Source organism: Hippopotamus amphibius, chromosome 7 (assembly GCF_030028045.1).
Source record: "Hippopotamus amphibius kiboko isolate mHipAmp2 chromosome 7, mHipAmp2.hap2, whole genome shotgun sequence".
Lineage (NCBI taxonomy): Eukaryota > Metazoa > Chordata > Mammalia > Artiodactyla > Hippopotamidae > Hippopotamus > Hippopotamus amphibius.
Genome location: NC_080192.1, coordinates 12,511,308 through 12,580,571, shown reverse-complemented (window position 1 = coordinate 12,580,571; position 69,264 = coordinate 12,511,308). Strand labels below are relative to the sequence as shown.

General features: G+C 52.2%; 2 protein-coding genes and 1 pseudogene across 5 annotated transcripts; 2 read left to right on the top strand and 1 right to left on the bottom strand.

Annotated features, from left to right (window-relative positions):
* Window positions 1–9,483: 9,483 nt before the first annotated feature.
* Window positions 9,484–9,968, bottom strand: LOC130857277 (40S ribosomal protein S16-like; annotated as a pseudogene).
* Window positions 9,969–21,183: 11,215 nt separating this feature from the next.
* Window positions 21,184–28,508, top strand: HMOX1 (heme oxygenase 1). 3 transcript variants are annotated; one of them, XM_057741845.1, is made up of 5 exons: window positions 21,184–21,350; window positions 22,521–22,641; window positions 24,794–25,285; window positions 26,629–26,728; window positions 27,772–28,508. In XM_057741845.1, the coding sequence occupies exons 1-5, from the start codon at window positions 21,328–21,330 to the stop codon at window positions 27,900–27,902; spliced, it is 867 nt and encodes a 288-aa protein (XP_057597828.1). In that variant the 5' UTR covers window positions 21,184–21,327; the 3' UTR covers window positions 27,903–28,508. The 3 variants fall into 3 exon arrangements, with proteins under 3 accessions (XP_057597828.1, XP_057597830.1, XP_057597831.1); XM_057741847.1 differs by lacking the exon at window positions 21,184–21,350 and adding an exon at window positions 21,376–21,476 and having other exon boundaries at window positions 27,772–28,049; XM_057741848.1 differs by lacking the exon at window positions 21,184–21,350 and adding an exon at window positions 21,553–21,566 and having other exon boundaries at window positions 27,772–28,049.
* A 1,985-nt stretch (window positions 28,509–30,493) lies between these two features.
* On the top strand, window positions 30,494–50,203 carry MCM5 (minichromosome maintenance complex component 5). Of its 2 annotated transcripts, none has more exons than XM_057743139.1 (17): window positions 30,494–30,853; window positions 31,111–31,285; window positions 32,611–32,737; window positions 32,820–32,948; window positions 35,344–35,516; window positions 37,503–37,658; window positions 39,599–39,765; window positions 40,211–40,382; window positions 41,390–41,501; window positions 42,746–42,889; window positions 43,092–43,157; window positions 43,412–43,588; window positions 44,201–44,313; window positions 45,783–45,911; window positions 46,920–47,062; window positions 48,982–49,109; window positions 49,958–50,203. In XM_057743139.1, exons 2-17 carry the CDS (start codon window positions 31,119–31,121, stop codon window positions 50,057–50,059), a joined length of 2,205 nt encoding a protein of 734 aa, XP_057599122.1. In that variant the 5' UTR covers window positions 30,494–30,853; window positions 31,111–31,118; the 3' UTR covers window positions 50,060–50,203. The 2 variants fall into 2 exon arrangements, with proteins under 2 accessions (XP_057599122.1, XP_057599123.1); XM_057743140.1 differs by lacking the exon at window positions 30,494–30,853 and adding an exon at window positions 30,901–31,032.
* The last annotated feature ends 19,061 nt before the right edge of the window (window positions 50,204–69,264 follow it).

Genomic DNA, 69,264 nt, shown 5'->3' with positions numbered 1-69,264 from the left:
TGTACAGCAAAGTGAATCAGCTATACGTGTACACATATCCCCTGTTTTTTGGATTTCCTTCCCATTTAGGTCACCACAGGGCATTGAACAGAGTTCCCTGTGCTATACAGTAGGTTCTCATTAGTTATCTGTTTTATACAGTGTCAATAGTGTATATATGTCAATCGCAATCTCTCAATTCATCCCACCCCGTCCTTTCCCTCTTGATATCCATACTATTTATTCTCTACATCTGTGTCTCTCTATTTCTGCTTTGCAAATAAGATCATCTATACCATTTTTTGAAGTACTTTTAAAGTACCCATTTGAAGGTTACTCTAAAAAAAAATCTGGGGACTTCCAGGTGGTCCAGAGGCTAAGACTCTGTGCTCCCAATGCAGGGGGCCCAGGTTCCATTCCTGGTCAGAGAACTAGATCCCACATGCCACAACTAAGACCCAGCTCAGCCAAATAAATAAATAAATAATTTTTTTTTTTTAAATCTAATTGACAGTTAAGGCAAAATCTTAGTGCACCCCACCCTCTTTGATCCTGATTTGTTTTCATTCAGCCTTGTCCCGCCAGCTCAGAAATCTGGGCTCAGTATTTCCAGCTTCAAGTCCTGCCTCTGCCCCTGCAGGGACTTCAGTCATTGTGACCCTCCCCTGCTATGAGCCGACTATGTGCTAGGCTCTGAGGCTGCGTCAAGGAGTAAGTCAGAGCCCTTGTCCTCCCAGACACACAGGGAACAATTTTTTTTTTCTGTTTTTGGTAAAAACCTACATTGCTCCATTCTCCGTGAAACCTGCCAGGCTGGCCCACAATGATTCATCCCTGAAGACCTCACCTGTGTGGAATGACGACACTGGCACAGGATGGTCCTGGTCCCCAAGCGCTCAGCACACGGAATGTTTATGGGGTGCAACCTGTGGTCTTCTGGGGGTGTCAGGTGACACAGGACAGCGTGGGGATGTGCAGAAGGACAGGGGCAGGATGTGCTATCTCTGAAATCTCATCCCAGATCAACCCCACCTGACCCCCCAGGAATCACCAATCAGAGAACTGGATAGATGACAGGAGAGGATGGAAGACCCTGCTAACCCAGAGGGCTCACACTGGCAGCTCATGGGCCATGTCAAGTCTTGTAGGGGATTTTTTTTTCAATCGAATTTATTGTCAATGCCCCCCCCCAAAAAAAAAGTGAACCTTCTCATTTCTCTTTTAAAGATAAATAAATAAAAGAGGATGTCTCTCATGGACTTATGGACTTCCCTGAAGGTCTAGTGGTTAAGACTCCATGCTTCCAGTGCAGGGGGTGTGGGTTCAATACCTGGCTGGAGACCTAAGATCCCACATACCACATGATGTGGCCAAATAAATAAATGAATAAATTTTAAAAATTAGAAATAAAGAGGATGTCTCTCATGGCAAGAGCTGGCTGGAGCTGAGTTCCAACTGGTCCCTTTGGATGGGGCCCATGGGCCCCTGTAGTTCCCACCCCTTAGCTTCCCTTACTCACTTTTTGTTGCCAGGCCCCTAGAGGCCTCCGAGTTCAGGATCTCTGATCTAATCCAACATCTCTATCACGCAGAGGAGTTTGATGATGCCCAGAGGGCAAGTGGCTTTCCCAGTAAGTAACTCATCTGGGACCAGAAAGATCTAGAATCTTGCAGGGGGGCACCCAGTGCCCACCCCAATCCTCCAAAGAACCTCCCAGTGGCTCTGCTGATGAGCAGCAAGGTGGGCTTGCCTGTGTGGGAGGAGAGCAGGCGGGTCTTAGGGAAACCTCAGGAGACGGCCAGTCAGGCACTCCATCCCACCAAAGACGTGCCCCTCTCCAGGGGACACAAACAAATGAGACACGGTCCTCACCCCTGGCCACAATCCCTGTCTCCCCTGGTCTCCCCTGACTCCATCTCTCCTCACCAGCTCTGGAAGCCCTGGTTCTTCATCTGTAAAGTAGGGGATCCTTGTGGCAGGCAGAATTGAGGTCTCCTCCCCCATGTGCGTAGGAAACAGCAGGTGTGCAAGTTGAAAGGTGCTTGGGGAGGACCGTGGGGAGGAGTGGGTTGACAAGGACATAGAGAGGAAGAGAGACAAGGCAGCCACCATGAGAAGAGGGACCTGGGAAGAGAGCAGTGATGGTTATGGGGGCACCAGTCAGGATGGGCCCGGTGATGCTGAGGTAAGAAACAATCCCTCCTCTCAGCCACTCCACTCTTTTATTCATTCTGTTCCCAATTTTATTGAGATATAATTGACATAGAAGTTTGTATTATTTTAAGGTGTACAATGGGATGATTTGATATATGTCTATATCGTAAAATGGTGACCACGATAAGTTTAGTGAACATCCATCACCTGACAGAGTGACAAAGTTTTTTTCCTAGTAATAAGATATTTTAAGATGTACTCTCTTCACCGCCTTCAAATGTACAATATTGTTAGCTATAGTCACCATTGTGTACATGACATCCCAGAAAAGGGTTCTTTCTTGCACACACCCATGTCCATGGAAGGCTGGCAGAAAGGGGCACTTAGGGACCCAGGCATTTGGAGAAGGCACCATCATGAATGTTGCCTATCCCAGACAAAGGAAAAGAGTTCTGGAGGCTCTCACACTGGCCAAGGGATGTTCCAGCCTGTGACGTGACACGGAGTCCTTCCACCCTTGAGTCACTGAGCAGGACTCATCACACAGCCTCCCCCAGGAGAGTCAGGAAGTGCGGTCCCATCATCTACCCAGGAGGCATGGAGAGTGGCCCTCCACTGAGAGGCTCTGGGAGAAGATCATCATTCCAGGCACAGAGCAGCAACCTCCTCAGATGTCATTCACATGGTCCACAGTGTGGACTGTGCCCCAGTGTCCCCAAGTCCTGAGTCCTGTTCCCCCGAAGAATCCTGTGACACTCCCGCTTCACGCCATGCCTTTCTTCCTGTGCAGGGCTCACTCAAGTTCAAGCTGTTCCCCACCTCTACTTCCCTCCTGCTCACTCCCTTCAGGGAGAGGAGAAGAAGGCAGGGGGCAGGACCAGGACACATTTCTCCATCATAATTATAAAAACGTATCCACATGCAGCTAGCGATTATCATACTAAGTGAAGTAAGTCATAAAGAGAAAGACAAATACCATATGACATCACTTATATGTGGAATCTAAAATATGACATCAATGAAACTACCTGTGAAACAGAAACAGAATCACCAACATAGAGAGCAGACTGGTGGTTGGCAAGGGGGGAGTGGGTTGGGGGAGGAATGGAGTGGGAGGTTGGGGTTAGCAGATGTAAGCTTTTATATGTAGGATGGATAAACAACCAGGTCCTACTGTATAGCACAGAGAACTGTATTTAATATCCTATGATAAACCATAATGGAAAAGAATATTTTAAAAAAGAATGTGTATATATCTATAATCTATATCTGAATCACTTTGCTGTACAGCAGAAATTAACACAGCATTGTAAATCAACTATACTTCAATTTAAAAAAAAATTAAAACTGGAAAAAAAAAATAAAGAAGAGCTTAGAAGAACAAGGTGATTGAGAAAAAAAATAGTTGACCAATCGTGGGAAAGCTTCTTTTTAAAAGTCTTTTTTTTTTAATGTCACTTTTTATTAAAAGAAAAGATCAATTAGGGCTTCCTAGATGGCACAGTGGTTGAGAATCCACCTGTCATTGCAGGGAACACGGGTTCGATCCCTGCTCCAGGAAGATCCCACATGCCGCGGAGCAACTAAGCCTGTGCGCCACAACTATTGAGCCTGCGCTTTAGAGCCCGTGAGCCACAACTATTGAGCCCATGTGCTGCAACTACTGAAGCCCATGCGCCTAGAGCCCGCGCTCCGCAACAAGAAAAGCCACGGCAATGAGGAGCCCGTGCACCACAACCAAGAGTAGCCCCCACTCACCGCAACTAAAAAGAAAGCCCGTGCACAGCAAAAAAGACCCAACACAGCCAATTAAATAAATAAATAAATAAATTTATTTTAAAAAACAATTTAAAAAATTTTTAATAATCCAAAGAAATCACTATTTTTCATTGAGCAATTACAACAAGCCGAGCACAGTGCTAAATATTTGGCATGGATAATTTCATTTCACACGAGCTAGGAGGTGGATACTATTATTATCCCCATATTACGGGTAAGAAAAACCCAGGCCCAGAGACATTAAAAGACTTGACCAGGTCACATGGCCTATTACTAACGCGATTCAAATCCAGGTCTAGATGTATTTAACCACCAGGCTTTATAAGGAAGGAATAGCATCATTTATATTAATAAATCCCGTTTCCTTTTGTTTAATGAGTGTCTCCCAGTTGACACACAGGCACTTTTCCTGAAAGTCCTACATAATCAGTCGTAGGCCTAATAAAGGCAAATTAAAAATCTGGTAATAGGGATTTCCCTGGTGGCACAGTGGTTGGGAGTCCGCCTGCCAATGCAGGGGACGTGGGTTCGAGGTCCGGGAGGATCCCACATGCCTCGAAGCAACTAGGCCTGTGTGCCACAACTACTGAAGCCTGTGCACCTAAAGCCCGTGCTCCACAACGAGAGAAGCCACGGTAATGAGAAGCCCCCGCAACTAGAGAAAGCCCTCGCGCAGCGACGAAGACCCAACACAGCCAAATAAATAAATAAATAAATTTATATTAAAAAAAACCTGGTAATAAAATGCATCTAAACTCTGCCACGAACTAGCTGGGTCTTAGTTTCTTTATTTACCTTATGAGGAGGTTTAACATGACCACAGAGTATTCTTGCCGAAAATGTTTAGGCAGAATCTAATCAGGAGAAGAAAGACAAATCTAGAACATGGGACATTTTCAAGGCAATTGACCAAACTCTTCAAAACAATTCTTCATGAGTTAATGTCACAAAAGACACTAAAAAGACATGACAACCAAAAGGAAGGTGTGAAACTTGACCGGTTATGGGGGAAGAAGGTGTCTTTTAAAGAGCTGTCATGGGGCTCCCTGGGGAAATGGAATGTGGACCTATGCTGGAGGACATCACGGAATCAGTGATCAGTTTCTTTAATGTGATGATGATAGCATGACCCCTTGCTCTCAGAGGTGAAGGGTCATGATGTCAGCAATTTACTTTCAAACAGTGCTGGAAAAAAAATAGAAGCATACCTCTTTTTATTGCGATTGCAGGCTGCATTTTTTTTCAAATTGAAGGTTTGTGGCAAAGCTGTGTTGTCAGATGATGGTTAGCATTTTTTAGCAAGAAAGTATTTTTATATTTTATTTTTTTATTGAAGTATAGTTGATTTACAATGTTATGCTAATTTCTGCTGTACAGCAAAGTGATTCAGGTGTCTATGTAGATAGATGATAGATAGGTAGATATATTCTACATAATACATTCTATATATACAGATATATATACAGATGTATGTATATATATACATTCTTTTTTAAAATATTCTTTTCCATTATGGTTTATCATGGGATATTAAATACAGTTCTCTGTGCTATACAGTAGGACCTTGTTGTTTACCCATTTTATATACACAATAGCTTACATCTGCTAACCCCAACCACCCACTCCATTCCTCCCCAATCCCCTTCCCCCTTGGTAATCACCAGTCTGTTCTCTATGTTTGTAATTCTGTTTCTGTTTCATAGATAGGTTCATTTGTATCATATTTTAGATTCCACATATAAGTGATATTACATGGTATTTGTGTTTCTCTGTCTGATTTACTCCACTTAATATGATAAGAAAACTATTTTCAAATTAAGGTATATACATTGTTTTTTATAGACATAATGCATACTTAGATTACAGTATAGTACAAGTACAAGGGTGAGTCAAAAATTATCCACACTCTGCTGTAGAATTTATAGAAGTTTTAATATAACTGGAGTGTGGCTATTGATATGCACTAGGAAAACCAAGAAGTTCATGTGACTATTGCAATCCTTGCTTATGGCGGTGGTCTGAATCCTAGCCTGCAAACATCTCCAAGGTCTGCCTGTAAAAGAGAAAAGGAGGGACAGAAATAGAAGTAGCAAAGTGTCACCAGAGTGTGACCTCAGGGAAGGCTGTGCTGGTGCTCACTGTGTTGTTCTGTTCAGCTTTTTGGAAGATCTGAAATGCTTTCACAATAAAAAGCAAGAAAGGCAGAAGAGGAGAGGAAGGCAGAGTTGGATAAGTCTGATCTCTCAGGGTCCCTCCAAGGTTTTAGAGTTGGGGACCCCATGTTAGTTTGCTAGGGATGCCAGGACCAAGTGCCACAGGCTGGGTGGCAACACACATTCATTCTCCTAGCTCTGAAGGCTGGAGGTGCAAGGGTCAGCAGGGCTGGTTTCCTCTGAGGCCTCTCTCCTTGGCTCCAGACCACCCTTCCCCTGTGCCTGTGCTCCGGGGCTCTGCATATCTCTCCTCTTCCTAGAAGGACACCAGTCATGTTGAAGTAGGACCACCCTAAGGCCCTGGTGTTAATTTCATCTCCAAACACAGGCATAATCTGAGGTACTGGGGGTTAGGACTTCAACATATGAATTCTGGGGGGACACAATTCTGACTATAACATTCCCTAAGTGCTACTGAGTCCAAGCTTGTACTGCTCACCACACAACAGGCCAATGAAGCAAGAGGCAAGTTGCTGGGGCAAGGAATAGTGACTTTATTCAGAAAGCTAGCAGACTGAGAAGATGGTGGACTAGTGTCCCAAAGAACCGTCTTACCTGAGTTAGAATTCAGGCTTCTTCTCTTCTAAAGTGGTGAGGGCCAGTGCTTGGTTGTTGCAAACTTCTTTGTTCTTGCAGCTGTCCAGGTAGGTCAGGTCATGAGGTTCCTGCAACCCTCCAACAAGACAGATGTTACTCTCTGTTCTGCAACTTTTGTCTCTATATGAATGCAAAAGTGTTATACCTTTAAAGGTCAGAGCCCTGAGAATGGGCTATCTTGTATATTTCAGGCTATAGGCAATATTCTTAACTTGTAGCATAAGCAATAGATTATAGAGGTTAGGACTTACTAGGTGGTGCAGTGGTTAGGAACCCGCCTGCCAATGCAGGGGACAGGGGTTCAAGCCCTGGTCCAGGAAGATCCCACATGCCTTGGAGCAACTAAGCCCATGCGCCACAACTATTGAGCCTTCACTCTAGAGCCTGTGAGCCACAACTATTGAGCCCATGTGCCGCAACTACTGAAGCCCGCGTGCCTAGAGCCCATGCTCTGCAATAAGAGAAGCCACCATAAGAAGCCCGTGCACCACAATGAAGAGTAGCTCCCACTCACCGCAACTAGAGAAAGCCCTTGCGCAGCAGCAAAGACCCAACGCAGCCAAGAAAGAAATAAATTTATTAAAAAAAAAATACAAAAGTTAAAGAAACAGAACCAATGTGGAGGCAGGTTTATTCTTCCCTGTTACATAAGGCTACCTGGAACTTCACCCTAAACTCCACAGGGGCACAGATCATCCTTTTCAGCCAATTCCGCTTCCCCTTCTGGCAGAGGGGGAGGCTGAGCTCTGGGCAGGAGGAGGGAGGGAGGAGAGGTCCTCCTCCCCCTTCAACACACCACCAAGATCCTCCTCCATTCCTTGCCACCTCCCCACCCCGACTCCATCCCCACACAACACCTGCACACACAGCACATACACACCCTTACACATACACACACCCAGCTGCTCAGCCAACTGCCTGGGGCAAAGCCACCCCTACTGGGGGTTAGGGCTGCCACGTGGCCTGTGAGAAGGCTCCTCTGCAGCCTGGGTACAGCATCACAGGCCTCTTCCTACAGCCTCTTCCTTCCTTAAGGGAAAGCAAACCCCTCTCCCTCTGCCCCAATAATAAAAGTCATATTTACTATAGAAAATGTGGGAAATATTCAAAGTTTAAAATTAAAATCAATAACTTACTTTTACCTATAATTAGGTGAAACACTCCAGAAGCCTTAAAAATATGTTTATGCTTTGACCCCGTATTTCTGCTCTTGGGTTTCTATGGAAACCCATAGTCAAAAATGCAGGAAACACTTTTTTAAAAAAACTTTTTAACATTGAAATACAGTTGATGTACAATGTTGTGTTAATTTCAGGTATACAGCAAAGTGATTCAGTTCTACATATATACTAGTGTGTGTATATTCTTTCTGAGGTTCTTTTCCACTATAGATTATTACAAGATATTGAATACAGTTCCCTGTGCTAGACAGTAGTTTATCCATTTTATATAAGGAAACACTTTTTGTCCAAAGGTGTTCATTTTGTTGTTATTCACAATGATGTATAACGCCGTGTGTGCCTCCCTGGTGCCCCAACTTCTTGAATTATGTGGAAACACCCTGTTTTTTAATTTTCAAATGCAAAGCCCCCAGCCCCCACCGCACACCCCCCAAGGCACCCCCTGTTGGGGGAGCTCACAGTCCCGCAGGCCATCCCCCTTTGCCCCATTTCCTGCTTCTGAAACCTCCATCTCTTCTCAGGGAACCCATTTCTCATTCCTGCAAAGACCGCGGCCTGAGCCTTTTGTGAACCACAGATTCCGACTGAGGGTCTGGGGTGGTGGAGGAGAATTACAGGGCGCACAGCACAAGCAGCGCCTTAAAGCTGAATATTTGCCACCTCTGTCCACAAGCCCAGTGGCCATTCACCACTTTCTCACCTTAAAGCTCAGTTTAGCAGCAGGGCTGTATTCTGACTTCCATAGGCTGATTTTCCAGCTTTGGCTGAAGGATCCTGTCTCAGAAGCCCCCCCTCTTCACCCTTTCTCCTTCTGTTTCATCTTTTCCTTTCAGACCTTGTCAGGACGGGTGTGAGACAGCAAAGTGTGTTCAAAAATCAAAAAGGCACATCTCTGACATGACTTAGGCCCCTCCCCTAGTATGTGAAATCCACTTAGATTATTTTTGTTTGTTTTAAATACTCATCTTCCCTTTGTGATAGAAAAAAATGAAAAGAAAAGAAAAAAGAAAGCAACCCAAAGGTTTAACATAGGGGCTGGCCACTTAGGTATATTATATGTTGAATGAATGATTATGTCCGCTCAGTGGAGTTTTGTGCAGCCTTTGAAATGATGCTTACAAGGGGCTTGTGACAATTAGGGAAGATAGTTAAGTAAAGGTGGAGAAAAGGCACAAAATAGACATGATCACAACACATAGAATTTGCATAGAAAAAGGCTGTAAAGAAAGACATCTACTTCTTAAGCTGTGCTGTTTTACACATCATCGTACTGTATACTCATTCCTTTGTGAGTATGATACACTTTTTCATTTTTTCAATTAAAAAAAAAGCCAGCATGTTAATACTGATTGTCTGCAAGGGTGAGGTTATAGACTTCAGTGTTGCAAATAGCTATGCAGTACTTTCATAACTGGTGGATAAAAATATATTATTTTAAAAATGTAAACTTCAAAGATGATATTAGATGCATGGAATGTCATTAAGTGGAGGGAGCTTATCTTTGTCCATCAGTTGTTTTCTTTTTAACCCTAAATCCCACATTTTTATTATAAAGGTGAACCCTGATCTTCATGATGGACTTATCGGTAGCATTTCTGGTAGCGAGCATGGGCACCAAGACCTCCAAACCTCTTGGATTCGCAGAGACGGGGATCAGCTACCAGCAGGGTCAGGTCATACTGGATAAGGATGTCTTTGATCTCCTTGGAAGCTTCATTCATGTATTTCTGGTAACAGGCCACCAAGGCTTTGGAGATGGACTGGTGGATTGAGTAATTCTGGGCTACGTGACCACCACCCTTCACTTGGACGTGGATGTCCACAACAGCAAATCTCTCCTTGCCCAGAGGCAGAACAGATATGAGTAGCTTGTATTGCAGCGTGCTCGGTTTGATCATCTCCGGGGGCACCTGTTCACCTTGATGAGGTCGTTACCTCCTTTGCAGTGCACCACAGCTGTGGCCGTCTTCTTGCATCCGAAGACCTGCACCGACTGCAGAGGGCCCTTAGAAGGCATGGCTGCCAGCATAGACAAAAGCGCCTCACCGTACAGCACAGCAACTGGAAAAGGACTGTCCATCAGTCTTTTTTTTTTTAATAAATTTATTTATTTATTTATTAGCTGCATTGGGTCTTTGATGCTGCACACGAGCTTTCTCTAGGTGTGGCGAGTGGGGGTTCCTCTTCATTGTGGTGTGTAGGCTCCTCACTGCAGTGGCTTCTCTTGTGGAGCACGGGCTCTAGGCACGTGGGCTTCAGTAGTTGTGGCACATAGGCTCAATAGTTGTGGCTCATGAGCTTAGCTGCTGTGCGGCATGTGGGACCTTCCTGGAGCAGGGATTGAACCCCTGTCCCCTGCATTGGCAGGCAGATTCTTAACCACTGCGCCACCTAGAAGTACCTGTCCATCACTTTTAAGATGCGGGATCCAAGGCCCCAGAGAGACAACCAAGTGTTTACTGAATCAGGCAGAAGGAAACTGCTGATCACTCGGGGCTCCAGCAGTTCCCACGCTGCTGGAGGCAGAAAGTGGCACAGTCACTAGCTCCAGGTCATCGGTTAAGGTGCCCTGTGAATGTCTGCCATTCCAGAGCTTCTTTAAGCCTCCCAACAGCCCTGCACGGTTGGCGCTGGTGTTAACCGGCTGTTAGAGCTCAGAGAGGTGAGGAGGTAGGGAAGAGTCAGGCGTCAAGGCCGGCACGCTGTCCCCTTCCTGAGGGCCGCCTGGGCGCCAGCGCACTTGGCCAGGCTCCGCCTGCCCTGCTGAGCAATCCTTTCCCAGCACGTCCTGCTGAGTCACGGTCCCCTACGGCTTTTCGCTGGGTCACGGTCCCGAGGTCTGTTTTCGCTGAGTCACGCTGTCAGCTGTTCCCGGTTTAATCCCTCCGAGGCAAAGCCTCGGCTGCCGGGCGGGCGGAGGCGGCGACTCCCTGGATTCCGCATGTCCTTGCTGACGGCCGAGTCCAGCAAAACGAGCCCTCCTCCCCTCCTCTCTTCTCTCCTGCTGCTCCCCAGCTTACTATCCTCCCCACACCCCTGTTTTAGGGAACTAACATTTCTCAGCGGGCAGGCGCCCTGCTGGGGGCTTCACACTTCAGACTGCAGAGCCCAGTGAGGTGGGCGTGATGGTCCCCTTTAAGTGATGGGGAGCTAATCAAAGGCAGGGTCGTCTGGGAAGCAGCCGTTCCGGAGCATCCGCAAACGACTAAGTCATGAAACACAGAGGCTGCAGAGGGCTGAGAGGCAGGACGACTGAATGCAATGCAGCATCTGGGTTAGAGTCTGGACTGAGGGGAAAGGGCTGTAAAGGACCTTTGAGGGCAATTGGTGAAATTTGGATATAGGTTTTGTATAATGATTTGTATAAAAGTAAAATGTCCTGATGTTTATAATTGTACTGCAGGTTACAGGAGACAGTCTTCCAGATATAAGCTAAATGAGCCAGGAAAAAAAATTTTAAATAAATATATATTATATGGGGAATTCCCTGGAAGTCCAGTGCTTGACTCTGCATTCCCAATGCAGGGGACACGGGCTCTGTCCCTGGTGGAGGAACTAAAAATCTGCATACCAGGTAGTGCGACCAAATAAAATAAAAAAATTTTTCAATAAAAAATAAATATATATTGTATATCAAAGAGAGTACGTATATATATATAAAATTAAGAGAGAAGAATGATAAATGTGACCAAATGCTAACCTAACAACTGGTGAATCTAGATGAAGACATATAGGAATTCACTGTACTATACCTGCAACTTCTGCACATTTGGAATTATTTCAAAGATCACTTTTTGAGACAAAAATAAAGATAAGGAATCTGATATTCAAAACTCCCAACTGAGAGCAAGGTTTGTCAGATGGTACTCAGAACCAGCCAGAAACTTCTAGATAGGAAAAAGGCTCTGGGGGAATCTTGAAAGGGGAACTGAATGCTGCTCTCTGGCCAAACAACAGCTAACACTCATTACAGGCATCTTGGGCCAGGCCCAGCTCTGAGCTTGGTACAGATATTAAACTAATTTAATCCTCACCACATCCCCTTGAGCCGATGCTGTTATGACTCCTTGTTTTGTCAGACAAGGAAATAAAAGCTTAGTGGGGTTGAAGCGTACACATGAGGTAAGTCATGAATCCCAGATTTGACGGCAGTCCTTTTGCTTAGCGTTCATTGTTTTGACCAGTCTACACTACCTAGAAGTGCCGTGATCAGATTGAACCAGGTCCAACTTGGTCTTGGAGCCATAGTCAGGCTCCGTATTGGCCAAGCTCTCCAGACGTCTGAGCTCCCAAACACTGGACTGCTGCCTGGTCTGGCCATAGGTCTTCAGCCCCTGGACCTGTGCTAATGGAGGTGGGGCAGTGTTGGAGAAGGATGTTGGTCTTTCTACATCCCTCACTGCCTTAGGCCCAGCTCGTTGTAGAACCTGAGCATGTTTTAGAGCCAGACACACCTGGCCTCAAGTCCTAGGTGAGCTGTGTGGCCATCAGCAAGAAATATAACCCCGCTAAGCTTCATTCATTTCATACGTAGTCACTGACTGCCTTGTGCCAGGCTCTGGGAGTGACATGATCCTTGCTATCTTTAAGGAGCTCACAGTCAGGATGGGGGCAACAGGGACACAGGGACCTCAGTGGGGGGACCCCATAAGGCGAGGGGAAGAACTTCAGGAAAGAATGGGCTGAGTTGTTTTGTTTTACAGCTTTATTGAGATGTACGTAGAGATGACACAGTAAACTCTGCATATTTAAAGTAGGCAAATTGATGAATTTTGACATACATATACCATGAAACCATCTCCGCAATCAAGATAATAACTGTTCACCACTCCCAAAAGTTTCCTCATGGTCCTTCGTAATCCCCCGCTCCAACGAGATAACCACTGATCTGATTATATGAGTTGCATTTCCTGGAATTTTATATATTTCTATATACATTTCACATATAATTTTATATAAATGGAATTATACAATAAGTACTTTTTTTGCAGGGGTCTGGCTTCTTTTATTCAGAATAATCATTTTGAGACATTCATTTTTTAAATAAATTTATTTGTATATTTATTTATTCATTGGCTGCATTGGGTCTTCACGGGCTTTCTCTAGTTGCAGCGAGTGGGGGCTACTCTTCGTTGCGATGTGTGGGCTTCTCTTGTTGTGGAGCATGGGCTGTAGGCTCAGTAGTTGTGGTACGAGGGCTTAGCTGCTCCGTGGCATGTGGGATCTTCCTAAACTAGGGCTTGAACCCGTGTCCCCTGCATTGGCAGGCAGATTCTTAACCACTGCCACCAGGAAAATTCCTGAGACTCATTCATGTTGTGTGGATCAGTGGTTCATTATGTTTCATTGTTGAGTATCCAGTCTATGTTCATACCACAATTTGTTTATCCATTTACCTGTTGATCAGTTGTTTCCAGTTTGGGACTTTTGCAAATAAAGCCACTGTGATCATTTGTGTACAATGTGAACATATGCGTTCATTTCTTGTAGGTAAATATGTACCTAGGAGTGGAATCGCTGGGTTGTATGGTAGGTGTATGTTTAGCCTCTTAAGAAATTGCCAGACTGTTTTCCAAAGTGGCTGTACTGTAGGGGAAGAAAAAACCTTTTTCCTCTAGCCTCCTAGGTTCTCCATCTGGGGCCTGGAAATTAAGCTGATGAAAGATAAATTCAGGACTTCCCTGGGACACAGTGGTTAAGATTCCGAGCTCCCAATGCAGGGGGACCGGGTTCGATCCCTCGTCAGGGAACTAGATCCGCTATGCATGCCACAACTAAGAGTTCACATGCTGCAACTAAGGAGCCCACCAGCCACAACTAAGAAGCCCATGAGCCGCAACTAAGACCCAGTGCAACCAAATTAATTAATTAATTAATATTGTTAAAAAAGATAAATTAACAAGAGAGAAGCAGAGTGCATTAACATACACAGTGTACATCCACGTGGGAGAAATGCAGTGCTGAGGAACTCAAAAGAGTGGTTAGAACTGGGACTTTGTAGCATCTTAACAATAAATGTGTATCCAGGTGACAAGATAAAGGAAAAAGAGTTTAGGCTTTTGGGGGCAGCTAGCTGGGGGAGGGTAAATACATGGTAACTAACAGAAGAAAGGGTTACTTTGGCAAGGTTGGTTATGCCCAGTCCTCTGGGCTAAGAGTCTAGAGTTAACTAAGCCTGCTTTTAGGCAAATAAAGGGGAAAGCAGAGAGTGGTTTTCTGGCATTTGCTGTTTCTCAGTTGTCTTCAGCTCAAAACAACCCTGATGCCAAAGCGGCATATTTGGGGGTGGCACACCCTGGCCACCTGCAAGTACCATTTTATGTTCCCACCGGCAGTAAATGAGCATGCTCACTGCTCTGCATTCTCAACAGCAAGAAGAGTCGGCCTTTCATTTTAGCCATTAGAATAGGTGTGTAGTGGTATCTCATACCGTTTTTAAAAATCAGTTTATTAATTTAATTAATTAATTGGCTGTGTTGGGTCTTCGTTGCTGCGCACAGGCCTTCTCTAGTTGCGGCGAGTGGGGGGCTACTCTTCATTGTCATACCGGTTTTAATTTGCATTTCCCTAATGACCTATGAACTTGAATATCTTTTCATGTGTTTAGTTAGCATCCATGTATCTTCTCTGGTGAATTCGCTGTTCAAATTTTTTACCCATTTTTAAAAATTAACTTATTTGCTTTCTTACTGAATCATTGGTTCTTTACAAATTCTTACAGACAAGTCTTTTGTTGGATATATTTTTGCAAGTATTTTCTTCTAGTCTCTGACGCCTCTTTCTTTGATCACTGTGTCTTTTAAAGAGCAAAAGTTTTAAATTTTAATCAAGTCCCACGGGTTGGGTTTTTTTCTTTAATATTTTGTGCTTTTTTTTTTAATTGTATTTGAGAAACCTTTGCCAAATCTAAAGTCAGTAAGATCTTCTTTTATGATTTATTCTATATGTTTTATAGGTTTAGCTCTTTCATGGAGGTCTGTAATCTGTTTCTGGGCTGAGTCTTGAAAGGTGACTAGCCTAGCAAAGGGACAGGAGAGGATATTCTAGGCAAGAAGGAGCACCTAAGCCAAGGCCCAGAGGGATGGGAGCCTTGGTAGATCAGGGCGAGGTAGGTATTCCTGAGATTATGCCCGGATGTGAAGGAGCAAGAGGGGAGACGTGGCGGGGGCGCACTAAAGAGTTTGCACTTTACCCCAAGGGTGATGTGGAGCTGGCCACGCGTCTTGAGCAGAGGAGTGGTGCCAGGCACCTCAGTTGCTTGCCTTATCAGCAAAATCGGGGGCAGGAGGAGGAGTAGAGGAGATAAGGAAGAAAAAGGTGTTCCATCCCTCTTCTCCTCCATTTTTTTTGGGGGGGGGGCACCCAACCCCGCCAGCAAGGTCATGGTAAGCAACCTGTATTAAATGCTAACATTTCCTGGTGACTGTCTCACTGCTTTGGGAAGCTCTTTTTTTTTTCTTTCTCTCTCTCTCTCTTTTTTACTTTCTTTTTATTTTTATTAAGGTAATTTACAATGTTGAGTTAGTTTCAAGTGGATAGCAAAGTGATTCAGTTACACATGTATAGGGGAAGCTCTTGTATTAGGAATGTTCATCTTTTGTCTGTTACATGTGGAGCAAACGTATTTCTCCCATTCTGTCGGTGGGGTTTCAACCTTGTTTACGCGGTCTCTCGCAACACAGAAAGATTCAGTGTTTTGCAGTCCGCACTGAGGATGGTTTTCATGACCTGGGCTTGTCTGCCTGGCGGAAACGAAGGCGGTGTTCCATCTACCCTGCACATCACGGCTACGCTCCCCATCCCACCCCGCCCCCACCCTCGCTGGGCCAAGGTCTGTGTGGGGCATCGGTGGTGCTGTGCTGTCAGGACACCCTTGAGTGACCCTGTTTACCTAGGATGCCCCCTGCTTGAGAACACACAGGCGGGGGTCCACCGATTCTCCTGGAATACCGGTCCAGCTAGAGACCCCACCCCACCCCCACCCCCGCCGTGTTCCCCCAGCCTCAGCGGGGTCCTCGCCTATGCTTTTCACTTTCGAGCCTCAGGAGCCCCGGCCCCTCCCTGCAGCCCAAACCACTTCTGTTTTCCAGGCTGGTGGGCGGCGCCTTCGGAATGCTGAGTCTCGGTTTCCACGTTTGCCTCGTGCAGCTGCATTTCTGCTGTGTCACGGTTGGGAGGGGGTACTGGCGGAGACAGGAAAGGCAGATTTTGCTGAGTCACCAGCTGCTTCCTCACCCTCCCGCTGTGTGCTTGGTGAAAGGACAGCTTTCACAGCTGGCAGGAGGAAGTGAAACTTCTAGAAAAGGGTAGAAGCTTCCTATTTCACTCTAATTTTTTGCACAGCGTTTGCAGAGCCCTGTCCCATAAGTTTCAAAAGGGATTTGTCCAAGACTGAGCTGCTGAGCGACCCCCATCCCAGTCAACTGACCATTCGGTCTTCCCACTTGGCTGAACCACAATCTTTGGCGTTATCCTTGTCTGCTTCTCTTTCTCACATCCATTTCCCGTTCTTCTGACATTCTTGGTAGCACTGCTTTTAAAATATGAATGTCCTAGGCCACTTCTCTCCCTGTCCTTTCCAAGCCACCATCATCTCTCCCTGGATTTGTGCAGTAGGTAGTCTTCTGCTCATGTGTTGTGTCACCCATACCAACCAGTGATGGATCTCAAGAAACCCCAAGTGAGACCCCATCACTCCTCCCCTCCAAGCCCTGCAGTCTCCCTACTCACAAAGGATCCTAGCAATGGCTGGCAGGCCCTACAGTTTTCTGTCCCCATCTCTCCTGCTCCCATTTTCTGCCCTGTCCCCTCCAGCTCTCTGCTGCAGCCACACAGATCTCCACGCTGCTGCCTGTCCCTGCCAGGTCTGTCCCACCTGGGGCCTCGGCTGTGCCTTTTCCCTGGGGCCCCAAAACAATGCTCCCCCCCCCCACCTCCCAACTTGTATGTCCCACCCTGACCTGACTCTGCTTTAACATGACAGTCGCTGAGTTCTCCTGCCCTGTCTCTTCTGCCTGCAGCTAGGGGAAATTCTCTACTTTTAAAGGCTCCTGTCACTAGACTGGGCCCACTCAGGGACTCTGGGGTGATCTCCCTCCTTCAAGGTCTATAACCTTACTTACACTTGCAAAGCACAATGACCCTATTGGATGGTAATAGGACACCTTCAGAGGTTGCAGGGATTAGGCAAGGACATCTTTGTGGGGCCGTGATTCTGCCCACCACAGACAAGTGCCCGCCTCCTGGGTTGGGGAGCCTGAAATGGGACCATGCTTGGGAGAATGCTTGGCTCAGACCAGACCCCAGTGATGCTTCCGATTTCCACTCACATTTGCCTTTGGTGCGCCCGCTCCCTTTCTGGATCATTTCCCTGGGCCCTTTCTGGATCATTTCCCTGGGCCCAGACTTCATCAAGACCCTGAGCACCCATGTTCTGTCAAGGTGGGCTTCTAGTCTCTTCAGCTGTGTTCCCCCAGCATGCATACAAATCTGGCCTGGGTCAGCTGCTCAAGCATTTGACTCTGAAAGGAAATCCCAGAGAGAGGGTGGTGGGTTCTCTGATGGAATAAAATAACCTTTGTTGTTTTTGGTTGCACCTCGCAGCATGTGGAACTTCCCTAACCAGGGATGGAACCTGCCCCGTACAGTGGAAGCGAGGAGTATTAACCACTGGACCACGAGGGAAGTCCCTGGAATAAAGCTGTAATGGTGGGATGCCAGGCATCACGCTGGCAAGTGGCACAAAGGGTTTCTCCATCCATCCCTCTTCTGCTTCCCAAAGCTGTCGTGGCAAATATCATAAACATGGTGGTTTGAAAGAACACAGATTTCTTCTCTGGAGTTCTGAAGGTCAGACGTTCTGAAATGGGTGGGCAGGGCTGCCTTCCTTCTGGAGTTATAGGGGAAAATCCACTTCCTTGCCTTTTCTAGCTTTCGGAGGGTGCCTGCTTTCCTTGGCCTGTGGTCCCTAACTCCATCTTCAAAGTTAGCATCACAGTGTCTTCCAATCTCTCTGTATCCTGCTTCCCTTATCACATCACCTTCTGTAACCCTCCAGCCTCCCTCTTATAAGGACTTTTCTGATTACATTAGGCCCAAGAGGATAATCTAGGATAATCTCCCCCTCTCAGGATCCTTAACTTAATCCCATCTGCAAAATCCTTCCTGCCATGTAAAGTAACATGTTCAGAGATTCTGGGGATTAGGATGTGGGCATCCGGTGGGGGTGGGGGGCATTATTCAGCCTACCACAGGAGGAGAAAGAATACCATTCGAATCATTCCAGTTGCTTGAGGACAGGGAAGGGGAAGTCAGGAAGCTGAATCAGCACAGGGAAGGGCCACAAGCTCAACAATGGGACAGAGGAGACACCAGATCAACTCTGACCCGGCCTCCTCTGCCCTGGGGTTGTCTGGAGTGAGGGGGAGTCTGTTCTCACCAAGTCAGGGGCTCCCAGGGAAGAAGCTGAAATGAGGAGCGAACTTGGACTGGGAGCCAGGAACCCTGGGTCACTGAAGGCTCTGTGTCCTATGAGGCACAGCCTGGGGAAGTCACTTCCCTCTTGGGCCCCCTTCTCCCCCATGTTAAGTACGAAGGTGTTAGATCACATGGGCTTTACTTTCTGGGGTTTCTGAATAGACAGGCTGATGGGACGCATTCAGACCTTCACCCACTTATCCTTTAAACTCCTGGAGGACAGACTAGCCCCCTGTAAGAGGGCACGTGGAGTGGGGGTCAGGAATATGGCTCAGGCTTCAAAGTGCCATGGTTTGAATCCTGGCTCTCTTATCACTAGCTGTGTGACTTGGGTAAATTACTTAACTTCTCTGTGCCTTAATATTTACATGGACAAAACACAGATGAAAATGACAGGGCCGTTGCCAGGATTAAATGCAATCTTGCACATAAAGGTCCTGCACATAGTGTTCAATAAAGTTTGGCTCAGATGGAAGTTTGTAACTGTAGCTTGATTCCAGCTCTTTCTGGCAATATTATCGTGTTTACCAGGAAGAGATCTTGTGGCATATATTCATTCATTCATTCATTCATTCATTCACTGTTGATTGCTCCTTGCCAGGCATGGTTCCAGTCTCTGGAGATTTCACAAAACAAAGCAAAGTCCCTGCCCTCCTGCTGCTTGCATTCTAATGTGGGCATCTGTTTCTAATAGTCATTCTTTCTAGAAAGTTCTTGGCAACTCTTTTTTGAAACTGTCTAGAAACTCTAGTTCTAGTTCTGACCTCTGTGAATCTTGTGAACCAGTAAATGCCACCCTCTGTAGAATAAGCCTTTCAAGGACAACCTTAGAGGTGGCTTCTGGGCTGTAGTGGGATAACCACGTTCCTTCAGGTCATCGTCCCCTCCGCTATATTCTGGGAGATGACACCCCACCTTGAACTTGTGAAATCTTTCTACCAGACTGCCTGGGTTCAAACCCTTAACCTCTCTGCCTCCGTTTTCTCATTTGTAAAATGGGGACAATAACAACACCAACCTTATGGAGTTATTCTGAGGGTTTAACAGTTAATAAATGTAAGTGTTTAGAATAGCATCTGGCACACAGTTAGTGCTCAGTGAATACTAGCTGTCAGAATTTACTTATTTTTTCTTTGCTGTGCACCGGCTTTCTCTAGTTGTGGTGAGAGGAGGCTACTCTTTTTTGTGATGCACGGGCTTCTCACTGCAGTGGCTTTTCTTGTTGCAGAGCCCAGGCTCCAGGTGCACGGGCCTCAGTAATTGTGGTGTGTGGGCTCAGTGGTTGTGGCGCATGGGCTTAGTTGTTCCGCGGGATGTGGGATTTTCCTGGACCAGGGATCGAACCCGTGTTCCCTGCATTGGCAGGCGGATTCTTAACCACTGCGCCACCAGGGAAGTCCCAGCTATTAGTATTATCATTGTTCACTGAAGCAGAAGGTGGATATATCATTTATACCAAGAGCTGAACTCCTTGGCATAGCCCATCTATCTAGGAGGCTCAGCAACCCCCAGGTCCCTGGATTTATTTGATGACTGAAATTCAGGTAAGTGACCCTGGAAGAGGGTGGATCTCGGGCCAGAGCTCTGACCTTGAATTGATGGACACACTGACCTCCCGTACCTGCCTGGTTCTTCTGGACTGTCTCCCAGCATCAGAGACTCCTCCAGGGGTACAGCTGGGAGGGACTGCCTCAGCCCCTGTAGTCCTCCAGTGAGGGAATCCATGCTTGACTGGAGGTCCTCAAGCTGGTACTCACATTCCTTCAGAAGTGGGGCACTTGCTACCTTGTTTCCAAACAACACCCTTGTAATGAGCCAGAATTACCTTTTTTGTTTGTTTTGTTTAATCTAGAATTCAGAATTGCTGCATTGGGAAGGGGCTTTAGGAATCATCCCTGCCGTTTGTTTTGTCATCTGGGCTCAGCCAGTGACCTGCTTCCCCTCAGACCTCAGTGATCAATCTCCTGCAGAATTAATTCTGTAGCTGATCAGAGGGCCAGCTCTGTTCCAGGCACTGAATCAGACCTGATGAGCCCTGGAGAAGCACCCTACGCAGGTAAGCGGGGAGCAGGTCTGGATGACAAGCATCGCTGTCCAGTTGGGTACCAAGTGCTAAGAGGGCCTGGAGGAGGCAGGCGGAGACCTGGACTCCCCCGGGGCTTGGGGCCCATTTTCCTGCTTTATGTGTGACCTTGGGCATGCCACTTCATTCTCTGCGCCCCCAGCCTCAGTTTCTCTGTCTGTAAAATGGTAGTGCTCTACCCCACAGGGTGATTGTCAGGATGAACCATGAAAACAGCAGAGTCTCTAGCACTTAGTTGGTTCTCAAGAAGAAGAAGAAAAAAAAAGGCCCTAAATGGTTATTTAAAAGGAGTGTGAGGAGGCAGGCTGCCAGCCTGAGGCTCCGGAGAGGAGGTGACATTTAGAGAGCAGGCTGGGGTGGAGGAGAGGGAGAACTGCAGGCAGGGTCTGGGGTCAGCGAGTCCCTGAGTTTGCCCCCCAGCCTCCTGGTCGGAGGGGCGCTGCCTCCCAGCTCTCTGGAACCCTTCCAATCCCTGGAGGTGTTAAAGTCCCATCGCTGGGTGGGAGGCTCTGGAAGGTGCAAATTCACACAGCTGCTCGGATTTCCAGAAGTTGTTTTTTTTATGTTTATTTTTTTTATTTTCCTCTTTTCTTTTTACGTCCTGTTTTAAATAGCTTTGTTTTCCAAGGGTCATATGACAGCTCCTCCTCCACCCCCGCAGACCAGGGGCGGGCGCGGGCCCCCGAGGGTGTTGCAACGTCGGGCCAGAAAGTGTGGATCGGCTGTCGGGCGGCGGCCACGTGACCCGCCCCGGGCATAAATAGACGGCGCGATCCGGGTTCGGCATAGCAGCTCTCCCGCCTGCCTAGAGCGCGTCTTGAGCCTTGGGAGGCAGCACCGGAGCCCGCGCCAGCGCCGCCGCAGGATGGAGCGCCCACAGCCCGACAGGCAAGCGCGGGGCGGGGGACCGGCCTCTCCCGGGCGGCGCAGCCCCTGCCCTCCCGCCGAGCTCCCGGGACTCAGCCGGGAAGCAGGAAGCGACCTCGCTGAGCGACCGGTCACTTGGGCTGTGGTGTAAGGAGGAGCTGGGTTCCAGTCCCGCCCGGTGGGGTAGTGGAAGGGATGAAAGGGGGTTTATGGACATGCCTGGCTGCCTGGCTCCGGGTGGGTGACCGATGGGAGCGTTGCCGTGGGATCCAGTTTTGCTTTTGGCTTTGGACTTGTGTGTGTGCTTGGAGGCGGCGGTCTGCTGAAGACGCGATCCCTGGGGCTGTCCGAGCCTGGCTGAGAGTGCCTGGTTTTCTTACTGGAGCCCCCTCTTGGCTGCATCCACCTCTCCTAGCTGTTGAATGCAGGAGCAAGACATCACTGTGGCTACTGTGTCCCCGTTTACAGAGGAGGATGGCACAGTTGCGGTGGGGCGGGGGCAGCAAGGCCAAGGTCTCCTGGGATGTGAACCTTGGTCCGTGCACCTCCAAGTCTGGTTCCTTCCCTACTTCCAAGAATTTGATCAACGTATACGGAAGAGGGGATGATGTTTCTGGAAGGGGTGCGGGAGAGAAAGAAAAAAATGATACTTCTGTGGGTGAGGGATACAGACAGACGGCAGAAATACTCCCCTGAAAGGTGCTTTTTCTTATAAGTGAAGCTGAGCTTGACTTACGTTTTCTAACTGCACCACTTTTGCCACGAGCATAATATTATAAGGGGTCATGAGATTTGTATCTGAAATCTCAACGAAGTGAATGAATTAAATCTTGGGTCTAAAAGCCAGGCAAAGCAGTTACGGAGTCGAATATGAGTGTTCACCCTGCCCACCCCTGCTGCTCCCTTCTCTCCTCCATTGAGAGTAACTGGTTCCAGGATTTCCCTCTTGGTTTGGGGGACCATATTACATAGTATTTTAACCACTGAAAGTGTGGTTGGGGCTGCATCTTAAGGCAGTTGGGAATGTGGCTGCGTGTTCGCTGGGAGTGTGAATTTCTGCAAAGAAGCCTGATAAAAGCTAAAATCGCTTTAAGTCCTGCCGACGGGTTGGGGTGTCCTCAGAAGCTCGGCGCTGGGAAGAGCTCTGCTCAGAGCCACCCCCTTGTTCACCACCCTCCCTTCTCTCTGCAGCATGACCCAGGATTTGTCAGAGGCCCTGAAGGAGGCCACCAAGGAGGTGCACACCCTGGCGGAGAATGCTGAGTTCATGAAGAACTTTCAGAAAGGCGAGGTGACCCGAGAAGGCTTTAAGGTATGTGACCTGTTGGTACCACCCCTGGCAGAGGGTGTGCTGGGTGTGGGTGCTCCCAAGGCTCAGGCCAGTGGTTTAAGTGGGGATGGGGACCAGGGATGCTGAGGGACCAGATGGGCATGTTTGAGGGAATCATTTTACAGATCATGCCACTGAGGCTCAGAGAGGGGAGGTGACTTAACCCGAGGTCACACAGCAGATTCACGGCCTGCTGTGTGGTGTTGTGGAGGGGCTGGGGCAGCAGTACCATCAACTGACCTTCTAGTCCATGCTCGGCATTTTACATACTTAATTTCTAATCAGTGCCTCAGCCTTGATCAGGAAGATGAGAAAGGGAAGCCTCAGAGAGGTTAAGTAACTAACAGAAGGTCACACAGCCAGTAAGTAAATAGGAAGGGACAAAATGGAACCAAGGCTGGTCTCATTTCAGAGCTTGTGCTTCTGACCTAGTTCTTATCTGCCTCTGAAGGTGAGGGGGGTTATGCATTCGAGCCCAGGCACATCCCTTTTCTAATAGTAAGACTATGGGCACCTCAGCTAACCTGCCTGAGGTACATTTTCCTTATCCATGAATCCATGAGATGAGATTTTTCAACAGCAGGGTTTTCTGTCCTTTTTTTTTGTGGGGGGAGGGGAATCACCTACAGGGTTTTCTTAAGTGCCTATTGTACGTGAGGCACAGATTTTGCTACTTGCCAGCACAATTGTGAAATTCATGCAAATAGAAGGAAAGCACTTGACAAAGAACCAGGCCTGTGCTGGGTTCTTGTGGAAAGGCTTATTAGGGTTGAACTGTGGGGGTGGGGAGCCCCTCCACTCCTGACACTCCTGCCTTTTGCTCTCGGGACCCTCCCCCACTTCCAACATGAGAGCTGCTTCAGTGAAGGGAGACTGAACATGCAGCCCGAAGGGGTTGGGGCCCTGGGATCTGTCCTGTGGGTGTGGGTCTAGCTCGTGCTCCCTTGACCTTCTCCGCCCCCCCGCCCCGAAAAAGCCGACACACAGTTGCTGACATGTGGCTGGGGCAGCCGCAGTGGGGAGGTGGCCGCTGGAGTATCCCACTCCCAGCCACTGTAGACTTTGGATCTTTCTTCTCAGCCACTGAGTTCAAAGTCAGCACAGCGATCCACGCGAGGAGCCTAGTGCTCACTCAGCTTTTGCTGAAGGAGGTGGCATTTTTTTAATCACTGTGTCCTCTGATTTGAGTGCTGAGTGCCAGGCTGCACCTAGTACTTTACCTGTGTCATCCTGCTGGATCTGCACAGCAGCCCCGTTACCATGTGGTTGGCTTATCCCTCTATGCAGGGAAGGGAACCGAGGCTTGACTTGTGCAGAGCCACTCAGACCTCACACTGCCCAGAGAGGGCGAGTGGCTTACCCACGGTCACACAGCTGAGGACTGGCTGAGCAGAGTTTAGAACCAGGTCGGATACAGTCGAAAACCCAGGCCGTTCTGTACCAGGCTGCCTGGCTTTCAGCCCCAGTGAGAGATGGCGCTGCCGTGAACGTTTATGGTGCAGAAATCATCGGGAAACCTCAACCAGAACATTTAAACTTTGTCCTCCTTCAAACTCAGACTAGAGAATTAATGTGTAACAGAAATTTCCCGAGCCAAGGGGCACTGGGCCTGTCTCCCAGCGCAGCTTCCAGAGGTGGTGGGGTTCAGAGGGGTCTTTTGGGGAGGAGAACCTTGCCCTTGTCGTTCAGAGGTCAGAGGCCAGAGGTGCCTGGCATCTCCTGTAAGCACTTTCATCCAGGTACTTTCTCCAGAGCCAGGATGGCCCCCTAGCCATGCCTGGGCTTGACTCTATTTCCATTTCTTACTAGCTGTGTGACCTCCGTGTCTCATACCCTCTCTGAGCCTTAGCTTCCTTTTCTGTAAAAGGGGCATAGCCACGCCTTTGTTGGCTTTTTCCAAGGGTGAAGTGAGGCTATGTGTTTTATCCAGTGTGATAAGAGGGTTTTAGGCTCAGATAGTGCACGATCAAATCTTTCTCCTGTGACACTCCCTCTGGCTGCCGTGTGGAGGGGATTGGAGGGGCCAGCAGGAGGTGGGGGCCCAGCCCCGGGAGATGACGAGGGTCTCTGACGGCAGTAGCGTGAAGGGGCTGAACGAGGGGTTCTTACACCAATCTGCTTGCTCTGGTTTCAGCTGGTGATGGCGTCTCTGTACCACATCTATGTGGCCCTGGAGGAGGAGATCGAACACAACAAGGAGAACCCGGTCTATGCCCCCCTCTACTTCCCGGAAGAGCTGCACCGCAGGGCCGCCCTGGAGCAGGACATGGCCTTCTGGTACGGGCCCCACTGGCAGGAGGCCATCCCCTACACGCAGGCCACCAGGCGCTACGTGCAGCGACTCCAAGAGGTGGGGCGCGCTGAGCCGGAGCTGCTGGTGGCCCACGCCTACACCCGCTATCTGGGTGACCTGTCTGGGGGCCAGGTCCTCAAGAAGATTGCTCAGAAGGCCCTGGACCTGCCCAGCTCCGGGGAGGGCGTGGCCTTCTTCACTTTCCCCAACATCGCTAGTGCCACCAAGTTCAAGCAGCTGTATCGCTCCCGCATGAACACTCTGGAGATGACCCCCGAGGTCAGGCAGAGGGTCCTCGACGAGGGCAAGGCTGCCTTTCTGCTCAACATCCAGGTGAGGGTCTGGCCGCCCTGTGTGGACACCGCCTCCCCCAGCTGCTTCTCCAGGGACATTTCTCACAGAGCAGGGGAGGGGGCCGAGGGTCACGGTTAAGGGTAGGGGCTTGAGGCCCAGGGTTCCAGGTCTGCCACTTACTGGCTGGGTGATCTTGGGCACATTCCTTAATCCCTTTGTACTTCAGTTCCCCATCTGTAAGGTGGGGATATGATAGTACCTACCTCGTAGAGTTATGGTGAGGGTCAAGTGAATTTAAATCAGTCAAGTCCCACTAGCGCAGGGCCTGGTACGGGGTCAGCTCTCTAATGTTAGCTACTTTATTGTGGGGCATGAGCATCACCATTGTGGTATTCTGTGACAGCCCTCTGTGACAACATACAAGTGGCCTGTGTGCTTGAGGGTAGCCTTGGCACTGCAGGGGTCACAGGTGTTGCAGACGTGGCCTCCACCTTCTGGGCCTCTCAGCCCAGCCAGGGAGGCAGGATGCGTCTTTGTAGAAAGACGCATCCCGCCTCAAATCCAGGGGAAGGTGGGCTTTGAGTGAGGCCTTGCCCTTGAAGGATGACTTCTGGGGCAGAGCGGCGGGTGGGTGTTCGCAGTGGGCTGAGGCTCCTTCTAACCCGGGTGTTGTAGAATCCCATCGCTCTCTCCCTACCTGGAGGCCCGGTGGGGACTGGGGCTCCCGGCTTATGCTCTCTTGGCTGCATTTTCCCAGCCTGGGCCCCCAGAAGAGACTGGTCCGAGCACTGGTTATGGAGCAATGTCCCTCCCTTCCCTTCTCCTAAAAAACAGCGTCATCACCCCACAAAAACCTGGTCAGCCCTCCAAGAAAATCTGTGTCTTCCAGAGAGGTGGTGCAGAAAGAACGGGAGGGTTGGAGCGAGAGCCCCATGGGAGGGCTGGCTCTTGCCGCCTGACCTCTGGGTGAGCCTCGGCCCGGGCACGGACTCTCTGGGAGCTGCAGTTTCCCCATCTGTAGACCCTGGTTAATGAGTACCTGCGAGCACACTCACCGGGGCAAATCCCACGAGGAGAACTGAGGGCGTGCTAGGGTACCACTCATGACCTGATAACTTCGCAGAGGGATGCAGTGTAAGGGCATGAGTGGCCGTCGTGAACCCTGAGTTTAGGATGGCCGTTATTGGGGAGCGTTTGGGGAAAAGCAGGCAGGCGAGTCAGATGGACTTGTGACATCTCTTAAGCTGGGTGAAAGGTCCACAGACGTTCCGTATCTTTCCCGTGATTTTGCTGCGTCTTCATGTTTCACAACCAAACCTCAAACCTCCCTCCAGCCAGTCGGTCCCCACCTCGTACGGAGACGTGTGTCTTTTGTCTTGCAGTTATTTGAGGAGGTGCAGGGGCTGCTGACCCGGGACGGCAAGGACCAGGGCTCCTCTCAGGCGAGAGACCTTCGCAGGCGGGCCGGCAGCAGGGCACAAGGTGAGGGCTTCCAGAGGGTGGCGTCAGGAGGGCACGGGGCCCAGCTGTCTGGCTCCAGCATCTCTTGACTCTTGTATCTTCTCAGTGTTTTACATGAGAAGTCGGGCACAAGCAGAGGGTGTGGGTCCAGCCTTCAGGGGGTGACTCCAGGGGACCCCTCCACGCCTCAGTCTCCCCAATTCGAGAATCAGGGAGGTTGGGCTGGTTCTAGGTCACTGCTTTGTAAGGTGGACTTGCACAGCAAGGACCCTAGGAAGAGAGGCAAAGCCCTCTCCCCTTTTTAGGTTCCTTTTGGGGCCTTTTAGTGGTTCCCACGCAGAGACCCCCAGACGTGGGGCCGGGAGCCCAGGACAGCTTCTAGCGGCTCCCCCACCTCAGACGCAGGGAAGACGCATAACCTTCGGGGCGTGTCTGGTGTTCGTCCCTCCTTCACGTTCCTCAGGGGGCTGTGGAGGGGTGATTGTGCTGAGAGAACATCTGGGAAACGTCCAAAAGCACCAGAGTGCTCCACCGAACGCCCCCTGACAGCCCTGTGGGCGGGAGTGTGGCTTCAGGAGTCGGGGGAGGGGCGGGGCGAAGCTCGGCCTCCTGCTTGGCGGGTCACCTCTGGCCTTTGCTCTCGGTGCCACCCTCGCCCGCCCGCCCAGTGGCTTTCTCACACGTGCCAGGACCACGGGGATCCCTCCGTTGGTGGGATTGAGCCCAGGAACGTTGACTGTGGCCAGTCCTGATGGGACTGGCTACCTGGTGAGGGTGTGAGGGGACTTGGCCCTAACGCACTAGTTCTCAAAGTGTGCTCCCCTGGGTACTCCTGGAAGGTAACTTCCTCACAACGTGGCCGAAGATGGGAGAATGGAGAGCTGGGGGAAGTAGTAAGCTCCCTGTCTTTAGAGGTATCCAAGCAGTGGCTAGAGGGCTGCTGGTTTGCATCGAGCAGGGACTGTACTAGACCCCGCTGAGGCCCCTCTGCTCTGTTTTTCTGTGACGTCCGGTGGGCCCACCTCTGTCCTCCTGGTGTTGACATGGCCCCCTTTTTCTTTCAGACTCTGCTCCCCCGGAGGCATCCAGCGGGAAGCCCCAGCTCAGCGTCCTCTCCCAGGTGCCGCTCGTGCGGTGGGTCCTCACGCTCAGCTTCCTGGTGGCGACGGTCGCCGTGGGCCTTTACGCCATGTGAATGCAAGCGTGCTGGCTCCTGGGGGGCCGTGAACTCTTTCTGGAGAGGGACAATCTCTCAGCTGACCTCCTTGCCTTGGGCATGGGAAGTGGGGGCGGCTGTAGGGGTCCCTGCCCTCTCCCTGCGTCCCTCCCTCTCTGGAAAAAAGGAATCTGTGGCATCTGCCCCAACCAAAAGCACATCCAGCCAATGACCTGAACTTCAGAGTGGGACAAGGGGTCCTGCCCAGCCCCTCAGTACTGCCCCCGCCCCGTTCCTGCAGCAGAGCCCAGAAGATGTAGCCAGAAAGCAGCAGTTGTCGTGAACCTCCAGATGCCCTGGGTCCGCGGTCTCCTGGTGGACACGCCGTGACCGCTTGCCCTGTGGGCCATGACAATTTTTGTATAAATATGCAAAGATGTTGTGTCTTGTGTTTCTGTCTTGTTTTTGTTGGAGCCACTTTTCGTTCCTGGCTCAGCCTGAACTGTGGTATTTTTTTGTGTTCTGTTATGTTTTTATAGCAGGGTTGGGGTGGGTTGTAGGGGGTGGGGGGGCGAGGGGTTTAACAGCACTGTGGCCTTGGTCGCTAATTTTTATGTGAAATAATAAACTACATGGTCTGATAGTAACTTGAAGTGTTTCTCTTGGGCTCTGTTACCCTTGGGGAGCTGACCTTTTCCTCGCTTGTTTCTTGAAAGCCTGGTGGGGAGAAGGGGTGAAGGTAGGGGTGACAGAAGCTGGTTTGGGACATTGTGCTCTGTTCTGAGGAAGGGGGGGTGACCTTTAAGCAGTTGGTGGGCGACTCTTTGTGGTGAACCCTGCTTGATGAAAGATTCTCCTTTACTGAGGATGGGATTCCCTGTTAGGCTCAAATGAGCAGATTCTGGGATAAAATCTGTGTCCTGCACAGTGAATCTCAGGGACTGGAGTAAGATCCCTGTTAAATCCCTGCTGCTCCTCTTTGTAGCTTTGCCTTTGGGGTTACTTATTAACCTTTCTGGGGCTCAGTTCTGTTACCTTTAACACGAATGCAGAGAGACCCAGCTCACCTGTCTTGAGAAGCAAATGAGGTGCATGTAAAATGCCAACATTGTACAATACTAACTCTTATGAAACCAGGGAGATCAGTGTTTTGTGATGCTTGCTGACTGTTTCTCGTGCTGTGTGAATCACTTCACCCACGTCATCTCATTTGATCCTCAGAGAAACACTGTGAGGAGTGTTACCGCTCTCTGAGGGTCCAGAAGGATTTAAACCAGGCCTGGCCAGTTCTAAGCCCAAGCCTTTTCTACTGCCTAAAGTCCCAAAAGCCCCTGAAATAGTAAAAATGCAGCCTTCCGATGTGGGAGAGTGAAAGCCCAGGGCTGAAGGTGTATTTAGCAAAGCAGGGGAGAAGGCTTTTCCTTACACAGCTCGACGCGTAGGACTCGTATGTGAGGACTGGGAGCCAGGACACCTCTGTCCCTAGCTCTGGCTTTGTCACTAAGTCAGGAACCTTGGTCAAGTCACTTCAAGTCTTTTGTTCACTGGCAAACTAACAATATGCCTGCCTCGCAACAGCTGGTAGGAGGGTCTGGTGGCTTCCAAACCCCAGTCTGTAGGTGGTGCCGTCAGAATACCTGGGTATCCTGGGTCCCACCCCAAGCGGTTCTGATCCTGGAGACCTGGGACAGGACTTTGCAATCACTGTTTATGAAAAGCTTCCCGGGAGATTCCAAGGTGCAACCAGGTCCAGGAGCCACTGTTTATGAGATTATGTACATCAAGGGTAGGCGTTCAAAATATGGACCCAGCTCTCCCCACCCTGGGCCCAGTTTCCAGTTTTCTGTGACAAGGGCATCCGTACTCTTGTTTGTAGTGACAAAGAAAGGAAGGAAGAGAGGGAGGGGAGAGAGAACCGTTTAAACGTCTAACAGGAAAATGGCTCAATAATTTGTATTCTATTCACACGGTGGAAAACTAGAAAACGTAAGTGGAATGAATTAAAGCTATGTCTCCATGCACAGGGACCTCCCCGAAGGTTCAGATTCATTTGATATAATTTTGAAACCCTGTAAACAGACATATTTTAAACACTCCCGGTAAATATGTGCCAGTGTAGCCTATGGAATAAAATGTTCTTTCCAATAATTCATGTTGCGAATGAGAACGGAAAAGAAGCGCAGGAAGATTATTCAGTCCTTGGTTGCCCCTTCAGAATCTGTCAAGTTTTGCCAGATCTTCCCATTTTTCAAGCTAGGCTGGGAATCTGGTTGTGAATTTTCGCAAATTTTAAGCATTGCCAAATAATGAAAACTCTTCTACAACTAAAAAAAAAAAATCGTTTAGGTCTAACAAAACATCCTTGGAGTCCCAAGTTTGAGTTTGGTCCTAGAGGCGTTAAGGAGACTAGAGGTGGCTTATTTCTGATTAATCCCTTATTTTTGGAAGCGTGTTTAGGGTGAGAGCGGGGAGCGCAGGCAGGCAGCGCCCCCTCCAGCCGCCAGGGGGCAGCAGGTTCACACCCGGCAAGCGCGTACTTCTCAGGGACCCATAGCTTCTTCCGCCCAGTGGCTCTGAAAGGGGTCATTTCCTCCGGAGACTGAAAAAAGCTTAAGAAGAGTACACAGAAGGGACCGCGGACGCCCGCCCCGCACTTTGGCCCGCCCATCCGCCATCTTCGCGCCCCGCCCCGCCGCTTCCTCAGGGTCAGTTTCGCGCCAAATTGTCCAGCAAGCAAAATGGAGCCCGGAAGGAGGCCAGGAGGCCTGACGCAATACTCTCTGCAGCCAATCCTCTTCGGCGGCCGGGACTGGGGGGGAGGGACTCACTGGAGCAGCACGGCCCAATCACTGGCCGCGGGGCCCCAGCGAACCAATGAGGGCGCAGCGGCCGCGGCGTCCAAACGCGGCGTCTGGTTTTTCCCGCGAAACTCGGCGGGGGACCGTGGGGTTTCCTGTGTCTCTGGTTCCGGGCAGCGCTAGAGGGGAGAGGTAAGAACGGCGGGGCTGGGCGGTGGGCACCGCGGAGCCGGGCCCACGGGGGGCCGGCAGGCGTCTGCGTCTGGGGCGCAGTGGGGCCGGGCAGGGGTTTCTCCCGGGAGAACCGGGGTCGGGGCCCGGGCGGCGGAACCGGGCTGACGCCCGCCCCGCCTTCGGAGTCGAGGACCCAGGTTCGGAAGGGACGCCGCGGGCCCCCATCGCCCCACCCCCCCCCCCCAGTCTGCTCCAGCTCCTTGTCCCCGCGCCAGGTGCAGTCATGTCGGGCTTCGACGACCCTGGCATTTTCTACAGCGACAGCTTCGGAGGCGACAACGCGGCCGATGAGGGGCAGGCCCGCAAGTCGCAGCTGCAGAGGCGCTTCAGGGAGTTCCTGCGGCAGTACCGAGTGGGCACCGACCGCACGGGCTTCACCTTCAAGTACAGGTGCGGGCAGGAGGGGAGGTGCGGCCCCAGCGGTGCTTCCCTCGCACCCCCGTGGCATGTGGTTTTGTAGAAGTTAATCTTTGCGTGAGTCACCTGGGCCCTTTGGTTCTTTTTCCAGGGATTGTACCTTTTCATCCGTTGCTTACTGTCCTTCCACGTAATGTCTGCCGTACCTTGTACATCGAGTTCTCTGTGGGTGCAAAAGGTGAAGATGGTAGTTACGCTTTACTTCACTTATTCATTCATTCCACTCAGTTCCTATTGATTGAGCACCAGCTGCATGCCAGGCACTGTTCCAGGTGCTGGACTGCAGCACTGAATGAGCTGGGCAAGGTCCTTGCTCCTAGTCATTGTGCATTGGTGACATCCCACCAAATCCTCATAGGATTGGTGAGTTGGCAGATCCAGGCTTGGGCCTGATGGGTTATTAGCTGAGTGACTTGCAAATGACGGTCTCTCTGGGCCTCAGTTTCTTCATCAGTAAAATGGGCATAGCCACTCCTGCCTGCATTCATTCTCGCACCAGCTGACATTGACCAACCATGTGCTGGACCCTGAGATACCAAGATGAAAAGATACATACTGCTTGCCCTCAAGGAGCTTCTAAGTGGGAGTGAAGCATAGAGACCCACAAATAAATTACAAAATGATAATTACCTGAAAGGGGAAATGTACATGGGGAGTTAGGGGAGGCTTTCAGGGGATCTGAGATGACCTTGAGCTGAGAGAAGAGTGTCAAGTGTGGAAGGCATTTCAGATAGGAGCAGTTGCATGTGTGGGCAGGGTATGGGGTGGCCTGTTACTGCAAGGGGCTCTCAGGGCCAGGCTGGCTTTGTATGTGGCTCTGGACATAAGGTAGAAAAGGATGAGGCCGAGGAGGTTGGTGGCCTCCAAATGCGTTTTGGGGATGATAGTCCCATAGGATGCCATGTAAAAAGAGTCCAGTGGTTGACAAGATAGGCCTTCAGTCTCCAAGTTCCAGCTGTGTGGTTTGTTAGTATCCGAGAGAGGGTTAAAGGCTCCATGGAGTCCAGCAGAAGGACTGGTTTGCAGTGGGAGTCTCCCCGACACCTGTGTACAGAACCCTGTCTGTGAACGTTGAACTGTCTTTTGACTACCGCTTGGACCCCTTGCACAGAACTTTGAGGATGCCTTTCAGCATTGGGGGGCCGGGGAGGGGGCTCTGCAGGATTACATAGCAGAACCACCTGGAACTACATGTGGTTGGGAAGCGGGGTGACGGGGCAGTGGTGGGGGCAGACGCAGGGTGCGGGCGCACCTCGGCCAGCGTTGTCTCCTTTGCGCCCTTCCCGTCCCCACCGCAGGGATGAACTCAAGCGGCACTATAACTTGGGGGAGTACTGGGTCGAGGTGGAGATGGAGGACCTGGCCAGCTTCGACGAGGAACTGGCCGACTACTTGTACAAGCAGCCGGCGGAGCACTTGCAGCTGGTGAGTGGGACCCCACCCCGCCAAACCCCCAGGGCTGGACCCGCTCCGGGCACTCACAGCCTGTCCCCCTCCTCTTCTCCAGCTGGAGGAGGCCGCCAAGGAGGTGGCCGATGAGGTGACCCGGCCCCGGCCCGCCGGCGACGAGGTGCTCCAGGACGTGCAGGTCATGCTCAAGTCGGACGCCAGCCCGTCCAGCATCCGTAGCCTGAAGGTGCGTCCACTCAGGCCCGGTGAAGGGGTGGCGGTGGCGGCGGTGGGTGCAGAGGGGCTTTGGAGAGAGACCTGGATGCCGGCTGTGTGACCCTGAGTAACTCACTTGACTTTTTGTTTGCTTAATAGTCTTAATTTTTTTCTTATTAGTCAACTATTTTATACATATTAATGTATGTATGGCAATCGTAATCTCCCATCACTCGACCTTTCTGAGCCTGTATCTGCTCCTGAAAAATTAGCTCATTGGACAAATGTTCGCTGAGCTCCTCCTGTGGGCAAAGCATGAGTTGGGTCCTGGGGAAACAATGGTGAACTCGAGGACAAGCTCCTGTCTCCAGGGAGACTGGATAAGCCTGTAAACATCACCCATGATGACTGTGGATGAGCCTGAGAGCAAGGGGAGAAATCAGGAGGGTGATGAGAAGGCGTGGGGGCCCCTCTGGAAAAGATGGAGAAGGCTGCTTTGAGGAGGGCACATCCGAGTGGAGACCTGAGGGTGAGAACAAGCAGCGTCCAGACAGCTGGGAGAGAACATTGGGGGCGGGGGTGGGGGAGGGCACAGCTAGGGCAAAGACCGCGAGGCGAGGGGGCCCGGGTGTGTTCCAGGCCTAGGGAAGACAGCCAGCGTGGCTGGAGAGTGATGAGGCCGCCGGAGAGCGTGGCAGAGCCAGTCTGCCATCCAGTCGTTTATCTGTTTTACTCAACAAACACTTACCGAGTGGCTGCCACGCACCGGGTGCTGGGCTTGACCCTCACTGTAGACAGACTCCCTGGAGCTTATAGCGGGAGAAACAGAGAAGGAGCAGTGAGCTGGTTTCAGGTCCTGTGGTATGAGTCATGAAGAAAAGGAAACAGGCAACGTGACCGTGGCCGAGGGACCGGGCGGTGGTGGTCAGAGATGGCCTCTCTGAAGAAGTGGTGTTGGGGTGAGCCTGAGGGATGTGCAGCCCTGTGACAGCCCGAGGGAGGAGCGTTCCAGGCTCAAGGAGAAGCAGGTTCAAAGGCACTGGGGTGGGACAGCGGCAGGTTTCAAGGGACAGAAAGAAGCCAGTGTGGCTGGACCCCAGGGAGTGAGGGTGGGGGAAAAAGAAGGGAGGAGGCAGGTGGAGGGGCCAGATGGCCAGGGTCTTGGCTGCTGTGGAAAGGAGCTTGGATTGAGGGTCAAGTAGGAGGATGGGCTGATTCTATCTTTAAAATCTCCTCTCTGCTGTGTGGAAGGAGAATTTATAAAACAGGCAGGAGTGGGAGCCAGGAGAGCTTCCTGAGGAGGAAGTGAGGGCCTGACGTTGGTTGTTCTGTCACAAGGCTGTTGTGAGAAGCAAATGAAAGGGTGTGCATGGCTGTGCCTGGTGAACTCTGGGCCCAGAGAGTGTCACCTCCTCCGTGTCAGTCACCAGCAGGCCACATGCTATTCTTCTCTGGAATCCCCGTGTCCTGCAGCTGGCTGGCGTCCCCGCCAAGCCTCCCCTGGTTAGCACGATGGCAGGTTTATTCCAGGAGCAGGGCTGGGCTTGGGCTCTCGAGGCTGTGGAGCATGTCGGCTTCGTCTTTGTGCCCAGCACCTGGGAGGGGCCCTGGGACCGTGTGTGGAACTAAACCGAGCATCACACGTTCGCCTGTCTGCGGAGGCGGCATTGGACTTGTCTTGTGGGGCAGCTGTTTCCTCAGAGAAGCAAACCTCAGCTCCACTTGGACAGCTTCCTATTCTCAGACCCATTGGAAAAGCCAGTGACTGGCCTGCCTCCGGTGATGGGTGTCCTGTGGTAGAGGAGGAGCCCTCCTAGTCAGGGCGGCTTAGGGGCGGAGGCAGCCCTGGTCCTTTCCAGCCTGGGATCCTGGAGGCCTCGGATCCCTGCAGCCTGTAGATTGTTTTCCAGAAAATAAGCTCTGTGGGGGTTTCAGCAGTTCTCGGGTCCCCCTGGGCCATGGCAGGCACGTGTGCCCTGGCCTCACATATTAGAGGTGGGGCCAGCCTCCTTCCCCCCTTTCCCCTCCTGCTCCCCTCCCCGCCTCCTGGGCTTCGGAGGGGCATCAGCACGAACCTGTAGCCTCCTGTCTGTCCCAGAAAACCCTCCTGGGAAGGGGAAGAAAAGTTGATGATGAAAGGAACTTTTCTTGTTTTTCGTTTTTTATTAAAAAAAAGTCACACCCACAGAAGTCGTGAGAATAGCGTGATGACCCTCACCTACCTCCGCCTGGATATAATGGCTGTTGGTATTTTGCCTTATTTGCTTTCTCTTTTTTTCTGCTGAAATATTTTTAAGTAAGTTGCAGACACGGCACTTTATCCCAAAATTCTTCCGTATACGTTAGCAAAAAGGAGATTCTCATACGTGACCCCAGGTGTCCCTGGCTCCCTTTAACCGGCCACCCTCCGCGTGGCTCTGTTACAGTCGGACACGATGTCGCACCTGGTGAAGATCCCTGGCATCATCATCGCCGCCTCGGGGGTCCGCGCCAAGGCCACCCGCATCTCCATCCAGTGTCGCAGCTGCCACAACACCCTCACCAACATCGCCATGCGCCCCGGCCTGGAGGGCTACGCCCTGCCCAGGAAGTGCAACACGTGAGTGGGCTTTGCGTGGCCCCGTGGCACCAGGGGGCGGCAGGGTGACATCTGAGTGGAGATGTGAAGGGTGAGGACGCAGCCTGTACCACCTGCAGCAGGGAGGGGCTGGGGCAGGGGGCATGCCCTGTGGGCGGAGGGGCGCAGACCTGATGCCCCAGGGCTCGGGGTTGAGAGCTGGGTGGCGTCTCTGCAGTGGTGAGTTCTGTCCCTCCAGGGAGCCCAGACAACGGGTGCAGAGAGCCGGGGTTGGGAGTCCGTCTGGAGTCTCCTACCGCAAACCTTGGCTCGCTGGGGCAGGTCTGGAGGGAAGGCCCAGGAACCCGCCGGGCGCCTTTGTTTACACGTTGTCTTTGGCTGCATTTGTGCTCCAGAGGCAGAGTGTGTGGCCTCATGGCCCACACAACTGAAAATATTTGTGCCTGGCTCCTTACGGAAAACCATTGCTGACCCCTGTTCCTAAGGCTCCACCCTCTCTGGCTGCTGGTTCCCCTCAGCTTCCTGACCCCAGGCCTCAGCCACCGTTCTTTCCTCTACACTCACTCCCTTGGCGATCTTGGGCTTTGAATACCGTCCGTGTGCAGAGGACATGCAGATGTGTGTTTCCACTGCACCCCAGACTCCAGTCCGGCTGCCTGCCAGACACCCCACGTGGGTGTCTAATGGGCATCGCAGATCTGCATGCACCTCATGTCCTACACGCCAGTGATTCCATCCCATCCTAAGATCTCCTCTCCCGCATCACCACCCACCCCCCGCACCCCCAAAATGGAAAGGCCATCTTTTCAGGTGTTCAGACCCGAATCCTTGGTCTCATGGTGTTTCTTCCTGTTTTGTATCCAAACAGTCAGGAAGCCCTTCCGGCTCTGCCTTTAAGTTTGTACGTGGAGAATCAGGCCGTTTCTCACCACCTTCAGCACGTCTGCTTTCTTCGCACTGTTGTCATCCCTCACCCGGCGCTGGGCCCCCGCGCCGGCCCCCCCCATCCCCCAGTCTCTCCGCCCCTCAGCAGCCAGGTGACCCTTTACACTGCAGGCGAGTCAGCCGTTTCCATCTCTCCCAAAGTCAAGTCCCGTCTCAGCCTGCACAGCCCTCTGTGGTCTGCTCCCGGCTCCCTGCAGCCTCCCGTCCTCCCTCTCTTGGCCCAGCCTCGCTGCCTCCCTCCTGTCCCTGGAACACGCTGAGGGCACTCCTGTCGCAGGGCCTTTGAACTTGCTGTTCCTCTGCCCAGAACTTTCTTCCCTCCAACCAGCGCAGTCCATGTCCTCGCTTCTTCCTTCAGCTTTCTCCCCCGATGTCACCTCACGGGGGTGCCTCCCCGCCCCCCCACCTTAGGCTTGTGGTGTGCGTCCCCTCTTACAGACCCGCCTTTCTGACGGCACCTCTGTTTTCCCGGTGTGTGGTTCTCTGCTGGGTGGAATTCTCGGCCTCCCCTGACCAGAACTTGAACTCCAGGAGAGCAGGGACTTTCTGTTCACAGCTGTGTCCCTGGTGCCTTGAACAGTGCCCGACCTGTAGTCAATGCTTTGCAATAATGTTGCTGTGATAGTGTGATCGTGCCTTTGTTACGTTGAGGTGCACAGATGCCTAGAACCCTGTGCAGGGTCTCGAGGGGTGCAGACCCTCACTGGGAGATCCTGGGATTTGAGTGGGGGGTCTAGAAAGGTCATTGGTGATTTGGTCCCTCTTTACCTGTGGGGACACTGAGACCTGTGGTGGGGGCAGTGAGGGGGGTGGTGCTGGGAGTGTGACTTGTCTGCCTCCCAGCAAGTTAATGGGAGAGCCAGGCTCTGAGCAGGTCTCCCACCCCAACCCTGTGTGTGTCCCCCACCGAGCTGCCCTCCTTTAGTGCCTTACCCCCGGGTCCTGGAGACCCCTAGGTTGCCGCTGGCCAGTCCTGTCGCCGATCGCCGACTCGTGCGATGGACTCCCTGGCCTTGGGGCTCAGGGGGCAGCCCCGGTGACCCTTTTCTTCCCCCCATGCAGGGATCAGGCTGGGCGTCCCAAGTGCCCGCTGGACCCATACTTCATCATGCCAGACAAGTGCAAGTGCGTGGACTTCCAGACCCTGAAGCTGCAGGAGCTGCCAGACGCGGTGCCTCACGGCGAGATGCCCAGACACATGCAGCTCTACTGCGACAGGTGCGCGGGCTCCCTGGCGGCGCCCGAGGCAGGTGCCCCTGTGGACTGCCGGGCGCGGTGGGGCGCGGGGGAGGATGGCTGGGTACGGGACACTGGCTCGGCGCCTGGTGCTGCCCCCACGCCTCCGCTCTTGTCCCCCCATCATCTGCCCCGGCGGGTCCACCCCTGCGTACAGACGAGGATGCGGGACCAGCTCAGTGAGTGCAGGGGCTGGGCTGCCAGCCTGAGTTCTTCCTGCAGGGCCTCCCCAGCCCTCTTAGAACTGGGAGGACTGGGGTGGCACAACCGGATAGCCAGCAGCTGGGGGAGCCTCTTCGCAGCCGATGCCAGCCCCAGGCTTTCTGTTACGATTCTCCCTTGGGTATTGCTGGGCGATTGGAAAGGGGCAGAAGATGCTGGGTGACCTCCTGGTGACCTGGGAGGAAGGCGTGGCGGTGTGGCCTGGGCTTCTTCACCTGGCCTCGCGCACCTGGATGTCGCCTGCAGATGGTCTGTGCTGCACGTTTCTCAGAGGAGGGGGGCCGTAGGTCATTAGCTTCCTTGGTGGCAGTGGAATGTGTAGAAGTCAGCTTCCTGAGCAAGTTACATGAGCTCGCTGAGCCTCAGTCTCCTTACCAGGAAAACGGGGGCAGTGTGGCAGGCCTTAATCTCTCGTCCAGCTGCTGGGGGATTCAGATTGGAAGACAAGTGTCTTTGAGTGTTGAGCACGATTCTGTCATACAGATTAAGTATTTGGCATTTATTAGATTATTCAAACGGTCTGTGATTTGCTTATTCAAAGCTGAAGAGTGGGGTCTGGAAGAGGGGAGTCGTAGAACGTTAACAATGACAGGGTCCTGTAGGGGACGTGAGCCTCTCGTGGATGAAGCACTGTTGGGTCTCGTACCTCACGTGACCCACAGTAACCTGGCAGGTTGGATCACTGCATCATCCCCTCCTAGGCTCAGAGAGGTGCTGTGACTTCTTCGAGGTCGCACAGCTTCTAGGTGGCAGAGTAGGGATACACGCCCCGGTGTTCTGTCCATGCTGCACTGGGGCATGGTTCTGGCTGGAGGGGCTAAGAGACTTCCTTGTTTCAACATCTTTTTTTTTTAAAGAGGAAATTAAAGTCCAGAGGCAAAATGACTTGGCTGAGCTCTCAGAGCTGTGAAGAGGCAGAAACGGGGAGTGGCCCTTGCAGGGAGGCTGGGAGGGTGTGAGGAGGAAGGCTTCCCCCAGGATGGCCAGGGAGTCCTGCAGCATGTCTGACAGCAGGTGAGGTGGAGATGGGGCACCTGAGGGGCTGGGGTGGACCCTCCAACCCTGACCAGCATAATAGATGAGCTCTTTTTCTTAATAAATTTATTTATTGATTGGTTGTGTTGGGTCTTTGTTGCTGCGCCTGGGTTTTCTCTAGTTGCAGTGAGTGGGGGCTACTCTTCGCCATTGTGGTGCGCAGGCTCCTCATTGCTGTGGCTTCTCTTGTTGCGGAGCATGGGCTCTAGGCACGTGGGCTTCAGTAGTTGCAGCACATGGGCTCAATAGTTGTGGCTCATGGGCTCTAAAGCGCAGGCTCAGTAGTTATGGTGCACGGGCTTAGTTGCTCCGCGGCACGTGGGATCTTCCTGGAGCAGCGATCGAACCCGTGTCCCCTGCATTGGCGGCTGGATTCTCAACCACTGCGCCACCTAGAAAGCCCCCAGATGAGCTCTTGAAGGCCATGGAAGGGTCAGGCCGCCACCATGACCAAGGCCAGTCCTCCTCCTAGCAGCTGGGCTGTCCATGCGTGGGCTGGGTTGTGATGAGAAGGAGAGGGCCCTGGGGGGTGCAGGGGCTGGAGCCAGCCCATGAGGCCTTGTGCAGAAATGCCGAGGTGGACGGCCAGTGTGATGGGGTGGGGGAGCCAGGGGCTCCCTGCCCCCGCCAGGCTCTCACCTTCTTCCTCCCCATCCTCCTCTCAGGTACCTGTGTGACAAGGTTGTCCCTGGGAACAGGGTCACCATCATGGGCATCTATTCCATCAAGAAGTTTGGCCTGACCTCCAACAGGGGCCGCGACAGGGTGGGCGTGGGTATCCGGAGCTCCTACATCCGAGTCCTAGGCATCCAGGTGGACACAGATGGTTCTGGTGAGTGGGCTTTGGGCTGAACCCTCATCGTCCCTCCCTTGGGCTGTTGGTGGGCTTCCTCCTAGTCTCCCTGTCTCCACCCTCACCCTGCACTCTTTTCTGCACGGTGGCCAGGGTGAGCGGTGCTGTCATGACCAGAGACACTGTGTCACCCCCCTCAGCAAGATGAAAGATGTCCCTGTGGTCCCTGAGGGCCTCCATCACCTGGCCTTCTAACGCCTCAGACCACTTTCCCCGCCCCCCCCACTCTTCCCCTCGCTTGCTGGACCCTGGGATGTACAGGCCCACCCCTGACGGGGAGAACTGGGGTTGTCTGTGCTCAGACTGACGCTCGCACTGCCTGGCTCTGAGGGCCCTGCCTGGGGGAGGCCCTGGACCGGCCCGGGGTGATGGGCTGAGGTTCTCCCTCGCGGCACTCATGCACCCCCAACCTCTGCCCACACAGGCCGCAGCTTTGCCGGGGCTGTGACCCCGCAGGAGGAGGAGGAGTTCCGGTGCCTGGCTGCCCTGCCCAACGTCTACGAGGTCATCTCCAAGAGCATCGCCCCCTCCATCTTTGGGGGCATGGACATGAAGAAGGCCATTGCCTGCCTGCTCTTCGGGGGTTCCCGAAAGAGGTGGGGGTCCAGGCCCCCCAGGTCCGGGGAGGGGAACGAGCCACATGTCCACAGAAGGGCAGCTGCCAGATGGTCAGGACTTGAATTCTCTTTTCATTTGCCCGGGACCCTCAGCCCCCCGCCCCCTGCTACTCTAGGCACCCTCCCCAGCTCCCAGGCTTGCTGTCAGCTGGCTGGGGGCTAGTCCATGCCCTCCTTCCAGACCAATCCCCGGCCCTGGCTAGCCTGGGGACTTGTGGGGTCGGGAGCTGGCAAATGCAGGGGAGAGCTCTGGGCCTGGAGTCTGAGACCAGGGCTCACATCTCTGATAGCTACTTATTTATTACCTTGCGACCTTGGGCAAGAGACACCACCTCTCTGAACCTAGGTCTCCACATGAATGAGACAGGTGAAAGCCTCATGCTCAGTGGACATCATGTGTCCTTTTGAGACTCTAAAATAGTGGAGGTGTAGAAAGTAAGGATATTACTGGCAGCTACAAGTTACTGAGTTCTTATCATGTGCCAGACATTCTTATGAGCACTTTCATGTGTTTGCAGCCCAGTCAGTCCCCAGATTAGCCCTGTGAGAAAGCTACGATCCAGCCCATTTCATAGATGAGGAAACTGAGGCATAGAGAGCTAAAGGCACATGTGCTGGGGCCCGGAGCCTGCCCTTGTGGTGTGTGCTCCACGGTACCGTGCGCAGCCTGCTGGCGGCTCCCTCTCCGTCCTTCTCTGCAGCTGGGACGGGGTGTTTGTCAGATGCTGACTGTGTGTGCCCAAGCCCAGCTCTTAAGTGTCATTTCCTCTCACCCTCCCCTCCCTGGGAGGCACGTCCCCACGGATGAGGCTGGGGGACACAGCTGGCTGTGAATGTGGCCCTCAGGCCAGAGCCCCCCTGCCTCCCCACCTGCTCTGAGGCTTCTGACAGGTCGGCAGGCTGACAGCCAGACCGCTGTCCAGCCTCGTCCCAGCCCTCGCTGGATTCTCCCCTTGCTCACCTGGCCCGCCTGCCCATCCCCGCAGGCTCCCCGACGGCCTCACTTGCCGAGGAGACATCAACCTGCTGATGCTGGGGGACCCGGGGACGGCGAAGTCCCAGCTGCTGAAGTTTGTGGAGAAGTGCTCTCCCATCGGGGTGAGTGTCGGGACCGCCTCTGTCTGCCGCGGCGCCGCATGGGGAGGAAGGCTGCGGGCGGGGCCACGGAGGAGAGAGGAGGGAGGGGACCGATGGCGTGTGTGGGCTTGGGGCGGCAGGCGGAGCGCTGGACCGGATGGGGTTTAGGTCTCAGCCTGGCCGGTAGGTAATTGGCTGTGGGCCTTGTGCAAGTCTCCCAATGTCTCAGAGCCTCAGTTGATCCATCTGCTAAACCTTAACATTGCAGTCGCGGCCGAAATCAAGGCCCAGGCACTGCATGCAGTGCTTTCCGTGTCTTGATTAGTTTACTGCTCAGCTCAGCTCAGCTCAGCTCTGTGCGGTAGGTTCTGTTACCCCTGTTTTATGGATGAGGAAACGGGGGTACAGAACAGCTCAGCGTACTGCCCAAGGTCCCACAGCTAGTACGTGCTAGCATGGGGATTTGACCCTGAGTGTCTGCTCAGCCGGGTCCCCTGTGCAGTGACAAGTGGGTCTGGGGGATCCGAGGGGGTGAGGACGGCTGCGTGGTCGTACGGGGGGTGGTGTGGTCTCTGGGTAGACGTGAGGTGGGCTGAGTGTCCTGTGCCCGTGCCGTCCAGGGAAGACACACGTGGACTCCAGATGTGAGCCTCGGGGCTTGTACGTTTCCTAGTAGCCTCTTGAAGTAAAAGAAAATGGTGAAATTAATCTTACTAATTCTGTTTAATTATTTCAACATGTGGCGTAATATAAGAGAACGTTTTACACTCTGTTTTTGTCACTAAGTTTGAAACCCCTGTGTGTTTCATACACTTGAGCCCATCTGGCTGTGGACTTGCCATGGTTCACGGGCTCCGTGGCAGCACGTGGCTCACAGGTCCATGCAAAGGTGACAAGGGACTCTGGGTGGGGACACCTTTCCTGGGAATCAGGAGTCCACCCAGCCCTGAGGCCCCCTGGAAGGGTGTCATTCCTCTCCTCTTAGCCTCAGATGGCTCCTCCATGAGCTGGGTCCCTGGGGACTGCTTCATGGGACAGTCATGGGGTTCAGGTGAGTGACAGATGTGAACGCCCCCCCAGGGGAGAACCTGCAGGCCAGGCTGGGGCTGGAGTGGCCCCCCCATCAGAAGAGGAATGCTGAGATGTCTGCCCTGTAGCCAGCTGTGGTGTGTGACCTGGGGCGAGCTCCAGCTCCTGGGGCCCCTACGGGGTCAGCATGAGGCTAGAGCTGTGATGGGCCCTGACCCTCCACCACCCTCCCCCAGGTGTACACGTCTGGGAAAGGCAGCAGTGCGGCTGGCCTGACAGCCTCAGTGATGAGGGACCCCTCGTCCCGGAACTTCATCATGGAGGGCGGGGCCATGGTCCTGGCCGATGGTGGGGTCGTCTGTATCGATGAGTTTGACAAGGTGAGCCTGGCAGGGTGGGGTGGTGGTGCCTGGTGGCTGTGGGCTGGGGGTGTGGCCTTCTGTACTTGGATGGCAGAAACCACCTTTGACTTGGAGAGCTCCAGTCACTATTGGAAAGTAGCCAAACCTCTCTGAGTCTCAGTTTCCGCACCTGGAGAGTGGGGAGAGGAGAGCCAGGCTGACATTTCTCTCTTCCTCACAGATGCGAGAAGATGACCGTGTGGCCATCCATGAGGCCATGGAGCAGCAGACCATCTCCATCGCCAAGGTGAGCGCCCTCCCTGGTCCAGCCTGGCAGAGCGGTGCCTGGGGTGCTGGGAGGGGCCGGGCTCAGGCTGCCCTGAGCGGCCCAGCCTCTTGGCCACAGCAGTGGTCCTGGAATCGTGTGTGCGCACATATATGTGGATGTGTGCGCATATATGTGGGTGTGCACACCTATATGTGGGTGTGCACACCCGAGAGGGTCGTGACCCCATGTTCTCATCTCTGTTCTCTGCCCCCCTGCCCCGTTTTACCCGTCAGGCTGGCATCACCACCACCCTCAACTCCCGCTGCTCCGTCCTGGCTGCCGCCAACTCGGTGTTCGGCCGCTGGGACGAGACAAAGGGGGAGGACAACATCGACTTCATGCCCACCATCCTGTCCCGCTTCGACATGATCTTCATCGTCAAGGACGAGCACAACGAGGAGAGGGATGTGGTGCGTGGGGGCCGGGCTCTGGCCAGGCCCGCGGGTCTGGGGGTGGGGGGTGGGGGAGGGGGGCAGACAGAGGGCTGGGCCCGAAGCCCTGGCCACCGCATCGGCTCATGAGTGGGCCACCAAGGAGGTGGGGTTGCGGACTCCAAGAGCGCTGCCCCTCCTGCATGCAATGTGCCGTGAGACTTGGGGTCACTCATTCCTGGGGTGTCAGTTCCTTCTATATGAAACCAGGGGGTTGACCTTTGGTTGCAAGTATTGATACTAGAATCCGGTTAGTCAGTTTCTGAGAGGAACTCAAGGGCTTAGGCCGTGGACGAGCCTGGAGGTGCGAGGCCCGCTGGGTGCAGTCTCGGGGTCGTCTGGGTGCCGCTGTCTCTGCCGCTGGGCTCAACCACCCTTGGTGGGGGCTTGTTCAGGCAGCTGCGGCCTTCGTGGTGGCAGAGACGGCCCTGGCAGCTCTGGGATGTTGTCCTATCAGCTGAGAACCCCCAGGAGAGAGGGGCCCTCCCCCCTCCCCCAGTTCTAGCCCTGGCAGCTCTTCCCTCCCTCCCTGTCTGCTCCACCTGGCTCGGGAGGCCTGTGGGCTGACCCCGTGTTCCCTCCGCCTCCCAGATGCTGGCTAAACACGTCATCACCCTGCACGTGAGTGCACTGACACAGACCCAGGCCGTGGAGGGTGAGATCGACCTGGCCAAGCTGAAGAAGTTCATCGCCTACTGCCGCTCGTGAGTCCTGGATGCAGGCCCTGCGGAGTGGGGCTGTCCGGCTGCCCTGGGGTGGGAGTTCTTCATCAGGATGCCTGAGCTGAGGCCCTGAGGGTTTAGCTCCGCTCCTTCCTGACCCACACGGTCGCTCAGTGGCTCTTGGCCTCAGTTTCCCCATCTCCAGAGCAAAGGTGGAGAATTTAGATGGTCTCCAGGGCAATCCAGAGGTTAAAACTCTGCTTTCCCAGTGCAAGGGGCATGGGTTCCATCCCTGATCGGGGAACTAGATCCTGTATGCTGCATGGCGAGGCCAAAAAAAAAAGAAAGATTTTGGTTTAGCCCTGAAGATCCCCTTGACTTTGATGTGCAGAGAGGCGTTGTGGACAGGGGCTCTGGGTGACACCTGCCCCCACTGTGTGTCCTTGGGCAAGTCAGTTGACCTCAGCCTCGCTTTCCCTGGGTGGTTGTGTGCTGGGGCTTTTTAAGCATCACACAAGATGATGAGTGAGTGTTTAGCACAGCCCTGCCCCAGGTAAACACTCAGTAAATGGCAGCTGCAACCTTAACCACTGTTGTTCTCACAGATTGCCAGTGGTAGTAGTCGTATGCATAGTAATTATTCTGTGCCAGATGTTATTCTGAGTGTTATACATGTGAACTTCATCCTTCTCCCCAAACCTATGCGGTTGGTGTATTCCATTTTACAGATGGGGAAGCTGAGGCCAAGAAAGGTTAAGTAACTTGTCCGGGGTCACAGACAGGAGGTAGTGGAGCCAGGATTGGAACCCAGGTACCTGGCTCCAGAGGCTGTGCTTTTAGCCCTTGTTCCACGATCCTGGACCCCACCTCCGCTGTCTCTTATTGGAACTAAAACCCGAGGGTGGAGGGACCTTTGAGTACCTTTGTGATGGGAGGTGAAGTGCTGCATTCGGGTGGGTCCCTACTCACTGCTTCCACCTGGATGATGGGTGGCGCGGTGCCCAGTGGTACCTGGGTCTTTGTCATGGTTCTGAGCTGTTCATGGCCATGTCTTCAGAGCTTCAGGCCCTTGGGTGTGAGTCTGAGAGCCCCAGATTCTAGTCCTCCCTTGGTGCCAGGTCCCAGGTGGCCTTGGGGAGTTTCCTCCCTCCCTCTGGCCCCAGTCACCTCATCCTGAGGATGAGGTGATCTAAGGCTTCCCCTAAAGCAGTGACTCTTCCGTTGGCTGGGGCGGGGCTGCAGGGTGGAGGGGATGGGGTGGAGGTAGACCCTAAGCCTCCCTCCCCTGGGAGAGTCTGGGTGCTCCCTGCCCCTAGACAGCAGTCACTGGGAGCCCTTCCTGGGTGTCACTGTGCATCTTGTCCCTGAATGTGTTGTGGGGAGGACCGCTGTGAGCCTGCTGTCTGGTGGGCCCGGAAAGCCTATGTCTGCAAGCCAGCCGAGGGCCAGGGCCAGGGTGGGTACCCCAAGATTCCTTCCCAGCCTCATGGCAGCCGCTCCCCGTCCTGTAGGAAGTGTGGCCCCCGGCTCTCGGCAGCGGCTGCAGAGAAGCTGAAGAACCGGTACATCATCATGCGGAGTGGAGCCCGTCAGCACGAGAGGGACAGCGACCGCCGCTCCAGCATCCCCATCACCGTGCGGTGAGCGGGTGGGCCAGGCCGGGCTGGGCGGGCGGCCTCGGTTCACAAGGCACGGTGTGCCCAGCAAGTCTGGCGCTGGGGCCGTTGCTGACCACGCAGTGCAGGCCACGGTCGGGGCTGCTGGGCAGGGAGCATTCCTTTGGGAGTGAAGACAGTGGCCTCCCTGTTTATCTGTGTCTCTTGGTGTTGTTTCCTGTTGGGAGAATCTGGAACCCTGTCTTCTGAATTCCGTCTAGCTTCCCCCATCTCAGGGAGGCCTGAGGGTGAAGGAGTGTCCAGGCTGGGAGTCAGGAGACCTGGTCCTAGCCTCCAGTCACTGTCTGATGGCAGGGAAATTGCTTTCCTTTTCTGGACCTCAGTTTTCTTAGCCATTAACTCTTCTCACTCTTTTGAGCTTATACAGTAGAGTGACTAAGGACTTGGACCTACCTTGTTTGAATCCTGCTTCCAGCACTGATTAGTTGGAAGTGGATTTGACTGTATGTAATGAAAAACCCAAATGAAGTAGCTGAAGTAAATTGGGGGTTTATTCCGTCTTATGTAAAAATGATTGAGGGAAGGTATTCCTACCTGTGTGGTGGCTTTTCAGTCATCAGCAACCTGGGCTCCTTCAGGCTCACCTTTATCCTCATCGCCTAAGATGGCTGCTGAAACTCCAGCCATCACCTCTATATTCCAGGTGGCAGGAGAGGAAGAAAAAGAAAGGTCCATTGTTAAAGGACACTTCATGAAGTTCCTGTAAAATGTTTGGACTTATAACTTACTGGCCACATCTTAGTCACACAGACACACCTAGATGCAAGAGAGACTGGGAAATGTCTTTTAGGTGGGCTCCATGTGCTGGAGTAGATATTGGGTTTCATTACTAAGGGAGATGGATCACGGGGACAGCCAGTAGTCTCCCCTGTAGTCTTTACTACCTGGGGCTGGCACCTTCCAGAGGTCGGGGCAGGACAGGGGAGAGAAGATGGGCTGAGTCTGCCCTGGTGTCCCGTTGCTTCCACACAGGCAGCTGGAGGCCATCGTGCGCATTGCCGAGGCCCTTAGCAAGATGAAGCTGCAGCCCTTTGCCACAGAGGCAGACGTGGAGGAGGCTCTGAGGCTCTTCCAAGTGTCCACACTGGACGCCGCCTTGTCCGGCACCCTGTCAGGTGAGCAGGCGCAGGTGGTCTGTGGGCTCCGTGGGCAGGGCTCATGCTGGACACCTGCTGTGCTTGTTGCTTCTCTGCATATGCTGAGGTCTCTGTGCTTCCTCCCGGGAATAAGCCCCTCTCCTGTCTCCAACCTCCACCAGCCATTTTCCCCCAAGATGGGAAGAACAGCGTCTCTCCAGAGTCTGCAGCACAGTCCTCTTGCCCCAGTTCATTATTACGATTCACAGTTTTATCATCAGTTAAGAACAGTAGTTGGCACCTGGTTTTGTTGTTGGCTGCCCCACGCAGCACGCAGAACGTCCCTGATCAGGGATCGAACCTGTGCCCCCTGCAGGGGAGGCGTGGAGTCTGAACCACTGGACCGCCAGGGAAGTCCCACCCCTGTTTTTGAACTGTAACCATTTGAGTGCTTCCAAAGCTCTTGCCCCGTTTTACTTACAGCTGCCCCCAAAACCCCCAGAAGCCAGGCTGGGTGCTTAGCTCTTCCCCTCTTAGAGATGAGGAAGCTGACAGCCAGAGAGGCCTTTTCATGGTGCGCAAGGTCACCGTTCACCCAGCTAGAATGCAGGTCTTTTGACCCCGAGGTCAGCGTGGGTCAGGCTGCTGTAGGTCCTGCTGCCTGCTTCAGCCTCCGCCTCTGGGCGCTTTGCAGAGCACCGAAGCTGTGCCAGGCTCCCCCGGGACAAATGCCTTCCTTCCCCAGCAGATGCTTGATGCTTAGTGTTTGCTGGCTGTTCTGGTGCTGGGAGTGTAGGAGTGAGCAGATCTCTAAGTCCCGGCCTTGTGAGGCCCCCGTTCTCCACAGGGGAGACACAGCAAAGAGGCAAACACAGCACGCTAAGGTGGTAAAGAGTGCCGGGGGGCGGGGGTGGAATTCCAGCAGGTCAGGTGTGTTGGAGAGGGCCCTCGGGTGGTCCGGGATGGGCTCTAAGGAGGTGGCAGGAAGCAGGGAGTGGTGTGAGTGAGGACACGTGGCTCCCTGGATTGGGGGCGGGCGGGCACGCCAGGTAGAGAGAGGGCTGAGTGGCAAGACCCCAAGGACAGCAGGCTTGGCGAGTTCAAGGGCCAGTGTGGCTGGGGCGGGGGAGGTGGGTGGAGTATGATTGCCCCGCCCTCCCCTTGGTGAAGATGACTCAGCCTCTGCCCTGGAGGGGCTTCCTGTCCCGTGAAACATTTGCCTACGGAGAGCGCAGGGCACAGGACTGGTGTGATTTGGGGCAGTGAAACTGGAGTTGGGCTTTGCAGGCTGTGTAAGTGTTTAGCTTGCAGACTCATTTCAACTTGGAGCCTGCATTCCCTCTCAGTGGCTCCCCCACCACAGCCATGCCCTCCCTGTAGCTGAAACACCAAGGCCTCTCTGCAGGCCTCCATCAGCAATGGTTGAAAATCACGCGCTGGCCTGTCCGGGCTGCTTGGGGTGCCTCGCAGATGTGGTCTGAAGGGCAGCTTGAGCTCGCTCCTGGGTGGCTGCTAGGTCTCCTCCAGCTCTCCATCTGAGATAGACTCCTCCAGCAAGTCTCCCTGCTGCCTGACCAGCTGCCTGGGGTCCAGGTGCTCAGCTCATGGCCCTCTGCAGAGCCCTCTAGTGGCCGCTCTGCTCACCAGAATCAAAAAAACCTGTGCCGTGGCCTCCAGGGTCCACAGGACCTGGCCCCTCTGTGGCCATGTCCCTGGCCCCCCAACCAGGTTTTGAATGAGGTGGGCGTATCTCCCACCTCCGGGCCTTTGCGCCGGCCGTTCCCTGTGCCCGCAGCACCCTTCCCCACACGTCTGCCCTGTCCCTGACTCGGGTTCTCTGTCGGTCGCCCCCGGGCACGCTCTTCCTCCTCCTCTCGTTTTCCCTGCGGAGCCTCGCTCGCTCCCCGCTGTGGGCAGCCTGAGGTCCCCACTCTGCGTCTCCCTCCTTGCGCCCGCAGGCGTGGAGGGCTTCACCAGCCAGGAGGACCAGGAGCTGCTGAGCCGCATCGAGAAGCAGCTCAAGCGCCGCTTTGCCATCGGCTCGCAGGTGTCGGAGCACAGCATCATCCAGGACTTCACCAAGCAGGTGGGCCTCCCAGCCCGCTGAGGGGCAGGCCCGGGATGCGGAAGGGGCAGCTGTTCCTTGGCCCCGCCTGCCCCTCGCGCTTCCCCCCTTTTGACTCTCTTTGTCACATTAGGAGCGGAGAGGAGAGGCTGCTGAGGTTCTGCTGGAGCCTCCCAGACTTCCCCAGCCCTCTGTGTCTGCCTCCCCTCATTGCCTGGCCTTTGTGTGGGAGGGGGCATGGGGAGGGGCAGAGCCAGGAGGGTGAGCCACCCAGCTCACCGGGGGCGGCGCTCTCGACCCCATAGAGAGAGGATGGGCCTTCTAGAAGCTGTGGGGAACTTGACATCATCTTTGAAATCACAGGGACAGTCCCGGTTTTTCAGGGCTCAGTTCCCTTTCACGTAACTCATCTCCTCTTACCCTTAGAGCAGTTTCATGCAGTGGGTGGTACCACACCCATTCGAGAGGTGAGCAGACCGAGACTTAGAGGGGTTTGGGGGTGTCAGGAGCTGGGGTTCTAGAGTCAGATGGCTCAACTGAAGTCTCATCTCTACTACTTAATTGGTGTGTGACTTAGAGTGAGTGACTTGGCCTCTCTGTGTCTCAGTTTCCTTCTCCATAAAATGGGGATGGTCACCATACCAGCTGAGTAGGGATGTGGTAGGATGGAATCAGTTCAAGTATGTGACGACTTAAAATAGGGCCTGACATGTAGGCACTCAGGAAATTTGAGCCCGTCTTAGGATGCAGAGAGGTGGAATGTGAAGGCTGGAGGGTTCCCAGTGAGCAGGGGGTGTCCGGGCTCCCCGTGGGCAGGGTGTCTGGGGTCCCCGGGAGGCACGCCTCTCACCCTGGCCTGTGTCCTGCAGAAATACCCGGAGCACGCCATCCACAAGGTCCTGCAGCTCATGCTGCGGCGGGGCGAGCTCCAGCATCGCATGCAGCGCAAGGTCCTCTACCGCCTCAAGTGAGCCGCGCCTCCCGCGGTAGGAGCGCCGCCGTCACCCCACCTCCAGCTGCCCTGCCTCGCCGCCTCCGGCTTCTGCCTCCGCCTGCAGATCCAGGAAATGTGCTTTTGGAGTTTATTGAGACAATAAAGCTGTAGTGTGTTTGGATATCTGTGGGCCTCTGCACTGGGTGGCCTGTCACCCCCATCCCGCCCTCATGGGGCCAGGGACAGGCTTTGGAGCCTGACAGACTGGATTTCTGCCCTGCATCTGCCCCCTGGGCTCCCGGGCCTGGCACTCACCTCTGCACTCAGGTTCTCAGCTGCTGGGTGGGCAGGGTCCAGCCCGCTTCTTGCCGGCGCTGATGAGAATTCAACAAGACGCAGTGTGTGGAGGGGCTTGGGAAAGCCTGCAGCTGTTCCCAGCAGCCAGTGCATGGATGAGAGCCACGGTTTTACATCAGACTGGCTGGATTCACCGAACCTTTCTGTGCCTCAGTTTCCTAGTCTATGAATGGGGGTGACCCTAGTGCCTCCCTCACAGGGCTGTGGTCAGGCGAAGTGAGCCACTGGTAGTGAATGTCCAGGAAGGGCCAGGTAGTGTGGTGAGACTATGATGGTTTTGGATTTGGGGACATAGAGCAAAGTAGGTAAGAGGGATGCTGGAACTCAGGCTGGTTCTCTCCCAGCGTGCCACCCACAAGCTGTGTGGCCTCAGGTAAGGCACCTGACTTCCCTGGGCCCAAGTTTGTTTTTTTGTTTCATGTTTTGTTTTTTTTTGCTCATGCTGGGATCTCAGTGGCCTGTGGGATCTCAGTTCCCTGACCAGTGATTGAACCCGGGCCACAGCAGTGAAAGCCCGAATCCTAACCACTAGGCCACCAGGGGACTCCCAGTTTGTTTTTTTGTTATGCCATTCTTTATCGTGCTTTCTCTCTCCCTTACCTCCCTCCCTTCCTTCCTTCCCAGTTAGCATCCGGCCACCACACATAGTTACACACTTTCTTATCATGATGAGAACTTTTAAGATCTATTCTCTTGGCAACTTTCAGATACTCAGTATGTAAACTGTAGTCACCATGCTGTACATCACATCTCCATAACTTATGTATTTTATACCTGGAAGTTTGTAGCTTTTAATCCCCTCCACCCGTGTGTGTTGTCCCTGCTGGGCCCCCTCCCATCCCACCTCTGGCAACCATCCATGTGTTCTCTATCTCTGAGTTTGGTTTTTTTGTTGTGTGTGGTTTTTTTAGATTCCACACATAAGTGAGATGATGCAGTAGTGCTCTCTGCCTTGCTTAGCTTACCTAACATAATGCCCTCAAGACCTGTCCGTGGCAAAATGGTAGGGTTTCCTTTTTTTTTTTTAATGGCTGAGTGATCCTCTGTTGTGCATATGCACCACATTATCTCTGCATCTATCGATGGATACTTAGTTTGTTTCTGTACTTCAGCTATTGTAGGTGATGCTGCAATGAAAATGGGAGTGCAAATACCTTTTTGAGTTAATGTGTCTGTTTTCTTCAGATTAATATCCAAAAGTAAATTGCCAGATCATACGGTAGTTCTGTTTTAAATTCTCTGAGGAACCTCCACACTCTTTTATGTAGTGCCTGCACCAGTTTACCTTCACCAGCAGTGCACAAGGGTTCCCTTTTCTCCACATCCTCACCAACATTTATTTGTTGTCTTTTCGCTAATAGCCATTCTAACAGACGTGAGGTGGTACCTCCTTACGGTTCTGATGTGCAGTTCCCTGGTGATGAGTGATGTCGAGCATCTTTTCATGGGCCTGTTGGCCATTCGTATGTCTTCTTTGGAAAAGTATCTGTTCAGATCTACCCATCTTTTAATTGGATTGTTTGGTTTTTTGCTATTGAGTTGTATGAGTTCTGTGTATATTTTGGATAGTGACCCTTTATCAGGTATGATTTACATGTTGCTTACCATTCCATAGGCTCCCTTTTCATTTTGTTGATGGTTTCCTTTGCTGTACAGAAGCTTTTTAGTGATGTAGTCCCACTTATTCATTTTTCGCTTTTGGTGTCAAATCCGGAAAATTAGCACCGAGACTGATGTCCAGGAGTTTACTGTCTATGCTTCCTTCTATAGGAGTTTTATGGTTTCAGGTCTTATGTTTAAGCCACTAATCCATTTTGAGTTAATTTTTGTGTATGGTGTAAGATAGTGGTCCAGTTTCATTCTTTTCATGAGGCTGCCCAGTTTTCCTAGCACCATTTTTTAAAAAAATTTATTTATTTATTTATTTATTTATTTGGCTGTGTTGGGTCTTTGTTGCTGTGTGAGGGCTTTCTCTAGCTGTGACAAGTGGGGGCTACTCTTTGTTGCAGTGTGCAGGCTTTCTCATTGCGGTGGTTTCTCTTGTTGTGGAGCATGGGCTCTAGGTGCACAGGCTTCAGTAGTTGTGGCACATGGGCTCAGTAGTTGTGGCGCACGGGCTTAGTTGCTCCGCAGCATGTAGGATGTTCCTGGACCAGGGCTTGAACCCGTGTTCCGTGCATTGACATGTGGATTCTTAATCACCATGCCACCAGGGAAGTCCCCAACACCATTTATTGAGAGAAACTGTCCTTTCCTCGTTGTATATTCTTGGCTCCTTTGTTGTAAATTAATTGACCATATGTGAGTGGGTGTATTTCTGGGCTCTCTGTTCTGTTTCATTGATCTCTGTGGGCCTGAGTTTATCAGTAAACTGGAGGTCGTAGGAGTCATCACCATGAGTCGTGTGAGGTTCGAGTGGTAGAAAGTTCTAGTAACAGCAGTTTTGGAGAAAATCAGTAATGACAGTTTTTTGGTCATTATTTTGCCTAATATTGAAATACCAATATGAGTAAATTTTGTTTTAAAAAAGGTAGAATTCACAAGATTGAAAACAAATCAGTGAAATAAAATATTTGGTACTTAAAATACATTTGGAAGTAGAAAACCTCAAGCAAAGCATGAATGTATTAATATAGGTTAAACAGCTTTTTCTAATATATTATTAGATGAAGTGTTTAAAGATAACCACCATGTGAAAATGAAGACAGGGCTTCCTAGGTGGTGCAGTGGTTAAGAATCCGCCTACCAATGCAGGGGACACAGGTTCGAGCCCTGCTCCAGGAAGATACCACATGCCACGGAGCAACTAAGCCCATGCGCCACAACTATTGAGCCTGTGCTTTAGAGCCCGTGAGCCACAACTGTTGAGCCCATGTGCCGCAACTGCTGAAGCCCATGCACCTAGAGCCTGTGCTCTGCAACAGGAGAAGCCACGGCAATGAGGAGCCCACACACCACAACAGAGTAGCCCCCGCTCGCCACAACTAGAGCCCACGTGAAGCACTGAAGACCCAACATAGCCAATAAATAAATAAATAAATTTAAAAATAATTAAAAAATTAAAACTTGAATGTTACTTATAAAAAAAATTAAAATGAAGACAGTCACGAGAAACCCAAAATAAGATGATTTGATCTTCCTGAAAACTTGAACAGGAGGACTTGATACCTCAGTGTGGTCATTGTTGAATCACAAATGTATTTTTGTGCCACAATTTCCAGCTGCTTAAAGCTCTTTCCGACAGCACTGTTCTGGGAAATGGAGATGTGAGAGGGGCTAAATCAGCTTTTCTCCGACTCACTCATGTTCAAAGCCCATTTCTGCTTTGATAATAGGAGGTGGGCCTTTCACACAGCACTTTGTTGTCTGTGTAGATGCTGACCTTCCTGAGCACATCAGAGCATATCCGGTTCCTCTTTGCCTTTCATCTTGTTCAGTCGGAGACACTGGAGTGTTCACTTAAATCCATTGCAGGACCCTTCCTTCGGTTCCTTTGTTTGGGAGTGTTGAGCATTAATCCCGCATCCGGGCTGGGCTTGCATTTCTTGGAGATGGAGAGAGCTTTCTCCCGGGAATGTGCTCACCCGAGGTCTCAGCCAGTGAGGGTTGGTGCCCAAGCCTCTGGAGACTGCAAAGCAGTGATTTTCCAACTGCATCACCCCACATTTGTAAGCTGGGATCCACTCGCTTTCCCAGCAGCTCTCTGAGCAGTCGTGGCTGCCATTGCTGTTACAGATGGGGAAACTAAGGCTCAGAGAGAGGCATGGGTCACAGTGAGTGAGGGCGGGGTCAGGATTCAAGCCCGGCTGTGCTCTGAACCCGCCCACCATGCAGCCTCCTGGGCATAGTCACTGTCCCCTGGGGCAGATGGCCCGACTGTGGCAGGCGAGGGGCTGAGGGGTCAGGTGGGGGTGTGACCAGCTTGGCCGTGGTTGGTGGGGGCGGGAGTGGGGCTCAAGATGAGGACTTGGACAGCTGCGTTCCAGGGTGGGGAGCTCCGAGGGCCTTCCAGGCAGAGGGGGCAGCAGGCAGAGGGGCTGTGAACGTATGGATACCTGGGCATTAAGACTGCGGGGAAGAGCAGGAAGGCTGTGTGAGCAGCTGGGAGCTGGGAGCCCTGCGGGGCTAGGCCTGGGGTCTTGGTGCAAATCCGAGCAGAAGGATCCTAACCCACGAGCAGAAGGATCCTAACCCACGTTGGGTTCCATCCCAAGCTCTCCCTCTCCCCGGACCTCACTGCTCTCAGATCTCTCCCTCGCCTCACCCAGGGAAAGCTCTCCTGCAGACCTCTTCCTCCACTGTGCATGTCCCTTAATCTCGCACCTCCATTTTCTCATCTGTAAAAAGGAGGTGACGATAGTCCTCCCCTCCTGGGGTGGCTGTGAGGACTCACCGAGGTGACCGATGTCCCATCAGACCTGTGCCCAGCACAGAGGAGGGGATCCCAGGAAGGGCTGGGGCATCTGTGGTTTTCTTTGCCTTCTGGCTTCCGCATTCTGTTTCCACCTCTTCCTACTCAGATGGCCCAGTGCTTCTGCTGGTGCCCTTGTCCCCGATCCAACCCTGGCTTCTGTGGGTCTTTGACCTTTCGTTTCCGCTAAGAGAGCCACCCTGTACCCCATCTCCAGTCCCAAATCCAGGAGGATGAGCATGAGTGAGGAGAGAGCGATGAGGGCTGTGATTTAGGCCCTCTGCCCAGTGGTCTGGAAACTTACACTGTTGCAATTGTCCTTAATCAGATATAGTTTAGTTTATACTCACCATGGGAACTCCTTAATGTGATCTTCGCCTGTTAGTTCACATGTACTGGATCAGACGTCTTACAGCGCAGATGTGCTTAAGACCCATATTATAAAGGAAAATGTCGTGAAGATTATATCAGCCTGGCTTCTTATTCATTGGAAATAAACACAGTCCACACTTGAGATGTGTTATTTTAGAGAAGTGCTTCGGAGTAGCAGCCTAAACCCTGAGCTCTACTCTTTAAGAAACCAAACCACAAAAAATATTGGATTTAAAAAAACGCAAGAGGGACTTCCCTGGTGGCACAGTGGTTATGAATCCGCCTGCCAATAAAGGGGACACGGGTTCAATCCCTGGTCTGGGAAGATCCCACATGCTACAGAGCAACTAAGCCTGTGTTCCACAACTCCTGAGCCTGTGCTCTGGAGCCCGCGAGCTGCAACTACTGAGCCCATGTGCCACAGCCACTGAAGCCCTTGCGCCTAGAGCCCGTGCTCCACAACAAGAGAAGCCACTGCAATGGGAAGCTTGCGCAGTGCAGCGCAGGGTAGCTCCTGCTCACTGCAATTGAAGAAAGCCCACACTCAGTAACAAAGACCAGAAGCAGCCAATAAAAAATAAATAAATAAATAAGGGATAGCATACATACACTAGAACACATTCAGCGCACAAATCAAAAAACAAAAATGCAAGTGACTAGCGTTCCACCTATCAGCTCTGGAAAGGAGTTTTTACGGTTTGGGATGCTGTAACAACTATTTTATATAAACATACAGATACACATGTCAGTTTTGTATTTTTTGACAATAAATGATATAAATGGAAGCTTCATGCGTGGATGAGCTGAAGTGGACATTCATTTCAATCACTGTGTTCTGACCAAAGAGTACATTTCTCTTTGGATTTCTAATACAACTTTTGATAGAATATAGATCGTAAAGAACCATTTTTCACTTAAAAGGTGAGACGATGAAGCACAGTGGTTAAGAGCAAGGCCTTGGAGTCCCGCGGCCTGGGCTCAAATTCCAGCTCTGCACTCTCTAGCTTGTGCCCTTAGGCCACTTACCTACACCTCCCTGAGCCTTGATTTCCCCACCTGGCAAATGTGGGTAATACTGGTGCCCATGTCCTGAGGAGGGATGTGAGGACTCCACGGATCGATGTTTGTAAAGTACATTGGACTGTGCCTGGGACACAGGAAGTGTTCTGAGTGTGTGCTCATATTAAATTTATAAGAGTGGGTTTTATAAATTTATAACATTTATAAAAATTTCAAAGTGCATTCCAAGTTCATGGCACATGTTATTGTTTATGAATCAAAAAAAAAAAAAGCAGGGCCGGAGGGTGTGGCGGGTTCTGGGGACAGTCAATCAACCACCTCATCCGACCATTTAGGACATCCTAGCACAGTGCTGGGGGAGCACGTGGCCACCCGAAACTTTGCAAGAGGCCATTTATTAACAGCCCCCTCCCCACGCCGCCGTGTTCTGAGTCTTGAGAGCTATTTTGTTGGGAAGTGGAACGGGCTGGGAGCCGTAGACTGGTAATCAGCCCCTTCCACCCGAACTCAGCAAAAGGCCGGTTCCGATGAGCCTGCAACATGCCCTTTGGATGTAGGGGTGGGGGGTGGAGCGGTTTGTTCGGGCTGCCACAGCCAAACACCACAGACTGGGCGGCTTAAACGACAGACACTGATTTTCTCACAGTCCTGGAGCCGGAAGTCCAAGATCCGGTGGAGGGCGGGGAGGGAGGGTTTGGTTTCCTCCGAGGCCTCTCTCTGTGGCTTGTGTGTGGCTACCTTCCTGCACTTGCCTCACATGGTCGTCCCAAGAGATAAGGACACAGACACACACACAGGGATGACCCTGTGAGAAGAGATTAGGGCCCCACCCTGATGACATCATTTTAACATAATTACCGCTTTAAAGGCCCCATCTCCAAATCATCACATTCTCAGCTTCTGGGATTAGGGCTTCAACCTGTGGGTCCCGGGCGGGGGTCAGGGGGTGGAGGGTGGGGGATGGTGGTGGTGGTGGTGGTGAGGACACACACTTCCGCCCGCAACATGGGGAGGGGTTGATAGGAAGGGCAGGAAGGTTTGGAGGGATGGGTGAGACTGACGGAAAGTGAAGGACGTCCCCTTTGCCCACAGAGTGGGTTTTCGTGGATGCGAAGGTGAGATGGTGCCAGGTAAGGACCTCTTAGGGACCAGAGATGGGGCAAGAAGCAAAGGCATTTCAGCAGAGGGAACCGCAAGGACTCAGTAGTCAGAAACCTGTGGCATTGGGTTTGAGGGTGAGACAGATCCCCTGACCCTGCAGCTTACGGTTCACGGAGAGGATCTAGAGACCAGGCCGGAGGGGTTACTGGGAACAGGTTTCATTTGGGAAGTGGGGCCTTCTGCTACTTTGCTTTGCCCTGGGCTGTTCCCTGGGAGTTCATGTGTAGGTTGAGTCTAGTGCCCAGGCACAATGCTTGTTTAATGAATGAATGAGTGAAAGAATGAATGAAGGGCAATGGCCCATACTTACTGAGCACGGCTCTGTGCTAGGCACTCATACATTGTATGAGCTGATCCTCCCTGAGGTGCTACCCTTATGTTATAGATGAGGAAACCAAGCACAGAGGGGTTAACTAACTCTGCCAGGGTCACACAGCTAAAGAGTGGTAGCGGTGGAATCACACTGAGGACTCTCCTGTACAGTGCAGCTGCCTGGTACCTGTATCCGACAAAGAAAAGACGAGTCTGATGTTTTACTGTCCATAGTGTCTGAAGATCCCTGAGACCTTTGCCGCAGTCTCTTCTCAAACAGGCCCCTGCAGCTCTAGAGAGGACTCTGTCCAGACTTTTAGCCTTGTCCTGGGGCACAGATTGGGTGGGAGGCCTGGGCCTAGGATGGAAGCTGAAAGGGTGGGTCCAGCTGCTCACTGGAAGGCCCACATGCTCAGCTTGCTCTCCAAGTTAATGCCTCCTGGGTCAGTGTGGGGAGCGGGGTGGGGTGGGGGTGGGGGGGATGTGGGGATGGTGATGCCGACTTCCTGGCTGCAGTGGGGAGGGTGCTCACCGCCAGACCCATCCTCCCAGAGACCCCTGGGGGCAGGGCCAAGTTGCCAGGGAAAGCTTTGCCTGAAGAAGCAGATCAGTAATCAAGGGGCTCAGATATCAGGAGGGTGAATCCCAACTCAGGCAGAACCCTGGCAGAGAGAGGGAGGAGGAGCCCACATCCCAAACTGGTCGGAAAGCTTTTTCCTTCTCTGCTGGTGCAGGCTGGTCCGGGCCAGACCCTGCCCAACACAGAGGGCTGCCGTGGGGTTTAAACGGGATAATACTGCAACACACTTAGAACAACTCCTGGACAGAGTAAAAACTTATTACACGTGGGACTTCCCTGGCAAGCTGGTGGTTGGGACTCTGTACTTCCACTTCAGGAGGCATGGGTTCGATCCCTTGTCGGGGAACTAAGATCCTGCAAGTCCCAGCCTAAAAAACAAAAACAAAAACAAAAACAGCTTATTAAATGTCCACAGGCATACAGGAACTGACATGCATTGGCTCATGCTAACAGATGGGCTGTGTTGTGAGGTAGTAAGCTCCCTGTCTCTGTAGGCAATCAAGCACCCATTGGAGGGCTTGGTCTTCCAGGTCTGAGGGGTCTAGGATTCTCCCTGGCAACTAATCAGTGCTTACTGTGTGCCAGGGTCTCACACCCATTAATTACACGTTACTGTGTTTACCTTCTGTCTCATGCCAAGTTCGAGGTAGGAGCTCAGTAAATGCTGGTTAAATGAATAAACAGCACTGCAAGGTTATTATCCTCAAATTATAGATGAGAAATTGAGGCTTGGATTTGAAGGAAAATGTTTTGGCCCATACATGGAGGGTCCAGTCTACCAACCTAGAGCAGTCTTTTTTGTTGCTGTTGTTTTCATCTTTATTGGAGTATAATTGCTATACGATGTTGTGTTAGTTTCCGCTGTACAACAAAGCGAATCAGCTATATGTGTACATACATCCCATATCCCCTCCCTCTTGAGCCTCCCTCCTATCTTCCCTATCCCACCCCTCTAGTCGTCACAAAGCACCGAGCTGAGCTGATCTCCCTGGGCTCTGCAGCAGCTTCCCATTAGCTATCTATTTTACATTTGGTAGTGTGTATATGTTAATGCTACTCTCACTTCGTCCTAGCTTCCCCTTCCCTGACTTGTGTCCTCAAGTCTAGGGTGGTCTTATTAGGAGACATTATTAGCACCTGCAAGGGATTCTCATCTCTCCCACCGTTTCTCTCACCCCCTCCCACCCCCTGGCTTTGTTCTTCCATTTGGAACCAGCTCAGCCTGTGTTTCTGAGCCGCTTGACCTGCCTCATTCTGAAGCCAGACTTCAGGCTCCACGCCTGATAGCAGTGCTGTCTATCACCATCTCTGAGAATTTGTCCATTTCTTCTAGTTGTCCATTTTATTGGCATAGAGTTGCTTGTAGAAGATCACCCCCTCTGGATCTCAGTTTCCTTGTCTGTAACATGGGTAGGGCATTTCTGGTGTTAGCACCAAAAGTCCTGCATCCCACAACTCCCTCCATCCTGGGCAAACCAGGACAGTGGTCACCCTACCACAGGGGAAATAAAAACCTACCTCAGAGAACTGTGGTCAGAGTCAAACGGCAGGTGTGAAAGCGCTCAGCTCGATACCCATCGCAGAGCCAGCGCTCCATCCATGGGAGATGCAAGTACTGATCCTACCTGGGTGCGAGGTTGGGGCCAAATGGCCCGAGCCTGTTTCCTCACACCGCCACATCCTGGCTGCTTGCCCTGAGTTCAGTTTATCTCCCTGGACCTCCATTTCCCTAGATTTTAAAAGAGGTCAATAATCATGCAGACTGAGCCAGTGTGAAGAGGGCAGGCAGGGCACTTCGTTCAGAGCGTGGGCACCAGCTTCGGCTGAGCAGGTGGTCCCTGTGGTTAATAATGTGGTTAGTAAGTCATTGTCAAGAGCTTCCAGACTTTTGCCAAGTGCTGTATATTGGGCCGGGGGCCCCAAAGCAGCCACTGGGCCTTTTACCTTGTCCCTAGCTTTGGTTCTTTTTAAAATAACCCCAAGCAATGGGAGATTTTAGATAAAACTGAAGCCTCCCGTTCTCCCAGGAGTGTGAGGAGGACAGTGTCCAGCAGGGGGCGCCAGACCACCAGCCACAGCAGCAGTGTCTGTCTGCCTCCCTCCCTGCCCGCCTGCTGTCACCAGTGGCTTCCCAGGGAATCCAGAAACTCCCCCGCTGAGACTTAGGCTGGAGAATCCTCTAGGCTCAGGGTATTTACCACTTGGTTTTTTTTAGACAAAGGTTTCACTGTGTCCCAGACCATGGGGGGATACCTGACATACTTTATCTCATTTAATCTTAAAATGTTCCAGGGGAAGAAGCTATCCTTGTCTCCGAGGCACCATGAGATTAAGTCACAGCAGTGGGTACAGCCAGGATTCAAACCCAGGAGCCTCTCACCGTGGGGGTCTTTGCCAACTGCCTCTGGGAATCCTACTCTTAGAAGGATCTTCCAATCTTAGAGGCTTATAAAGCCTAGGTCCGTAGAAATTTTTATTCGAGTCAGATGTATATTTGTTTAATTTTTTTTCCGCTTAGGTAATACCTGGTTGAAAAAAACAAAAGGAAGATTCAGTCCCCTTCTCCGCAGGCTGTCCCCTGACATCCACTTTTCCTCCCTGGAGGTGACCACAGTTACAGTTTCTTGGGTCTCTTCCCAGATGTTACCATTAGACGGGTTTTTGGGTGAACTGGTTTTCTGGGGTCCAGCTGCTTTTAACCCCCAACCCTCAGGCTCCCACTGGTGTCACTATCATAGCCCAGATGAGCTAGAGGTCTTTCTTGGCTCCTGGAGTACCCCTCCCCCCAGGTTCAAGCCCACCCATCCCTTTAGAATGGGCTGGTGAGACTTAGAAGGGTGTCCCCTCCAGTACAGGGAGGTCAGTCCTGCATTCTCTCTCTGCCCCTCCTCCTTCAGGGGTCCTCATCCCAGAAAGGCCCACCTGTTCCTGGTGGGGACCCACTTTCCATTTGCCCCGCACGCCCCCTCCGTGGAGGCAAGAGCGGAAGTGCCCAGAGTCACATGGTAGGCTAGACGCCTGTCCTCATGGGTTTTCCTGCAAGATGGGGGATTGGGGTGGGGGTCCACCCAGGGCAGGCATTGCAATGTCCTCTCTCTCCACCTGGGATCTGGGTTAGAAGGCAGGCCTTAGCTCTGTTGTCTCCTCTTTCAGGAGCCCTCCTGCTCCCCAGGGCCAGGTCAGAGACCCTCTGAGCATCTCTCTCCTCTATAAGAGCTCTAGTCTCACTGGATTGTAATTTTATTCTGTTTATCTGTTTCTGCTTCAAAAGGTGCTCTCTGGGAGGACAGGGCCCTGCTGAATTTCATGTTTCTTCCCACTGCTTAGCACAGAGAAGACACTCCATAAATGACTCAGTTAACCCAATACTTTCCTTCCTCCCTTCCTCCCTCCCTCCCTCCCTCCCTCCCTCCCTCCCTCCCTCCCTCCCTTCCTTCCTTCCTTCCTTCCTTCCTTCCTTCCTTCGTTCTTTTTTTTTCCTGGCTGCATTGGGTCTTCGTTGCTGCACACAGGCTTTCTCCAGTTGCAGTGAGTGGGGACTATTCTTCATTGTCCTGCACCGGCTTCTCATTGAGATGGCTTCTTTTGTTGGTGAGCACGGGCTCTAGCATGCAGGCTTTTGTAGTTGCAGCACGTGCGCTCAGCAGTTGTGGCGCTCAGGCTCTAGGGCACGTGGGCTTCAGTAGTTGTGTCTTGCGGGCTTTAGAGCACAGGCTCAGTAGTTGTGGTGCACAGACTTAGTTGTTCCACGACATGTGGGATCTTCCTGGACCAGGGATCAAACCCGTGTCCCCTGCATTGGCAGGCAGATTCTTAACCACTGCAGCACCAGGAATGTCCCAACCCAATACTTTCCACCCATATCCACAGTTCCCTCTTCTTCTGGGCCCACTGAAGGTTATACATCCTGGCCCCTTGAGTTAGCTATGTGACATGTTCTGGCCAATGAAATAGGAGCCAAAGTGACATGTCACTTCTGGGTGGAGACCTTTCAGAACTAGTGCATGGTTCTACCTGCTTCCACCCTTCATCGCCCCACCAGCAGTGATGGGAAATTCCAGGTGGGTTCCACAATGAGGAAAGCAGGGAGCAGAGCCCTGTCCCCACCCTTCTACTGGATATGTTACATGAGTGAGAAATAAACCCTGGTTTTTTCAAGCCACTGAGATTTGGGGGCTGTTTGTTACACAGTTTAATCTTACCTGTCCTGACTGATACAGATCAGGAAAATGGGGATTATGATGGTATTTTTGCCCTTCTAAAAAAAATTTTATTTTATTGAAGTATAGTTGATTTACAATGTTGTGTTAATTTCTGCTGTACAGCAAAGTGATTCAGTTATGTACACACACACACACACACACACACACACACATATTCTTTATCATATTCTTTTCCATTATGGTTTATTACAGGATGTTGAATATAGTTCCCTCTGCTACACAGTAGGACCGTGTTTATTTTTGCCCCTTATACCTCCCTGTGATAATTAAAAGAGATGTATGTAACAGGGAATAGACTATTACCTTATCACTCACCCCCACACCCTCTCATGCTTTATGCCTGGTGATGAGTCTGATCTCTCGTGGGTTAGTGCCTTACCTTTGAAAGAATATGGCATTCACTCATAGATGCATTCATGTCTTGGAGATATTAATAGTACCTCCAATATAGGATTGTGATGAGAATTAAATGCACTAATGTGTGTAGGGTTCTTAGGACAGTGCTTGGCACATGGCAAATACTATATAAGTGTTTCTATTATTATTATCAATTCTTTTCAGTTCATTCAAGAAAATTTACCAAGCATCCACTGTGTTTCCTGGGACTAGAGAGAACAAAGCTTTTTCCTTCCTGCCTTGGGGAGAAAGGCCCAGAAAAGAATGTTGGTACCAGTGCAAAGTTGCCAGGCCTGTAAGCACAAAGTGCTATGGGATCTTCCAAGAGGAAGGGGATACCTGTAGGCCTGGTGTGTGGGTACCAGGGTAGCCTCGTGCTTTGAGATGGAGCCAAGGGGGCTGGCTGGGGCTGGGGGTGGCCAGCCGCAGTTACATAAGCCCCAGCCTGGGAACCAGAGTGCTCCTCTGCTGGTTCTTTCCACAGCCCCCACATGCACCTTGCTCCTCGGCAGCAGGAGGGCTGGGGTGGGGAGGGGGGAGGAGGAACATCACAGAGCAGCTGCTTCAAGTCTGGAAGCATCTGCCCCCACCTTTCTGGGGGAGGAAGATGAGGCCAGCCTCCAGCGCCAACCCCTGGCATCAGCTGAACAGCTTCCAGCCACAGAGTAGTACCTTGCCCAAGCCATCAGCTCTGCCCTTTCCTCAAGCACAATCCAGCCTCACCTGGCTTAGTGGGGGGAGGGAGGCTGGAGGAGAGAGCAGACTGGGATGCATGAACATAGAGATGGCAGGTCAGGAAGGAAGGCCAGGGAGCCAGCACTAAGGAGAGAGACAGAGGGAAAGAGGATGGAGGCGAAGGTAAGGGCTTCTGGGGGCAGGTGCCTTGGGGGCTGGTGGTGGAGGCCCCGGCCAAGCCCCTAATTTCCTCCATCCAATCATGATCCCCTTTGTATGGAGGGGAACTCTGACCACTGGGGCCCAAGAGCACCTGGGCAATATCAGACCACCACCCCTGTGTTACTGTTGGAGAGACTGAGGCCCAGAGAGGGCATGTAACTTCCTCACAGACACACAGCCAGTTAGAGGCTTACCTAGAGACAGAACCCAGACCTCTTGACTCTTAGTCTAATGCTCCTCACATGATACCACACTGCCTTTTGGGGCCTCAGGGCCTCCTGTTTTATTGGAAAAGCCTAATCTGGGGTGGGGGGGCATGTTGCTGCCACTGCTGATGTGTGTAACTCTGTACTCTGTCCTGACCTCCCCGCCCCGTCTTCCTCCCTCAGGGGAAGGGGCACAGCCAAGTGCAGGTTCAGTTCAGCTTTTCCACCCACAGGACCCGGGGCTGGTGCAAAGGAGCTGGGAACAGCCTCCCCTCCCCTGCTTGCCCACCTTCTTCTCAGAGGCAAATGGGCCTTGGGGGGGGCGGGGCTGTGGCGGAAGGCGTCTCACATGGCCTGCATGACCCCACCTGCTGGTACATGCACTCTTGTGTCATCCTCCCCCCTGAGGATGGACTGATCTAGTGACTTGAATCTAAAAATGGAAAAAGTCCCCTACCTACAAAGCTTCAATTTGCAAACTTTCCAAGTTGTGAACGTATGTTCGAATGTCCAATCATGCAAGTTAGTTCATGTGTCTGGCGTACATTGTCACATGCATGCATCCTCTACAAGAGGTTGTGCTTTTGTGTACTTTACTGTATAGTGCTGTATACAGTACAGTAGTACAGTACCTTTATTTCAAGCCCAGGATGTCTGGAAGCAAGCGTAAAAGCAGCGGTGATGTAGCTGGTACAGTACTACCCAGACATCACTGGATTGTTTTTTCAAGAGGGTGGATAGAATTGAATCCAGCAAGGAACCACAACCTGTGCCCTCAGCATCAGGCATGAGTGAAATTGCAGCTCACCCTATTGCTGACGATCCTTCAGCTCTCCCTCCTCCCACCTCCTCTCCCTCCTCCAGTCAGTAAGTCTTCTTGACTGTTCACTTGATGCCATCCCCTGTATGCCAGCTGTTCTACTGTACTACTCTACTTTTCAAGGTACTGTACTGTAAGATTAAACATGTTTTCTTTATTTTTTTGTATTTGTTTTTTATGTATTGTTTGTGTGAAAAGTATTATACACCTATTAGAGTATAGTACTATATAGCCAATTGTGTTAGTTGGGTACCTAAGCTACCTTTGTTGCACTTACAAACAGTGCTCTTTGAACAGAGCTCATGTAGGGGACTTACTGTATGGATATCACCTCTGAGACTTTGTTACAAAAGACGGTTGCATGTGTCGGAGGTGCCCTCTCCTTCTCTCTGTTTCTCTCTCGCTTGCTGGGGGCCAGCTGCCATGTCGTGAGCTGCCCAGCTGTGCCAACAGCCAGCCAGCACCTGAGGCCGACCAACAGGGGTAGGGGTGAGCTTGGAAGTGACCCCTCCACAGAAGAGCCTTCAGATGAGACCACAGCCCTGGCTGACACCCTGATTGCAACCTCATGAGAGACTGAGCCAGAGAACCCAGTTGATCTGTGCCCAGATTCCTGATCCTAGAAACTATAATAAATATGTGTTGTTTTATGCTACTAGATTTTGGGGAAATTTGCTATACAGCCATAGACAACTTAATATAATCCATCACCAACACCTCCTGGAGCCATCCCACCCTTCCTCCCTGGTCGCCTCCCCCCCCCCCGCCCCCGTCCCACTCCCCTGAGACCTAAGAGAGAGTTCACAGTTTCAGGTTCCAGTCCTTCACATTTTATTGCCTGTCTTTGACCTGACCTTGGGGAAGTCATTTCACCCTCTCTGGGTTCATTTTCCTCTTACTTAAAGCCATTTACTGACTAGTAATAACTTCCCCAGGTGTACAGGTCTGTGCAGTGGACAGGGCCTTTCCCACATACTCTCTCACCTTGATCTTCATAACTGCTTGGAGTTATATTTGGGACAGGTCTCCACATCCTCAAATGATAGAAGAACAGACTGAGCCCCAAGGTGAGAGATGGTTTGCTGGAGGACACATAGTAAGGAAACACCAGAGCCCAGCCGAGTTCCCTGAATCCAGCTCAGGGCAGTGTGGGAAGTGGTGACAACATTTCCTCAGGTGACAGCAATGATGAAGAGGGTCAGCTTTTGCCTGTGACGTGCCACACTGGCCACACCCTCCACGTAGCATGCCTCGTGTGCTGCAGAAACTGCAAAACTCCACAACTACATTTTCCAGGCTCTCCTGCAGGTAGCAATCCAGCTGTAACATAAATCCTGCCATAAAGAACACTTACATGGACTAGAATTTGCAACTGAGTTCTGTGGGGAAAGAGAGCACAGAGTACCCGTTTTCCTCGATGGATTCTGGTAGAGCAGGCATGGTTCTGGAGCGGGCAGCCAAGTGCTGACTTCCCTATCCCACAGCTTCCTGAGGGAGGCAGGAGCTGCAGCCCCCTTGGTGGCCCAGTTCTGCAGTGTGCTTTGGGCCATTGTTCCTGGATACTTGCCCACTTAATATGCCTTTTAAAAAATCTCTTTTTGATTAGACTAGCTAGAATAGAATCTGTCGTCACTGAAGCCTGGGAGATAGTCACATCTTCTCCAGTGTATGGGTGACAAGGTCACTGGAAGTCCCAACTCAGCAACCTCCCCCATCTTCTGGGAAAGCAAGAGCTTCCTTTTCTTGGTATCCACATATCAGTCCCAAGGGAACTCTTTGATTGGCTCTGCTGGGCCAGTCATTTCCTCTTGGACTAATCACAGTTGTCAGAGAGATGAGGGTCGATGACTGATTGGTCAGACCTGGCTTATTTCCCACCACTGTGGCTAGGGGACAGGGCTAGTCCCTGGAAAAGGGGGATGAGAAAGCTTGGGCACTCATAAGGCATTAACTAACAAGTCTGCTTGACACTACATGCCAAAGGGAAGCACTATTAATGAATCCCATGAGGGCCATTGCTGTAATTATGCCCAGAGAGCAGGAGATTATTACAGGAGTCTCAGAGTCCCTGCTCATGGGTGGTCACGCCTGCTCCCCACCCATGCCACCCTGGAGGGTTGCAGAACTATCCCTGTCTTTACCCCTGACAATGCTTTGGGTGGGGAGGGGGAACTGAGGCTCAGAAGAAATGAGGTGCCTGGGAGGCCAGGAGACAGGGAAGGAGATGGGAGTTTGGATCCAGGTCTCACAATTCCTGTCCATTGCTGGACCTGGAGGTTGATAAACCTGGGCTGTGTGTGACTCTGGTAGGGACCTCTCCCGGGTGCTCTCATCTGCAGATCGACAGTGATGATGCCTTCAGTGGGACAGCGTGTGTGTGAAAGTGCCTGCCCAGGGGCCTGGCCATGGCAGGCTCTTCCCCGTGACACTGACAATGACAGTGGTGCTTGATTTCTTCTGCTGAACAACTTTCCTGTTGCCATGGTGACTACACTCCGGTGAGTCTGGTTTATTTCAGAACTTGGTCCACACAGTGGCCGCTTTGTCCCCCAGCCCTCCTGCTGCAGCCTTTGTCCTGTGGGCCTGTCCCCTGATGCCTGGGGTGGGAGGGGCAGGCAGAGGAAAGGGGAGCTCCTCCAGGCCTCCTCCTCCGCCTTCCCCACCCCCTTCCCCCAGCCCCTTGACTAGGCCTCTCCAGCGTCTACTGGAGGCTGAGGCCTGAATTCTAGTCCTGCTTCTGCTGTGGTGACCTCTGGGGCCTCTGTTTCTTTGAGAAAAGGAAATGATGTTTTTGCTGGACTTCCTCAAATGGAAGGAAAACGTCTAGAGCTGTGTGATCCAGATGTTGACTCCCTCCCCCCTACCCCAAACTGGCTCCCTACTTGCAAATTCTGGGAACAGCTCCTCCGGCCTCCCCTCCCCCAGGGCCCTGCAGCTCTGCTTCCTCTGACTGAATCCAGCTTCCAGAGCTTCGCGTGGGGTTGCTCGGATTCCTCTGCTACGTATGACTTCACCCCAACTGTGGAAGTCAGTTCCTTCCTCAGTTTCCACAAACACCCTCTCTCCTGTGTGAGGCAGCAGACTTCACGGAAGACTGGGGAGTTGGGGGGAAGGCGGTGATGGTGGGAGGGTTTGCACTGAACCCAAACCCACGGCTTCATGTTTTCCCTGTGAATCCCCATGTTCTTACTGTTCCTTTACCACTGCCCACCCACCCAGGCCCACCCATAGGAAGTCCTGGCCTTATACCATCTCCTAGGCATGGTCCAGAGAGGCAGCAACTTGCTCAAGGACATACAGCAAGTTAGTGGTAATTCCCCACCTGTCCTTTTCCCACTCTCCTATCTTCCTGTTCACTATCTCAGGAGTGAGTGCCAGGAAGGGAAAGGTTTGAGATCCCCCAGGCAGAGGGACCCAGGCACAGACCACTGTCTCCTAGGCAACTGCATCACTGCTTCTCAGACAGAAGCTGAAGTGTATATAGAAATGACCCTGCTCCTAGCCTGGGAACTGCTGCTTGGCTGATGTTCTCCATCTGTCCGTCCATCCAACCATCCATCCATCCATCCATCCATCCATCCATCCAACAAGAAGTAAACATTGTGTGTGCTTGGGACAAATCGGTTAATGTAGCACATTTAGGTTATTTTTGTCTTTTCCCCTCCCTCCCTCTTTTCCACCTTCCTTGTCTCTCTACCCCCACTCTCCTTAGGGGAAGAACACTGAACTTGGAACTGGAAGTCTTATGTTCAAGTTCAGTCTCTGCCACTTAGTACCTACATGAACTGGGCACTCACTCTTTTTAAATAGCTGGGAACTGCATTTTCCTCATTTTGAAAATGGGAATGAGGAACGTTGCAGGATTGTTGTAGCGATACAATTGAACCATGTGCGCGCCTTGCCTGGTGCCTGAAGCAGTGTGAGCCCACGGAGGTGTTGGTTGCACTCTCCTTCCTCATGCACTGATCTCAGAGAAGCACGGAAATGTTAAAATAGAAAGAAAGGAGGGTCCCCTAGAATCCCACTGGTTCCCTTGGTTGCCTTCTGTCAATTTCCTACATCCCCTCCAGTCCTAATTCACACGCAGACATCATTTTCATGCAGGTGTGATCCTATTGTAGATGCAGTCTGGGGTCCCAGCCCTTCCTCTAACATCATATCACAATATTTAGATCTTCAACGTGTCTTTGATAAGGCCCTGTGATAAAGGATGTTGGTGGAAAAACAAATCATGAGAAATGGGGACTTGGCTTGGAGACAGAGCCTGAGAAGCACGCAGAGGGCCCCTTGGGGAGTTGTGATGGAAATGGCTGTGAACCAGCCCCAGGACCTCACTGGACCACAGCTCCCCCATCTGTGAAATGGGACCATTGCACTAGCTGACCCCTGAGGCTCCTTGAGGCTCTGAGGTTCTGGGTGTCTGTGACCCATGAACCAGCTGGCATATTTGTTACACACCAGGTGCTACGGGGGATTAGATGGGAAGA

Excerpts from the sequence above, each read along its gene's own strand:
- HMOX1 (XM_057741845.1), top strand. The coding sequence starts at position 21,328 with ATGGAGCGCCCACAGCCCGACAG. Across the intron at positions 21,351-22,520 it reads GAGCGCCCACAGCCCGACAG|CATGACCCAGGATTTGTCAG; the intron begins GCAAGCGCGGGG and ends TTCTCTCTGCAG. Across the intron at positions 25,286-26,628 it reads CCTTTCTGCTCAACATCCAG|TTATTTGAGGAGGTGCAGGG; the intron begins GTGAGGGTCTGG and ends TTTGTCTTGCAG.
- MCM5 (XM_057743139.1), top strand. The coding sequence starts at position 31,119 with ATGTCGGGCTTCGACGACCCTGGCATTTTCTACAGCGACAGCTTCGGA. Across the intron at positions 32,738-32,819 it reads CGGCGGAGCACTTGCAGCTG|CTGGAGGAGGCCGCCAAGGA; the intron begins GTGAGTGGGACC and ends CCTCTTCTCCAG. Across the intron at positions 45,912-46,919 it reads AGCATCCCCATCACCGTGCG|GCAGCTGGAGGCCATCGTGC; the intron begins GTGAGCGGGTGG and ends GCTTCCACACAG.